General features: G+C 40.6%; 5 protein-coding genes and 1 pseudogene across 8 annotated transcripts; all 6 read left to right on the forward strand.

Moving 5' to 3' along the window:
• The window catches only part of LOC117496475, a 3,476-nt pseudogene extending 553 nt beyond the window's left edge, over positions 1-2,923 (forward strand).
• A 5,474-nt stretch (positions 2,924-8,397) lies between these two features.
• LOC117496476 (cytochrome P450 2K1-like) lies at positions 8,398-11,169 on the forward strand. 4 transcript variants are annotated; one of them, XM_034148148.1, is made up of 9 exons: positions 8,398-8,604; positions 8,738-8,900; positions 8,999-9,154; positions 9,248-9,403; positions 9,515-9,667; positions 9,992-10,156; positions 10,271-10,455; positions 10,554-10,695; positions 10,781-11,169. In XM_034148148.1, exons 1-9 carry the CDS (start codon positions 8,398-8,400, stop codon positions 10,969-10,971), a joined length of 1,518 nt encoding a protein of 505 aa, XP_034004039.1. In that variant the 3' UTR covers positions 10,972-11,169. The 4 variants fall into 4 exon arrangements, with proteins under 4 accessions (XP_034004039.1, XP_034004038.1, XP_034004041.1 ...); XM_034148147.1 differs by having other exon boundaries at positions 9,248-9,400; positions 9,512-9,682; positions 9,986-10,156; XM_034148150.1 differs by having other exon boundaries at positions 9,248-9,400; positions 9,512-9,667.
• A 2,084-nt stretch (positions 11,170-13,253) lies between these two features.
• On the forward strand, positions 13,254-41,028 carry LOC117496492. The gene is made up of 22 exons (XM_034148167.1): positions 13,254-13,576; positions 13,716-13,878; positions 14,036-14,185; positions 14,277-14,437; positions 14,566-14,745; positions 16,216-16,357; positions 16,466-16,650; positions 16,998-17,139; positions 17,225-17,409; positions 22,902-23,129; positions 23,270-23,432; positions 23,587-23,736; positions 23,819-23,979; positions 24,177-24,356; positions 30,862-31,003; positions 31,111-31,295; positions 31,422-31,563; positions 31,646-31,776; positions 38,654-38,795; positions 38,904-39,088; positions 40,421-40,562; positions 40,648-41,028. Exons 1-22 carry the CDS (start codon positions 13,370-13,372, stop codon positions 40,833-40,835), a joined length of 3,654 nt encoding a protein of 1,217 aa, XP_034004058.1. The 5' UTR covers positions 13,254-13,369; the 3' UTR covers positions 40,836-41,028.
• Positions 41,029-43,976: 2,948 nt separating this feature from the next.
• Positions 43,977-48,570, forward strand: LOC117496477 (cytochrome P450 2K1-like). Its single transcript, XM_034148151.1, has 9 exons — positions 43,977-44,253; positions 44,404-44,566; positions 44,724-44,873; positions 44,965-45,125; positions 45,254-45,433; positions 46,904-47,045; positions 47,154-47,338; positions 47,687-47,828; positions 47,914-48,570. The coding sequence occupies exons 1-9, from the start codon at positions 44,047-44,049 to the stop codon at positions 48,099-48,101; spliced, it is 1,518 nt and encodes a 505-aa protein (XP_034004042.1). The 5' UTR covers positions 43,977-44,046; the 3' UTR covers positions 48,102-48,570.
• Positions 48,571-55,490: 6,920 nt separating this feature from the next.
• LOC117496478 (cytochrome P450 2K1-like) lies at positions 55,491-59,754 on the forward strand. The gene is made up of 9 exons (XM_034148152.1): positions 55,491-55,789; positions 55,931-56,093; positions 56,248-56,397; positions 56,480-56,640; positions 56,838-57,017; positions 57,945-58,086; positions 58,194-58,378; positions 58,505-58,646; positions 59,517-59,754. Exons 1-9 carry the CDS (start codon positions 55,583-55,585, stop codon positions 59,702-59,704), a joined length of 1,518 nt encoding a protein of 505 aa, XP_034004043.1. The 5' UTR covers positions 55,491-55,582; the 3' UTR covers positions 59,705-59,754.
• Positions 59,755-65,819: 6,065 nt separating this feature from the next.
• LOC117496487 (E3 SUMO-protein ligase KIAA1586-like) lies at positions 65,820-68,698 on the forward strand. Its single transcript, XM_034148163.1, has 2 exons — positions 65,820-66,268; positions 66,394-68,698. The coding sequence occupies exon 2, from the start codon at positions 66,546-66,548 to the stop codon at positions 67,983-67,985; it is 1,440 nt and encodes a 479-aa protein (XP_034004054.1). The 5' UTR covers positions 65,820-66,268; positions 66,394-66,545; the 3' UTR covers positions 67,986-68,698.
• Positions 68,699-71,564: the final 2,866 nt, after the last annotated feature.

Raw genomic sequence — 71,564 nt, forward strand, 5'->3', positions numbered from 1 at the left:
AACATTTATAATTTAATTAAACCTACATCCTTCAGTTTTTTATTCAACATATTTTTGCTGAAACACTTTAAATCAGGCATTACATGGGCCAATGGTGACTCATGGAAAGAGATGAGACGCTTTGCCTTGACTAGCCTCAGAGACTTTGGAATGGGAAAGAAGGCCAGCGAGGAAAAAATCATTGAGGAATGTAACCAGCTTATTGGAGTGCTAAAGCAATTCAAAGGTAAAGGTCTTATTATTCAAATGTAATATCTGATAAACTTTTTCTGTGAAAATAGATATTACTTTAATATTGGTTCTTGTTTCCCTGTCACAGGAGAAGCTTTTGATACGACCCAAACCAATATTTTGTGCAGTCTGTAACATTATTTGCTCGATGGTCTATGGCATCAGATTTGAATATGATGATCCAGAGTTTAGGTCTCTGCTGGAGGATATGAGCAGACGTGGTCAACTTTTGGGCACCATTTCAATGCGGGTATGATTATATTTTTCGAATACCTTGAATGTGAGTATAGTGTGAGTATATGAATAGCAAAAAAATCTATTACATAATTAAACTTGACAAGTTTAGTAAAAATAACATTACCGTTTATTGTCTGCTTTTGGGGGCGGGCAGGAACAGTTAATAGACCTGTATATCTTTAAATATAACCAATGTGTTTTGTTTTTATTGTTCACAGAGGCACAAAAGTGTAAATCAGAAATTGTCTGCAAGAGCAAAAGGTTCTTCATTGATGTAACGACTTAATTTAGATGCATTTCATCTTCACCTGGGGGAGCAAGCCCCCTCTGTAGTCGCTGAAATCAAGAGGGAAAAACCCTGCTTTTGATAATTACATTTTGAATGTAAATGAAATACCATTGAACTTAAGCTGGTCTTCAATCTCTACCCGCTGAGTATTTGTAAATCTTAAATCTTTCTTATGTGATGTCTGAGGTTAGGGCCCTCACGTAAGGTCATTAATCTAATACAGCCCGCTGTGTTTTGGCAGAGGTACAATCAGAGACAACTTCCAGCTGTAAGAGATTGCTTTTGGAAAGGACATTGTTACAATTGATATTTTTATTCTTTGGCAGGTGTACAACATGTTCCCAAGGTTCTTCAAATGGATTGGGAACAGGAAGCTTTTCTTCAGATTGGGTGCTGCCAGTAGAAAACAGAACCTAAAGATTATCAGTCATTTGAAAGAGACCCACATACCACAGATGTGCAGAGGACTTGTGGACGCCTTTCTGGTCAGGAAGCAACATCTTGAGGTTGGGAAACATATATCAAAATAGATATGTTGGTCAAGTAGATGGGGATATTAGGAATTATGAAATATTTTGCTGAATGTACACTAGCTGGAAATAAAAGTAGAAAAGAGTATTACAGCAGAATGCCAGTATTGGTCCTGTACTTGCCTTTGTTTGTTGAATTGGTTAAGAAAAAGACGAGTGACATTGGTCAACTAAAGAGTAAAAACATCAGGATTAGGCAGTGCTTTTTCTTTGGCCACCGACGGAGCCCAAAATTGAAAAGGCCTGATTTTTTTACATTGCATTGACCATTATACTTTCCTTTTTAACAGCTTCTATTCATTTAGTATACAAAATAAAATGAATTACTTTACTTTTCATAATGGGCAATGGATATCCAAAGTTGCAAATTTGTTAAAAAACTGACGGTTTAACATACTGTGCTGTACATTTATGACAGTAATTGCAAAATTGCCTTAACTGCAAAGAAATACATATTTGTGATCAGAATTGTTTGAATAAAAGCAGTGATATGTGTTTACTTGAAGAAATCTGGGATTACCTACAGTCACTTTCACGATGACAACCTTATGGCAACAGTCTTGAATCTCTTTGCTGCTGGCACTGACACAACATCAGATACACTGAGATGGGCACTTCTGCTTGTGACCAAGTATCCAAAAATACAAGGTAAGAAGCGTAATAGATCCACATCCTTCAGACCAAGCAAAAAAACATGAAGTTCAAGTCGAATTGTCATCATAAAAATAGATGCTCTTCATTATTTAGACCAGGTCCAAGAGGAGCTGAGCAGAGTGATTGGACATCGTCAAGTACAAATTCAGGACAGAAAGAACCTGCACTTCGTCAATGCTGTCCTCCATGAGACACAGAGATTGGCTAACATTGCCCCACTGTCGCTTCCTCACAAGACTAGCCAAGATGTGACCTTACAAGGTCACTTCATTAAGAAGGTACAACTGAATGAAACACCTACTTTCCTCCATTAAAATCTTCATGTCTTAAAATGAATGTTATATGTAGGAAATGTTGTTTTTGCTTTAAGACATTTTAAATATATCACGTCATACAAAAACATATTTTCAACTCTGCATCCAGGGGACCACAGTGACTCCTCTGTTGATGTCTGTCCTGTATGATGAGAGTGAATGGGAGAACCCACACAGCTTTTATCCTGCTCACTTCCTTAACAAAGATGGACAGTTTGTGAAGCGAGATGCCTTCATGCCTTTCTCTGCAGGTTTGTGAGCTTAGGCAACACTTCTTGTTCACTTTGTATGAACTGGCAGATTAACCTTCACACTCTCTAACAGGTCTCAGAGCTTGTCCCGGAGAAAGTTTGGCCAAGATGGAGCTCTTCCTCTTTTTCACCAGCCTTCTGCAGTACTTTCGATTCACCCCTGCTCCAGGAGTTTCAGAGGATGAACTCGATCTGACTCCATGCTTGCGCCTAACCTTCGACCCAGCACCGCATAAACTGTGTGCTGCACCTCGACTAGGAAGTAATTGGGATGATGAATATTGATTGGATGTCAGAAGAGCTTATGTGCAAGCAATCAAAATCATTCTAAATATATTACATAATGTCTTTCTTGTAACTTGAAATGTAAAATACGAATGCAATTATTTGTTGTGCACAATAAAAAAGATGAAGATTTCCGGCCTTAACTCTTTTATCTTGGAGTTTTACATTTTCCAAATTGAGTAACACAGCAATAAAGTTATAAACTTTAAAGTGGACCTATCATGCTATATTTGAATAATATAGTGTAGGACCATACCTATATAAGGCATATTTATACTTTTGTTTTTTCAAAATACCAAACAGATCATGCATTTTAGCCATGCCTCATTTTGCTCAATTTGACAATTTTTAGCTCTGTTTTTTGCAGGGGCTGATTCTGTGAGGACAGCACCATCTACTGGCCTGGCATATGTACTACAGCGTCTCCAGCGCTTCTCGAACGGCAATGGCCGTGGCTGTCTCCTCCTGATTGGTGGAGTTGGCCCACTAGCCGTAGCGCCACCGTCCTGACGTCAGGACAGTGTTTCAAATCTGGATCAGTTTTTATCAGATCCGTTGCAGCCCCTTTTTTAGATATTTGGGTATGGAGGAAAATAGAGAGGGTTGTGTTTTCTGACACTTGGTGAGTTCCCTGGAACACCGGGGACACATATTCATGTATAAAAGACGTACAAAAGTGCATTTTGCATGATAGGTCCCCTTTAAGGAACTCTCCTCATCAAAAACGCTTCAAAATCAATACGGCAAATCTTCCTGCTGCAACCCTATCCACCAAAGATAATGTGATTTTTAAAGGGATATTACAATCAAAACCAGTCTGACCAAAGTAGAGGGTTCCCCAATATCTTCATCGTCACTGTACATTTATCGTCCTCTCCAACATTATGTATCTGTGAAACAAAATTGAACAAATGTGTCCACCTATCTGCAAAACATATAAAAATGTAACTTTAAGTTACTGGAATGATTCTGACTCTAGTTCTTATCCAAATGTTGACAAGACAACCATTATGAGCATTGCTAGAGGCACAAATAAACAATAATTAACCTCCACAAACCTGGAACAAAACTTAATCTTTTAAATATATATATATATAACATTTTAGCTGTAGCTTTCCTGGTCTATAAAATCCCTAATGGCTACAGAGGTTTCCACTAGGTGCAATATTATTTATTTGTAATATTTAGCAACCAAACAAAACATACCTTGAGGTGTTTGTTGAAGTGACACTGATAAAGACAATATTTTCAACGATTATAAATTAACCCTTTTGAGAAACTATATGAATAAACCTAACATAATAACATATTAACATTGCCATGTCCATGTTCTGCAGGTGTTGCCACCAACATCCTCCCCTGTAACCTTTGTTTTAACCAGCAAACATCTCTCTGTCTGTTTGATTTAGCTTGTAGTCATCACCAATTCTCATTTTTTAAGTACATAAAATGCATTACTTCTGTTTCTGACAAAACAACCATCAGATGAGGCTGGGTGAAAGTTGAGAGAGAGCAAGTTATAATAAAACCTTAAATAAAACTTGATATGGTGATCTTTGCCACCAATCTATTATAAGTAATTTGAGATAAGTTATACATTTGACCCAGTTAAGTTGATCATTTACCAGGGTTCAAAATATCTTGGTTGCAAGGTCATGTTTGGTCAGCTGGTGAGAAATTAGCTGTCTCATCTACTCCTCTCTATGAAAGTCTGCTTTTCAAATATAGCAGTTTAGATCAACTCTCACTTTTAATTTAGTTTGAACTAGTCTTTCCTTTATTACATTACATTACATGTTACTTGTTAGACGCTTTTATCCAAAGCGACGTACATACTCAATACTGTGGACAATCCCCACAGGAGCAATTTGGGGTGAAGTGTCTCAGGGACACAACGACATGCTGACTGCAGTGGGGTTTGAACCTGTGACCCCCTGATCCAAACACCAACACACAACCCACTGCACGACACGCCTCCCTTTATCTTGACCCTTGAAGTAACATAGTCACTGAGGTTATCAAAAATGTTAGTTAATAAATTGAAAGCTTCATGCAGTTTTTAGTAGAGTACAGTGTTATCATGGGCAATGCTCCAGCAACAGATCTTCTGATTGCAGAGCATAAGCTATGAGAGAAAAACAATGGTTGTAACTTTTTGCTGCAGATAATATTCTACGTGGTTTGCATGTGCTTGTAACATTAGGGATGTTTTGAAACCAGAGCTTTAAAAGCAATCTGAACAAAAATCAAATACATAAAACATTTTAACATGGCTTGTAAAAAAAGGAGCTTTAAGGATGAGGCTGGGTGAAGGGTGACAGAGAACAAAGGTACAACTTTGTAGAAAACTTTTATGATGATCTTTGCCACCAATCTATAAATTGGATAGAGTCCTGTGACGTTTATTGAATCCAATAAAGTTAATTGTTTTTTTACAATACAGTTTTTGAAATCTAGGTAAATCATACATCTGAGTTTGTCCATGAGTCTGTGTCCTAGTTTCAGTGAAACCCTTGTGGCATTCTCTAATTCAAAACATTTGCAAAATACCTGCCAGAAATGTCAGCCGCAAGTAGTGTGTATGCCTGCTCTTTATGAAAAGTGAGGTGAGATAACTTCTATGAGCAAATACTTAAACGTTTGCAATGTAATCAGTGTTCTGCTGATCATGTAATCATTAAAGAAAATATTGTATAACTATAATATTTCCTTCTTTCTCCATTCAAAATGCTTGTGTACTGTGAGTCTGAGTCGTTCACAATGAGAGTGCATGAATACTGTTTTGACCAGTAGAATAATGTCAGCACAGACAATCATTAATGCAGGCCCCCACTCACCCCTCCACCCAACCCAACACTGTGTCCATGGGTCATTGGTATTTAGCCAAAATGTAATCTCACTTGTCCTATCAACCTCTGTACAGGCCAAGCCAATCCCTCCATGATCACATGAAATCTGAGGGAGCAAAAGTGCAAATCAATCTTGTTAATATCAAACAGAACAAATAGACTGTTCTCAAAGGTCCTAATAAGATCAAAGGAGCAGCTATTAAAATAAATCTCTCCTCCTCACTCAGCCAGAGCCAGCTGCATTCACTGTAAGGAATGCGTGGAAAGGGTAGGACCCAAATGCAGACTGCAAAACAAAGTAACAAGGTCTAGAAACAAAAACGAGCTTTAATCCAAAAGCTGAACAATAGCATGGCATGAAACACATAGGTTCTACAGAAACAAACAATGAACCGACAAGGCACACAGGGGAAGACAAGACTAAATACAGAGAGGGGTAATCACAAGACGAGACACAGCTGGGGTAAGGGAGGCAGAAAACACAAGGGCAACAGGTGAACACAATCAAACACACCAGGGAAACTAAGACAGGAAGGCAAACACAGAAGACACAAGGAGGAAAACATTTCAAAACAAAACAGGAAACCAGAGACAGAAAAAGACAAGACAAAACACAACACAGACAGATCGTGACATAACCCCCCCCGGGGGGACAGCTCCGGAGGCCGAGCAGGACCCAGTATCGGCCGGACAGGAACCGGAACCGACGGGACAGGCGTAGACGGGGTCCTGAACATGACGTGGGCTGGTGTCAATGGGACCCCGGATGGAGCAAGGGCTGGTGTCGACTGGACCCCCAACGGAACAGGACACAGAGTTGGCAGGACCCCCGGTAGAACAGGTGTCGGCGGGACCTCCAACAGGACAGGACACAGAGTTGGCAGGACCCCTGGCAGGACAGGTGTCGGCGGGACCCCCAACAGGACAGGACATGGAGTTGGCAAGACCCCCGGCAGGAGAGTAGTCGGCGGGACCTCCAACATCACAGGACATAGGGTTGGCAGGACCCCCGGCAGGAGAGTAGTCGGCGGGACCTCCAACATCACAGGACATAGGGTTGGCAGGACCCCCGGCAGGAGAGTAGTCAGCGGGACCTCCAACATCACAGGACATAGGGTTGGCAGGACCCCCGGCAGAAGAGTAGTCGGCGGGACCTCCAACATCACAGGACATAGGGTTGGCAGGACCCCCGGCAGAAGAGTAGTCGGCGGGACCTCCAACATCACAGGACATAGGGTTGGCAGGACCCCCGGCAGAAGAGTAGTCGGCGGGACCTCCAACGGCACAGGACATAGGGTTGGCAGGACCCCCGGCAGAAGAGTAGTCGGCGGGACCTCCAACGGTACAGGAAATGGGGTAGGCGTCGGCCGTAGAGCCAACAGGACACGGGGGGCTGGCGTCGGCCGTAGAGCCAACAGGACACGGGGGGCTGGCGTCGGCCGGAGAGCCAACAGGAGACGAGGTGCTGGAGTCGGCCGGACCACCGACAGGACACGAGGGGCTGGAGTGGGCCGAACCACTGACAAAACACGGGGGGCTGGCGTCGGCCGTAGAGCCAACAGGACACGAGGTGCTGGAGTCGGCCGGACCACCGACAGGACACGAGGTGCTGGAGTCGGCCGGACCACCGACAGGACACGAGGGGCTGGAGTGGGCCGAACCACTGACAAAACATGGGGGGCTGGCGTCGGCCGTAGAGCCAACAGGACACGAGGTGCTGGAGTCGGCCGGACCACCGACAGGACACGAGGTGCTGGAGTCGGCCGGACCACCGACAGGACACGAGGTGCTGGAGTCGGCCGGACCACCGACAGGACACGAGGGGCTGGAGTGGGCCGGACCACTGACAAAACACGGGGGGCTGGCGTCGGCCGGGGAGCCAGTACTGGAGCCGGAACCATGGCTGCTGGGGCCAGAACTGGGGCTGGAACCATGGCTTCTGGGACCAGACCTGGAGCTGAAACCATGGCTGCTGGGGCACGGGCTGGAATCCTGGCCCTGCGTCTCTTAGAGGCCTTTTGGAGACGCTGTGGACCTCCAACATCACAGTAGTCGGATCCCAGGAAAGGGTTAGAGGCTTGAGAAAAGCTTCCAGGAACACATGTAAAATGTTGTAGCCACTCAGGCAACAAACCCCTGAGCCCGGGCTTGCGAGCAAACTCCTGGCGTGCCTCCTTCAAAGCCGCCACTCTACCCCGTATAGATCTGGCGTCATACCAGGTATAAAAGATGTACTCCAGAGAGCACCCAAGACGGTCCGCCTGTAGCAACATAAAATCAGAGTCTGCTGAGTCCAATTCTGGTCGGTTCATTCTGTAAGGAATGCGTGGAAAGGGTAGGACCCAAATGCAGACTACAAAACGAAGTAACAAGGTCTAGAAACAAAAACGAGCTTTAATCCAAAAGCTGAACAATAGCATGGCATGAAACACATAGGTTCTACAGAAACAAACAATGAACCGACCAGGCACACAGGGGAAGACAAGACTATATACAGAGAGGGGTAATCACAAGACGAGACACAGCTGGGGTAAGGGAGGCAGAAACACAAGGGCAACAGGTGAACACAATCAAACAATCAGACACACCAGGGAAACTAAGACAGGAAGGCAAACACAGAAGACACAAGGAGGAAAACATTTCAAAACAAAACAGGAAACCAGAGACAGAAAAAGACAAGACAAAACACAACACAGACAGATCGTGACATTCACACAGCAAACAAGTTAGAGTACTTCAGAACACTTGATTAAAGTCATGGGAATATTAGATATTTTTCTCCAGGCCTCGAGTACTAGCTCTCTTTTGGGGGCTCTGGTGGTCTTGGTGCTTGTCTACATCGTCTCCTCCTCCAGCTTCGGATCCCAGGATGAAGGAAAGGGACCTCCAGGTCCGAAACCACTTCCCCTACTAGGCAACCTGCTGCAGCTTGACCTCAAGAGACCCTACCACACATTGCTGGAGGTGAGGCATTGTCGTAAAATAAGCTTTCTTTTAGAGGAGTCCGTTTTTTCTGATTCTCACAAAGCTCTCGTCTTGTTTGCTGTATTCTGTGTGTTTTAAAAAGAAAATATAATGACATTATGTTGTTCTTTAGCTTTCCAAGAAATATGGATCAGTGTTTACCATCTATTTGGGACCCAAAAAAGTGGTGGTCCTGGCAGGATACAAGACAGTAAAGGAGGCACTTCTCAATCGAGCTGAAGAGTTTGGAGATAGAGACAAGCTGCAAATTACGCATGATTATAATCAAGGGCACGGTAATAAACGTTTTGCCACATACTTATCCTTTTCATTTCCACATCCTTTGCCTTTGATGATTTGATTCCATGACATTGTTTGCTGAACTACATTTCAGGGGTTCTATGGTCCAACGGTGATTCATGGAAAGAGATGAGGCGCTTTGCCTTGACTAACCTCAGAGACTTTGGGATGGGTAAGAGGGCTTCTGAGGACAAGATCATTGAGGAATGTGAGCACCTCATAGAAGTGTTTAAGAAATGCAAAGGTAAGTGTCTTATTATACCTAATTGTATGATAACCAACACTTGTCAAGCCAATGCATGTGATATTTATCATTTCACCATTTCCCTTTTTACAGGAGAAGCTTTTGATACAACTCAACCCATAAACTATGCGGTCTCTAATATCATCTGCTCAATTGTTTATGGCAGCAGATTTGAATATGATGATGCAGAGTTTACATCACTGGCAGATCGAACAATCAGAACTATTCAGCTTGTGGGCTCACCATCGATACAGGTCATTAAATGTTTTAAAGCTTAGACTTTCAAATGTGATTTACATAATACATCGATTGCGGCAACTTATTGAAGAAATATTGCATTTTTAACTTTCTTTTTTTCAACTATTTTCTTTAACTTGTTTCCATGGATCGGTAAATTTGTCGCTCACAGAAAGGAGATCAATATGTTGATTTCCGCCAACACAAAACAGAATCAACACCTCTTTAGTCGTTTGAAAGAGACCCTTAATCCACAGATGTGCAGAGGCTATGTGGATGGAGGTTGGGAAGCATTTCATTACTAACCCTAACATATCCACATCTCCGCTGTTGATATCTGAAAAGGGAAATTACATTTACCTGGTCACAATGTTGTTCAACACATTGAATTCTTTAACTGATTAAAATAAATTTTAAATTAACAAATGGAAGTTTTGAAATGTTATTTCCACAAGATGTAACTAAATTGCTAAATCAGCCCTTTTGATTAAAAGAAAAAAGTATTGCAATAAACTCACTCAACCATCACTACTACCTAAAAAAACAAGATCAAATTCCCTTTTATGTCACATGTCAAAGTGTGGGAACAGGTTTGTTGACTAAAAGCACCGATTCATATTTACTTGCAGGAATCTGGGGTTACGGACAGTAATTTCCACGATAAAAACCTGATGCAGACAGTTCTTAATCTCTTTGCTGCCGGGACTGACACAACAGCAACAACGCTGAGATGGGGACTTCTGTTTATGGCCAAGTATCCAAAAATACAAGGTTAGGGGCCTACATTCTTAACAAATGTCTTACAATTAACAGTCCGATCAACAATATTTTCTTTACCAACAAAAACATCATCTTCATGAAGTCAAAAACGTTTTCTTCTGCCAGGCAAAGTCAAAGAAGAGCTGAGCAGGGTGATAGGAAGTCGTCAAGCCCAGGTAGAGGACAGGAAGAGCCTGCCTTTCACTGACGCTGTCATCCATGAGACACAGCGACTGGCTAACATCGTCCCCATGGCACTTCCTCACAAAACGAGCCAAGACGTAACTTTCCAGGGTCACTTCATTAAGAAGGTTAGAATAAATGAAAAATGGTGCAATACATTTCCTTTCATCAATGATAAATAAAAACAAACCAGAGTAATGAAAATCCAATTGTATTTTGTCCACAGGGGACCACAGTATATCCTCTCTTGACATCCGTCCTGTATGATGAGAGTGAGTGGGAACACCCCCTCAGTTTTTATCCTGCTCACTTCTTGGACAAAGATGGGAAGTTCCTCAAGCGAGAGGCCTTCATGCCTTTTTCTGCAGGTTGGTGAATTTTGCCATCACTTCTTGATGTGCATTGACTTGCAGGCGAGATGATCATATTCTTTTTCAATTCTTTCTCTTTAAGGTCGCAGGGTTTGTCTTGGAGAGAGTCTGGCCAGGATGGAGCTCTTCATCTTCTTCACCAGCCTCTTGCAACACTTTCGTTTTACGCCTGCTCCAGGAGTTTCGGTGGATGAATTGGATCTTACTCCACGCACAGGCTTCACTCTCAACCCTTCACTTCATAAACTGTGTGCTGTTTCCTGTGACCAGTAGGGCTTGAAAATGCTGCTTAGTCCCACTGTCATCACTTCATATTCATTAAATTCATGAGTTCTGATTCTGATTTCTGAGTCATTCTAATGAGTTCAGCATGATATTTCATGTAGTGCAATAGGACTAAATATATACAACTTCATTAATGTCATTATCACCTTCTCACAAAAAACGTGTTGTGAATGCAAATCAGTTCAAATATATGGTGTTCTCTATATCAATTATTGTTTCTGCCTATCCTGTCATTAAAAATTAAAATTGTATTCATATTGATCTCTATCTGCCTTTTTTTGTAAATACTCGGAAATGTACTTCACCGAAGTCAACTAACTCATTGAGGTAAGTGTCTTAATAAACCAATATGTGCATGATTGGCGACAATTTGCCAATGCTTGTGATATGATATTGATTTCTCTATTTTTACAGGAGAAACTTAGCCAACGAACTATGCAGTTTTTAAGAATATATTTTTCATTTTGAATGGCAGCAGATTTGAATGATTCGTTGAATCACCGGTCGATCGAGCAGTGTAATACCTAGTATTTGTCTACGCTTCTTGCCAAAAATAACTTTTAGAAATGTGAAATCATGTTTAAACTAAGCCAAGTCAGATACTAGTTTTCACTGAATAGTACTGAACACACTATTGACATTTTGCAGGAAATTAACACATGTTTAAAGGCACTCTTCTGACTGTTTTTTTTTCATAATAAAGTATTATTGAAAAAATATATGTCTGTGTCCCGGACACGTCATATTCATCCCCAGTAAACAGGGGCGCAGCCAGCGATTTTGGGCCCCATGAAAATATATCACATTGGTTACTTAAACGTTTTTTTCTTAATGTTCTAAAATTGTTTGGGCCCCTGTCAGTCACGGGCCCTTAGAATCTCGTTATTCAAGCACCTTGAATTGCCTTGTGTTGAAAGGTGCTATATAAATAAACTTGCCTTGCCTTGCCTAGAATCGTCCTAACTTTTCACCCCCTTACGGCACCCCTGCCAGTAAATATAGGTCTCGACTCACGATGGTACCTGAGGTAGTGTAGAAATACATTTTGTCACGTTATAAGACATAACCACAATAAACATCCATAATAAAATATAAAATTGTGCAGCAAGTCACTGTCACTCATATACAAGACTCATAGATAACTGAGGTGCTTCGCTTGTTCTAGAAAACTTGTTGACACAATCCTATAAAATACAACAGACACACACGCAAACGTTTGTGCTCAATGGATGGCTGATATTTTGTCTAAATTGCTATTGTTTTTATGAAAATCAAGCAAAAAGTTACCAGCAGGAAAAGGCACACGTTTGTATTGTTGTGTAGAGGCAAAATTAAACTTTTAATTTTAACAACGTACGTACTTGGTTTTGTAAAGAAATGATCAATAGAGATAAGAATGAGTGAAAGATAAAAGAGAACAACATAACAACTTCATATGAAACTTTTTATCAAGATGATCTTTAACACCATTTTATGTTAAGTCATTTGATGTATATGATCCAGTAACATTAATCATTTCAAGAGTTTTCTAAATCAGGGTTAATGTTACATCTGAGCTTGTGTGTGGAAACTTGGCCATAAGTCTTTATCCTGGATCCTGTCAAATATATACTAGCAGTTAACACAATGGGAACCAGAGGAATATTTTGAAGGCTGACATCCTATCTTGTCTCATTTTAGGATGACATTTAAGAATTTTAGTAGGATACATTTTCTCCTTACTATATTGAGGAACGCAGTTTTATCTCATCTTAGGATAGGAAGTTAGCTCAAGTTATTGAAGAATCATCATAACTTAGAAAAAGTTAGTAATCCTACATTGGTTGGATGGCAAAGACCCTTTCCTAAATGTAAAACAATTGCCAAGTGACAGCCAGAAAGGTCAGCCTTTGTTTTTGGACAAAACCAAAGAGGTAATTAATTTCATCCTCAATGTTGATTATATAATCATGCTGAGTTCCATCAAGAAACAAAGGCAAAAATAAGACTTCAAAACAGCTAGTTATAAAATCATTATATATTTTTCAAAACCTTACACTCAGTTGTCAGAAAAAGTTCCCAAATCCTACAGAGTGTACAGACCAGGACTTGTCCAGGTTAAACCTCTCCTTAACCTCACTAGTCTCTAACCTCTGTACAGACCAAGCTAACTCTCTCCGTCTGATCATATGACATTTGAGATAAGAAAACTGTAAACCAATATCAAAAACAAAGACTCTCTTCTGAAGTGTGCTGATAAGAACAAAGGTTGAAACCAGCCCTACCCTTGGCAGGGCTGTTTCCCTCAACAGCAAATATAAAATAAATGACTCTTCAACACACAAAGCACATAATCCAGAAGCGTTTTTTCAGTAAGCTGTCAAGGACGCTTTTTTTTTTTTAAATCATGGGGATAATAGATTTTCTCCTTCAGTCTTTCAGCTCTATCTCCTTGTTTGGGGCTTTGGTTGTCCTGCTGCTCGTCTTTATTGTCTCATCCTCCAGTTTTAGCTCCCAGGATGAAGGAAAGGAACCTCCAGGTCCAAAACCACTTCCCATCATCGGAAACCTGCTGCAGATTGACCTTAAAAGACCCTACCACACATTTCTGGAGGTGAGAAAATGACTGGAATAACAAGCATGTCTTTAAGGGTGATTTGTTGGATGTGCACTTCAGGTAGCAATGTTACAAAGGTTCAATCAAATTAATTTGTGTTTTTGGTTATTTAAACATTATGCCCCGGTTTTCTTAGTTTTCCAAAACATATGGATCAGTGTTCACAGTGTATTTGGGATCCAAAAAAGTGGTGGTCCTGGCTGGATATAAAACAGTGAAGGAGGCCCTTGTGAACTACGCTGAAGAGTTTGGAGACAGAGATACAATGCAAATAACAAAGGAAATTAGTAACGGCCATGGTAAGGAAAGCAATATTTGTTTACACAAAATATTTTCCTTGTTTGTTAAAACAGCCGATTGGGCAGTAGGCAACAATTTGACCAAATACAACGCAGCCATAAACTTTGTTGCAACCTAGTCTAATCTTGTTTAACTTAAAACATTTTTTAATCTTAGGCGTTGTATTTTCCAACGGTGAATCATGGAAAGAGATGAGGCGCTTTGCCTTGACTAACCTCAGAGACTTTGGGATGGGTAAGAGGGCTTGTGAGGACAAAATCATGGAGGAATGCACCTACCTCATTGAAGTGTTTAATAAATGCAAAGGTAAGTGTCTTATTAAAACCAACAGCATGAGAAACAACATTTTGCCAATGCTTGCGATTCCTTTTTTATGTTCCTGTAATCCTTTCTACAGGAAAAGCTTTTGATACAGCCCAACCAATGAACTGTGCAGTCTCTAATATTATCTGCTCCATTGTTTATGGCAGCAGATTTGAATATGATGATCCTGAGTTTACTTCATTGGTAGAAAGAACAAACAGGAATATTCAACTCCTGGGCTCCCCGTCGATACAGGTGCTATTTCATATGTTTATTAAGCTTAGACTTTCAGATGTTGTTTTAATGTTCATATAAAATATGAACATGACAAATGTGTCACTTGTCTTTTGAACACTATTTCATTGCCTGTTAATTTTTAACAGGTATATAACATGTTCCCATGGATTGGTAAGTGGGTTGCTAACAGAAAGGAACTCCACACGATGGTTGCTGCAAACAAGGAACAGAATCGACGGCTGTTTACACGTTTGAAAGAGACCTTCAATCCACAGATGTGCAGAGGCTTTGTGGACTCATTTCTGCTCCGAAAGCAAAATCTGGAGGTTGGCAAGCTACACATCACTAACCCTAACAAAAAACACTGGTTGATCAACCCGTTACTGCTTTGTTTGTCTCTCCATAGGCCACTAAGAAAATTATATTGTTATTTATGTACAATTGTTCTTCATCATAGATATCATAAATAGAATCCTAGATGTGTAAAAATTAGGGATGCACCGATGCTAAATTTCTTGGCTGATGCCGATGCGGTTTTAATGTAATTTATTTTCCACTGTTGTTATTCCATGTTGTGCCAGGAAAAACACATTTATTTCTCGCAAAATGGTTTCAGTTTCAAAGGCTGAGCAAGTTCGTTATTATAACATCATAGTACGCTGTTTAGAAAGTATGGAGCTCCACCGGATCACCTGCAGGTCTGCTCGCAGTGAGGGGACCTTGTGAGCGGAGCAAAACACACGTTTAGATTTAGACATCACACTTAGCTAGTTCATCTACCTATGAATCTACCTAAACTAGTTATAAATATATTTATTCTTCACTGTCGGATCACTCATTACTGGATCAGCTTGAGACGGATACGGACCGGCTGTCAGGGGAGAGAGGAAAAGAGAGAGAGAGGGAGAGAGGAAAAGAGAGCGCTCCGTTCCGTGTCAACGGAACACTTTTTGTAAACTGCAAATCGCGGATCTCTGGGTGAAACAATGAAATAGTCCCACACTGCAGATTTTTTTGTTTTCTTTAGTTAATGTTTTTTTTTATATAAATGAACTACGGGTGCCGCAGATGTTATGACGGAACGCGAGAAAAAATAACAAAAACCTCGGCGCCTAAATAGGGCGAACATCGTCCCTCTGGCCGATGTATCGTTGCATCCCTAGTAAAAATACATTTAGACAAGAAAAGAGTAAACTGTTGAAATGTTGGTTTATAATTAAATGTTATAATTTAATATGTATGAATTTAAATGTAAGATATCTAGGATTGAATTTCAGAAAACTATTACCGATTTCTAATATCCATCTAGTAAAACTCATATTTTTACAAGTAACTTTTATACTTGAGATGTATACAATTAATTGTAGATCTAGTCAAATTTGAATTTAGTAAGGATTATGGTAATTTGGGCCAAAATGTTTTTGAGATATGTTGTGATATATTCAAAATGCAGACAACTGGTATGGGAAATTACACATACACTTGTCACTATACTTTTCAACATTTATTGTAAGTATCTCAAATTGTTATTCATATAAGTTCAAAAAGGAATTATTGATTTTTTAACAAATGTTTTTACTGTTATATATTTACATTTTGCCACGTAGAAATGTGATTTCCACTAGTGAGAACTAGATTGCCAATAGTCATCCCTTTTGAGTAAATTATAAAAGGGCTATCCATAAACCCACTCGGTCATGAAAACTACAAGAAAGAACAAGATCAAAATCCCTCATATGTAACATTCATACATTCGATTGGTTTAAATAACTACAATAATGAATCTTTACCTGCAGGAATCTGGGATTACCAAGAGTCACTTCCACGATAATAACCTGTTGCAGACAGTTCTTAATCTCTTTGGTGCCGGGACTGACACAACAGCAACAACCCTGAGATGGGGACTTCTGTTTATGGCCAAGTATCCAAAAATACAAGGTAAGGAGCCTAAAATCGCCCCCAAAAAATCCTACAACAGTCCAAGCAACAATATGTGCTTTACCAACACAAAGATCATCTCAATTATAAAAACTTTCCATCTTTTAGACCAGGTCCAGGAAGAGCTGAGCAGGGTGATAGGAAGTCGAAAAGCCCAGGTTGAGGACAGGACGAGCCTGCCTTTCACTGACGCCGTCATCCATGAGACACAGAGACTGGCTAACATCGTCCCGATGGCCATTCCTCACAAAACAAGCAAAGACGTAACTTTCCAGGGTCACTTCATTAAGAAGGTCAGAATGAATGAACAACTTAATTTAGAGAATCCAAAATTACTTGAAAGGATGAAACACATATGACTAATAAAACCGAAGGACTGTCCTGTGACTTAAATTAAACTAGACATACCACCTTAGATCTGCCTAAGCTGAAAAAAATGCAAACCTTAATCAGCAGGTGCTAAGCAAGGAACAGGGTTAAAAAAGAAAGAAAAGACATGCTCTTCTTGACTTAATCGATTGCCCTTATTTAAATCATTAGGTCATATTAGTAAGACATCCATTGTTCAACCAGTTCTATCTATAGAATCCGCCCTCTATATATATGACAGTATTGGAAATGGACCGTGTTTTGTCCACAGGGTACCACAGTGTTTCCTCTCTTGACATCCGTCCTGTATGATGAGAGTGAGTGGGAACACCCCCGCAGTTTTTATCCTGCACACTTCTTGGACAAAGATGGGAAGTTCCTCAAGCGAGATGCCTTCATGCCTTTTTCTGCAGGTTGGTGAATTTAGCCATCACTTCTTGATGTGCACTGACTTGCAGGCGAGATGATCATATTCGTTTTGATTTCTTTCTCTTAAAGGTCGCAGGGCTTGTCTTGGAGAGAGTCTGGCCAGGATGGAGCTCTTCATCTTCTTCACCAGCCTCTTGCAACACTTTCGTTTTACTCCTGCTCCAGGAGTTTCGGAGGATGAATTGGATTTGACTCCACGTGTAGGCTTCACCCTCAGCCCTTCACCTCATAAACTGTGTGCTGTTTCCTGCATGTGAGCAGTAGGGCTTGAAAATGCTGCTTAGTCCCACTGTCATGACTTTAAATCAATTTAATTCCAGAGCATTTTCTAATTGTACAACTTGATAGTTAATGTAGTGCAACAGCAGATAATATGTACAACTTCATACATTTCATCACAACAATTTTCACTTCCTCACTATAGACCTGTAAATGCAGATCTGGCAAAGTACATGGTATTCTCTACATCAACTGGTGTTTCTGGCTATCATGTCATTAAAATGTCAATTGTATTCATGTTAATCTTTGTCTGCATTTCTTTGTAAATCATTGAGAAATTGATTTCACCAAAGTCAAAAACCTCATTGAAGTGTTTAAGAAATGAAGGGGGTCAGTACCTTGTAAAAAAAATGCATGATTCGCCACATTTTGCCAATGTTTAAGGTATTCATTTATTATCCCATTTCCCCTTTTTACAAGAGAAGCTTAGCAAATAAACTACGCAGATTTGAATTGTATTTGTTTCATTGTTAATGGCCAAAAATGTTAATATAATGATCTAGAATTTACAGAACTGGTAGAGGAGGAAGCAATCAGTTAATACAAAGTATTCATCCTAGAAAACCAGAACCACAATAAACATCCACAATACAGTAAAAAAAAAAAACGTGTTCATGTTACTCCCAACGTGTTCATGTTACTCCCATACTCATATACAAGATTCAGAGTTAACTGAGGTGCTTCACTTGGTCTAGCGTAATTACTTCTCACAATGCTATAGCATAGAACAACAAATAAAAACTCTTCATGTTTATTGATGGCTGATATTAACTCAAATAATTCATCGTTGCATTAATGTTAATGTTCTCTGTGAATTGCTGTCGTGTATAGCTCTTCTACAATCCTGCAACATTTGAGAAAGAACCGGTGTACCAAACCCAACAAAGTGTCATGTTTTTTTTTTAAACCAGCCCATTTCAGTAGGCCGGATTCATTACTTTCTTTTCCATCCATCTTCAACAATGATTAGAAAGTGTTGAAGAGCAAAAATCAAAACCCAACAGACTGGGACAGAGGTTTGTGTCAATATTATATACTTAACTTTATTATTCCGTTAAATTCTCCCCTTCGGATCACATGACATTTAAGATAACAAATATTTGTGTCTATTTTCTTTTGCCATGTTTCTGTATACTGTGCAATACTGAACTGTTTGCACGGGAAGTCCACTCTGTTCTTTCCTAGAGAATAATTAACTTTATCGTTCCATAAAACTCTACCCTTCCGATCCAACAAGTCCTCCAACTAATACGACCAAATAGACCGATTGTTCCGACCCATAATACGACCCACAGGAGCGTTACGTTACGTTTGTTATGAACGTATCTCAAATACGTTTATTTTCTACATATCTTCTAGAAACATATTTTCTCCCATGTTACGTTTGTTATCAACGTATCTTAAATACGGTTATTTTCTACATATCTTTGCCATTTATTGTCTTGCTTATAATAATGATAATAGTCATTTATAAATATAATTTTAGAGCACACATTTGAAATCGACAATCGGACTCGATATATGGTTACATTAAAATCAGTTGGCGAGGCTGTAATTTCGCCAGCTGTTACTCTCATGAGCGAGGCAGAAAATAATAGTTGTATCATGCCAAAAAGCTGCTGTGTCGTTTATTGCACCTCAAACATTAAAACAAATCCAGAGTTACGTTTTTCTGTACTTCCTCTAAGAAGAAAGGACAGTAAAAGAAGAGCTCTGTGGCTTCAGGCTTGATGGCCGTTCAAATGACAGCGTTGGTTTCCCCAAAAGTGGGCGGGGCTGTAAAGTGACGTAGATTTTACTCTCATCTATTATTCAAAACCATTCTATGTATTCTAACATAAATTACATGCCAGTGGTTTATCTTTTTATTTAGCGATTTGTTTATGTTTACCTGGGAATGTTTTTACAGGAACAATACCGGAAACAGACGTAGGAAAGATCCTCAGCTCAGTGATTGGATTGTTTAGCCGCAATGCACGTTGGGATATGCTGTTTATGCAATGTGAAATCCGAAAACATTTTATAAAAAAAATAAAAATAATACTTTATTCCGATCGTTCTTGCTTTTCTCTTCGGAAGTCATCCCATAACGGCATTGTAATACACGGTTCGGCTGCATTAAATATTACATATCTGCCGTAGATATTTATTTATAGAGCCCTGATCAGAAGACCTTTTGACAAACTGTAAGAAATGCCGCCAAAACTGAATACGTAACGTGGATCATAAATATATTAGCAATTAAACAACATCTTCCATTTCTTTTCACACAATACGTCTCCTTGCAGTATCAACACTAATTCGGCTGACTTTTATATTTGATCCAATTGGTAGATAGGTTATATTTACACCATAACGGTGCACAGCTAATAGAAAGGGATTTTTGTGTAGTTTTTAAAGATATTACTGATTTACTGAACTACTTTTCCAACTCCTCAAGCAGTTGACTGTTACAGGTCTATACAGGTTCATGGTACAATGCATAAGTTCAAATCGAGAGACTGAAACTGTATTTTCCTTTACCGTTCTGTTTTAATTTCACAATAAAGTTAATAGTCATATTATGTTTGATATTATTATGTTTTAACCCGCACCGCCTAGTGGTTAAAGCACGTTATTGAATTTTGTTGTTGAATACGTTTTATTTGATGAAAAAATTTAAATATTAAGAGTAGCCTACATACAAAATTGGGGCAAAGTAGAAGGCATGATAGAAATATAGAACAGAAAATATCAAGAAGATACTGTAGTGATCTCTACAATAAAACAGTTTAGTGCAGGACGTCCAAAGATATTAACAGGCGGATGTGCAAAACAGACAAACTAATAAGGCTTTATTTAAACATTAAAGAATACTTTAAGTTAAGGTCTTCTTTTGAATAAGAAAAAAACGTTGGGGGTATCCACAGATAAATATTAAGCCTGACAAAGTACTTAACGTCCAATATATTGCATAGTTTATTTTGGCACTTGACAATCACCTTCCCTGAATTTGACTCAGGTGTAACTAAAGTCTGATTTAAGGGTTGTTTATATTTCACATCATTAATCAGAATCTGCAAAGTAACTAAAATAAATGTAGTGGAGTAAAAATACCAGGTTAACCTCTGAATTGTAGTGTAGAGTAGAACAAAGTAGTATGCTGCTGTAACAAAAACATTTCCCAACTTGGGATCAAGAAAGTATATCTTATCTTATCTTAAGATGATCGATGGCTACTGCCATATTTGCAAAATTTGCCTCTGAACCTTGACAAGTGCATGTTTCAGGCTAATCAATGAACAGGAGTGGTCACAGACATAAGACCAGCTGTTAAATAAAGCTCTTCTGACCTTAGGTGTCATGTGGGTATATTAATTCACCAGTTTATTAATTATATGTTTTAAATTTGATAACACCACTGTGTTTCGTATCCCCTAAACCCCCAGGGTGTACACAGTTTAATACTGGCAACTTCTAATTGTGGGAAATACGAAAACGTCTTATAAAAGACACGGGGGGGGGCGGGGGGGCTGGACCCGGGGGCTGGACCCGTCCAATTCCAGTTTCGGAAAGTCTGCCGTGGTTCCATTCCATTTCATAGAGCTGTTTGACGCTCAGCGTAACCTTGTCACACTGCCACTCCAACATCCAATCACAGGGCTTGATGACTAATCACGGGGTTTGTAAAGCAAGGCGGATGTTGTAGTCCCAAACGATAGCTGGGGATTCTGGGTAGTGTAGTGTCTTCGGAAACTGTAGTGTCTAAACTCCGAAAAAACTATTTGTTTCTCTGAATCGAAGGTTAAAAACACAAAAGCATTGTACACAATTTAAACCAATCAATATTGTGTAATTAACAAGGATAAACTGATGTTTTTTTAGTGGATGAGTAATGCAGATATCACTGTGTAATCATTTGACAGTGAGGGGAATATATCCGGTTTTATTATGAAAACTTCGAGACCGGAAAAACTGTTTTCACCCACGCTAACTTTACATGGAAGCTGCCCCATATACACGTTATCCTGGCGAGACCTAAAATCATCTTCGTAATATCTATTAAACTATAGATCCTACACATCGACTGGACGTGGATTCTAAGAGTATACACTTCTCGCCAGAAATCGAATCAAAAAGCATTTTAATGGCCAAACTATTCCACAATTTAGGATTTTCCAGAGAGGGTTATTTGTGAATAAACGTCCCTCCGGAGCATCCAGAGCTGTTTAAAGAATTTAAAGACAGACAGGTTAGCGAATGTGATAGATAACATAATTACATCATGCTCAAGCCCATGCCCTCAAATCTACTGTAAGTCAAACAAGTGTAATTTATTTTGTGACAAACAAACGTTTTCGTAGTTTGACGAGGCAATTAATGGCAATGATAACTGTCTAATATGGCAATCTTTTTAGCTAACATCTGCAATGTATATTTTGTCAATAATTATTTATATTACTGTACTATTACATGTTAATAAAATATAAAGTTAACTATCAAAGAAATCACATAAACTCAAGTATAAAGAAGAGACCATGTTGTAAGAAAACACTTAACAGATAAACTACAATTTTATTGATCATGAAAATAATAAAAGAAAAGTATCGAAAAATAATCGGAATCGCAATTCTTGACGTGGTATCGGTATCGAAACCAAAATGTTGGTATCGTGACAACACTACATGACATTAAGATGAGAAATCTCCAAACCAATATTAAACAACAAAAGTAAACTCTGTTCAGAAAGGTACACAACAACTGTGTTAGCTGATGCTCTTATCCAAAGCAACTGACATACACTTCAGTATAATAGACCTGCCTGCTACTTGAGCAATTTGGGGTTTGTTTACTGCCCAATGGCACTTGATATGTTGGCTGCATGGGTTGGGATCGTCTATTGACCATCGGATTAACAGCTACATTTTTTTTTGACAAATCGAAAGGGTGATTCATTTGATGCCGATTGCTGCTGGTGATGCCATAGCTCTGAATAGCAAATATGACCATCATTTCAATTTTTGTGTCTATTATCTTTTGCCATGGGTCCTTGTATTGTGCCAATACTGAACGGATCTCGCACAGAAAGTTCACTCTGTTCTTTCCTAGAAAATAATTATCTTTATTGTTCCATTAAACTCTCTCCTTCGAATCACATGACATTTAAGATAAGAAATCTGCTAACCAATATCAAACAACAAAAGAACACTCTGTTCTGAAAGGTACATACCAAGTTAGTTAGCTGTGGCTTTTATCCAAAGCAACTTACATGCACTTCAGTATCATAGACCTGCCTGCTACATGAGATATGTGGTGTTTGTGTCCTGCCTGTTGGCTGCAGGGGTTGGGATCTTTGACCTTTAACAATCAGATTAGGAGATTAGCAAAATACCTCCCTGCACTGTTACCCTTAACACAAGCTCCAAAAGACATCTGTCCCTGACATCAAGGGCCAAAGGCAGAAGCATTTTGTCAGAACTGAAACAAGGACGCTTTTTCTTTTGAAATCATGGGGCTATTGGATCTGTTTCTCCAGTCTTTCAGTTCGATCTCCCTTTTTGGAGCTCTGGTTGTCCTGCTGCTCGTCTACATTCTCTACTCCTCCAGCTTCAGCTCCCAGGATGAAGGGAAGGGACCTCCAGGTCCAAAACCACTTCCCCTACTTGGGAACCTGCTGCAGCTTGACCTCAAGAGACCCTACCACACATTTATGGAGGTGAGGAAATGATTGAACTAATGTTCATTTCTTTAGGGGTGTTATGTTATATGTGCCCTGCAGATAGCACATTGTTGGTCTTCTGATTAATTATTCTTAAAAAAAAAAAAATGATATGATGATGCCCTTGTTTTTTGTAGCTTTCCAAGAAATATGGATCCGTTTTCACAGTGCATTTGGGACCCCAAAAAGTGGTGATCCTGGCTGGATACAAAACTGTGAAGGAGGCACTTGTCAACTATGCAGATGAGTTTGGTGACAGATATTCAATGCAAATAACAAAAGAAACTAGTGGAGGCCATGGTAAGGAACTTTTTTTTAAATAACCTCCCTGTTCTGTTACATTTTTAGCAAAGTTTTATTGTTTTTGGTGCTGGATAACAGCAAATCAGGACGCAATCCACAATTGAAAACATTGAGCAAATATGGTCTGGCCATAACATTGGTTTTATTTTAGGACTTGTATGGTCCAACGGTGAATCATGGAGAGAGATGAGGCGCTTTGCCATGACTAAACTCAGAGACTTTGGAATGGGCAAGAGGGCTAGTGAGGACAAAATCATTGAGGAATGCACCTACCTCATTGACGTGTTAAAGAAATGTAAAGGTAAGTGTCTTATTAAAACCAACTGCATGATAAGCAACAGGTTGACAAAGTTTGTGGTTTTTATTTGTTTTACTTTTTACAGGAGAAGCTTTTGATACAACTCAACCCATATCCCAGGCGGTGGCTAATATCATCTGCTCAATTGTTTATGGCAGCAGATTTGAATATGATGATGCAGAGTTTACATCACTGGTACATCGAGCACACAGAAATATTGAACTCCTGGGATCCCCGTCAATACAGGTGCCATTTATGCCTCTGTGTTTATTGTATCTTTGTAACTCTGGCACAACAATTTCCTGTGGGATAAATAAAGTCCTATCTTATCTTATTTAATTTATTATTTTTGATCAAGCTTAGACTTTCAGATTTGATTTTAATATACATAATAGAGGAATGTGGGGCAACTGATTCGAAGGTTGTTGTTGTTTTTTTTAAAGGTGTTTAACATGTTCCCATGGATCGGTAAATGGATTGCTGACAGAAAGGAACTTCACACGATAATTGCTGAGAGCAAGAAACGTAATCAGCAGTTGTTTAGTCGTTTGAAAGAGACCCTCAATCCACAGATGTGCAGAGGACTTGTGGATGCCTTTCTGCTCCGAAAGCAAAATCTTGAGGTTGGGAAGTATTTCATTACTTACCCCGTCTACACCTTTTCCGTGACCAGTTGAGTTGTTTGTGACAAAGGAGGAAATGCAATTCGTTCTAACAGTTAATCACCAGCAGTAATAGACATTTTAGAAATCAGCTCTTGCTTTCTGACTATAGAGATCCAAGCCAACATGTCCATAAGATGATATGGACAAGCAGTAATTCACATTTTTGACAATTGATTTTACTAGTGGAAATGAATATGTTTACATTACAGATTAGATCAATGGAAATCTGGGTAGCAAAAAATTAAATGTGACTTGAAAGAAAATAATAATTATTGATTATTACTATTATTATTATATCTGATATGTTTTCCAGTTGTAACTACTGAAACATTTGTATTGAAACAACTATACGTAAAATATCTCAAATTAATTTAAAGCTGGTCAAATTTGAATTTAGGTTATAAAAAAATAATTTCCTATAGTCAAAATTATAAAGTAGTTGAAATGTTAATATCGTGTGTCAGAAATACGCATGGCAATTTGGGCCATATATCAGAAATGAAGATGGCAATGTTGGCCAATGACCAAAAATCATTTGTTGACATATCGACATATTAAAAATGATGATGGTGATGATGATGGGAAACTGCATTGGTCACCATTCTTTGTTCGACATGTTACATTTTAATTGAGATGTGTTTTTTAAGTGAAAGAGGATATTACTGACTTCATATCAAAAGTGATATACAGATATCCCGATTAACATTCTGACATTTTGAGATGTAATGTACAATAGAGATGATTACATCAGTACTTGTCACAGTCTGCTTTCTCACTCACCTATTTTCTGCATTAACATTCCTTAGTCACCTGGTAGCCACACCCTGTCTCTCTTTCACTCTGTTACACCCATCAGCTCCAGTAGTATATAGGCCCACTTCACTCTCACCTCAGTGCCAGATCGTACTTTGCAGCATGCCAGTCTTTCCAGCATTACTTCCCAGATTGCTCTCCCGGTTTCGACCCTGCCTGTCCCTGACCTGCCTGCCTCGCCTGATTCCTGACCCTGCCTGTACCCGGACTATTCTGCCACGCCTGCTCCCTGACCCGGTCTGTACCTGCGACTCCCGTCTTGCCTTCTCCTGGAACCCTCGCCTGTCCCCGACCAGCCCTTTGCCTACTACCTGCCTTTTCGTCTCCTACCAGTTATTGCCTTCAATAAAGCTGGTTACAGACTATCCCTGGTTTCCCCGTGTTTTGCATTTTGGTCCTCAGCTCGTTTGTGACAGAACGATCTGGCCAGAAATGGACCAAGCAAACACCGGGTCTCCTAGAGACCGCTTTGAGAGGGTTGAGGAAGCCATCCAAAGACAGGAGGTCACGATAGCTACCTTAGCTACCGAGACCCACCAGGCAACCTCAACCCAGGAACAAGCGCTGGCTTACCTGGCCTCCCAGATGCAACAGATGGCCGCCACCGTACAACAGCTAGCCGCTAGCATGGCTGCTACCGTCCCTCCGCCTGCAGCTCCGATGTTCACTCCAGCCTCTGGATCGACTGGATACGCTCCGGAGCCTCGTGTGGGAACTCCGGAACGCTACGCTGGTGAGCCTGAGGGATGCAGTCCTTTTCTCACAAACTGTTCCATATTGTTTTCACTGCAGCCACACACCTTTGCCTCCGAGGCGGCTCGCGTAGCTTTCACCGTTAATCATTTGACGGGGAAAGCCCGCTTATGGGGTACTGCAGAGTGGGAGCAGCAGACTCCAGCCTGCGCCTCTTTTGCTGTTTTTTCCGCGGAGATGCGGAAGGTGTTCGGTTCCGTTCGTCTGGGTCCCGATGCTGCCGGAGGTCTGCTGAGCTTGAGCCAGGGTTCCGGCACGGTGGTGAATTACGCTATTGACTTCCGCACCAGCAGCCGCCGTAGTAGCTGGAACAAGCCGGCGCAATGTGACGCATATCTGAGAGGCTTAGCGGATTATATGAGAGATGAGCTGGTTTCCTATGATCTCCCTGCTTCCTTGGATGGGTTGATCGAGCTCACCTCTCGGATCGACAGACGAATTCAGACACGAAGAGAAGAGCAACAGACACGAGCGGCGGGCCGCCGCTCGCGACAACAACTTCCGGTTTCCGGGAGATTTCAACTTCCGGTTTCGGCGGAGAATTCCCATCCCTACTCTGACTCACGGTACGGGGAGGTCGAGCCCATGCAAGTGGGTCGTACCAGTCTTAGCTCTGAGGAGAGGGAGTTACGTCGAAGAGGGAATTTATGCCTTTACTGTGGTCAGGCTGGACATTTTGTTTCCCGTTGTCCGGGAAAAGGCAGAGCCCATCAGTAATGGGGAGTATACTGGTGGGCCGAACCTCTGAGCTGATCCCCAATGGAAGACCTTTGTGCCATGCTCGACTTCTCCTGAGAGGCACATCTCAGGCTCTGGCTGTGTTTATCGACTCCGGATCAGATGTCAGCATCATTGATGAGGAGCTCGCACTACAGCTGGGCATTCAACAGATTCAGTTGCCCCAGCCGGTACCGGCTAATGCTTTGGACGGTCACCTGCTGGGAACGGTGACTCACCAGACGACACCGGTCCATATGCTCATGTCGGGGAACCACCATGAGACAATCCAGTTTCATGTGCTACGGTCCCCCAAGATTCCTCTGATTTTGGGTTATCCATGGCTCCTCCGCCACAACCCGAACATTGACTGGTCAACTGGGTCCATCCTAGGGTGGAGTTCTTCCTGTCATCAGGTTTGCCTCAAGCAGGCCGCTGCACCTCAACTATCTGTGGATATTAACCTGGTTCCGGATGTCACAGGGGTTCCGGCGGAGTATTTGGACTTTAAGGAGGTTTTTAGCAAGACTAAGGCAACATCTCTCCCACCTCATCGGCCCTATGACTGTGCTATTGAGCTACATCCGGGCGCAGTCCCACCCAAGGGGCGGTTGTACTCACTTTCGGCACCGGAGAGGAAGTCCATGGAGACGTACGTCAATGACTCTCTGGCTGCGGGAATTATTCGTCCTTCCACGTCACCCGCAGGAGCAGGGTTTTTTTTTGTGGCGAAGAAGGATAAGACCCTGAGACCCTGCATTGACTATCGGGGTCTGAATGACGTCACGGTAAAGAATCGTTATCCCCTGCCACTCATCTCGTCAGCATTCGAGTTACTACAGGGAGCAACAATCTTTACCAAGCTGGATTTACGAAACGCATATCACCTGGTACGAATCCGTGAGGGGGATGAATGGAAGACCGCCTTCAACACCTCTTCAGGACACTACGAGTACCTGGTGATGCCATTTGGACTTACCAACGCCCCTGCAGTTTTCCAAGCGTTGGTGAACGACGTACTCCGGGACATGTTGGATCGTTATGTTTTTGTTTATTTGGACGACATTTTGATTTTTTCAAAGACCCTCAAGGAACACATCCATCACGTCCAGACAGTCCTCCAGAGACTTCTGGAGAACTCGCTGTTTGTCAAGACGGAGAAGTGCGAGTTTCACACTTCTTCGGTCGCCTTTCTTGGCTACATCGTGGGTCAAGGAAGTGTGGAGATGGATCCCTCCAAAGTTTCAGCGGTTACCTCGTGGCGGGTTCCTGATTCCCGGAAGGAGCTGCAGCGTTTCCTAGGATTCGCTAACTTTTACAGACGGTTCATCCGTGGCTACAGTACCGTGGCCGCCCCGCTCACCGCCCTGACCTCGTCTAAGGTAACGTTTAGATGGTCCCATGCAGCAGAGGAGGCTTTTCAGGACCTCAAGCGCCGGTTTACGTCGGCTCCTATCCTACAGGTACCAGACCCTGCTGGTCAGTTGGTGGTGGAGGTGGATGCTTCTGACGTAGGGGTGGGGGCCATCCTGTCACAACGCTCTGGTGAGAATCAGAAGCTCCACCCCTGTGCTTTCTTTTCGAGGAGATTGAGTCCGGCGGAGAGAAACTACGACGTGGGGAACCGGGAGCTTCTAGCAGTCAAGTTGGCGTTGGAGGAGTGGCGACACTGGCTTGAGGGGACAGAACTGCCATTTCAGGTTTGGACCGACCATAAGAACCTGGAATACATCAGGTCGGCACAAAGACTGAATTCCCGGCAAGCCAGGTGGTCGTTATTTTTCACCCGGTTTAATTTTTTCCTCTCCTACCGCCCGGGCTCCCGCAACGTGAAGGCCGACGCTTTGTCCCGGCAGTTCGGGAGGGAGGGAGACACCTGCGGTATCCCGGACACTATTCTTCCTGCTCCTCGAGTGATCGGTGTTCTCGCTTGGGAGATTGAGGAGAGGGTTAAGACTGCGTTGGTGGACCAACCCGGTCCTAGTTCTTGTCCTCTTAACCGTTTGTTTGTGCCTCAGGTTTTGAGGGCTGAGGTGCTTCAGTGGGCTCACAGCTCCAGACTTTCCTGCCACCCTGGGATTCAACGTACCAGAGGGATGGTCTTGCAGCGGTTCTGGTGGGCTACGCTGGAGGCTGACACCCGGGAGTTTGTGAACGCCTGTCCTGTGTGCAATCGGCACAAACCCTCTCACCAAGCGCCAGCTGGCCTCCTTCATCCATTACCGGTTCCACGTCGCCCATGGTCACATATTTCGTTGGACTTTGTGACTGGTCTTCCACCGTCCCACGGACATACTGCCATCTTGACGGTGGTGGATCGGTTCAGTAAAATGGCTCACTTCGTACCCCTGCCTAAGATCCCGTCAGCTAAGGAGACGGCTGAACTTATGCTTCTCCACGTTTTTCGCCTTCACGGACTGGCGACTGATGTGGTTTCCGACCGGGGGCCCCAGTTCACCTCTGTGTTTTGGAGGGAGTTTTGTGAACTGATCGGGGCGACGGTCAGTCTCACCTCCGGTTTCCATCCACAGGCCAATGGTCAGACTGAAAGGAAGAATCAGGAGATGGAGACCACTCTCCACTGCATGGCTTCCGATCATCCTACGACCTGGTCTAAACAACTCCTGTGGGTGGAGTATGCCCACAACACACTCATCAGTTCCGCTACTGGTCTTTCCCCTTTTCAGTGTGCATACGGGTTTCAACCCCCTTTGTTCTCTGCATTGGAGAAAGAGGTTACCTGTCCGTCTGTCCAGGCCTTCATCAGACGTTGTCGGAGGACTTGGAGGCGGGCTCGAACTACTCTGCTTCAGTCTGCTAACCGGTACGCCACATCAGCGAACCGCCGACGCACCAAGGCACCTGTGTACCAGCTAGGCCAGAGGGTGTGGCTTTCCGCTCAAAACATTCCCCTTCGGGTGGAGTCTAAAAAGTTAGCGCCCAGATTTATTGGACCCTTTGAGATCGTCAAGGTCATTAACCCTGCAGCAGTTCGACTGAGTTTGCCCCGGAACATGAAGATCCATCCCACCTTCCACGTGTCTAGGATTAAACCTGTCCGGGAGAGTCCTATGATTCCCGCCGCTCCCCCACCACCACCCCCTAGGATGATCGATGGGGGCCCGAACTATACCCTTCGTCGTATACTTCGTTCCCGACGCAGAGGAAGAGGGGTTCAGTATTTGGTGGACTGGGAGGGCTATGGTCCTGAGGAGAGGCAGTGGATTCCTGCTCGTCACATCCTCAACCCTCAACTCATCCGGGACTTCCACCTGCGCTACCCGGAGCAGCCTTCTAGGACCCACGCTCAGCCAGGCGTTAAGCCGGGGGGTACTCGTCGGTTACGGACCGGGGGCTTCATCGAGGAGGAGGGGGAGGCGTCTTCAGTCGAGGAGGACGAGGATTTCCAGGAGGGGGAGGCCGAGAGAGCATTCTCAGATGAGTATTAACCTTTCCCATACCCCCACCTTCCACCCGGTGTCTGTAGGTTTTTTGTTGATTTTTTATTTGTTTTTTTTCCCCGTAAGTTTGTCTTGGACGTCGGGAGCCGTCCATTAAGGGGGGGGTTCTGTCACAGTCTGCTTTCTCACTCACCTATTTTCTGCATTAACATTCCTTAGTCACCTGGTAGCCACACCCTGTCTCTCTTTCACTCTGTTACACCCATCAGCTCCAGTAGTATATAGGCCCACTTCACTCTCACCTCAGTGCCAGATCGTACTTTGCAGCATGCCAGTCTTTCCAGCATTACTTCCCAGATTGCTCTCCCGGTTCCGACCCTGCCTGTCCCTGACCTGCCTGCCTCGCCTGATTCCTGACCCTGCCTGTACCCGGACTATTCTGCCACGCCTGCTCCCTGACCCGGTCTGTACCTGCGACTCCCGTCTTGCCTTCTCCTGGAACCCTCGCCTGTCCCCGACCAGCCCTTTGCCTACTACCTGCCTTTTCGTCTCCTACCAGTTATTGCCTTCAATAAAGCTGGTTACAGACTATCCCTGGTTTCCCCGTGTTTTGCATTTTGGTCCTCAGCTCGTTTGTGACAGTACTAGTCAGCCCTTTGATTAAATGATAAAAAAGCTGGCCAACTACTACCTCAACAAAACAAAAAATGCCCTCCTATGTAACACGTCAAAGGTTTGGTTCAGATTTGTTTGAATACCTGAATTATCTTTACTTGCAGGAATCCGGAATCACCGACAGTCACTTCCATGATAAAAACCTGATACAGACGGTTCTTAATCTCTTTACTGCTGGCACTGACACAACAGCAACTACACTGAGATGGGCACTACTATATATGGCCAAGAATCCAAAAATACAAGGTAAGGAGCTTAGAATCCTCACAATTTTCAAAAACAGTCCAGGAAACAATATGTGCTCACCAACTAAAGAAAATAATCTTAATGGACACAAAAATCTGGTCTTCCAGAACAGGTCCAGGAGGAGCTAAGCAAGGTTAAAGGAGGTCGTCAAGTGCAGGTTGAGGACAGGCAACACCTGCACTTCACAAATGCCGTCATCCACGAAATCCAGCGACTGGCTAACATCGTCCCCATGGCACTTCCTCACAAAATGAGCCAAGACATCACTTTCCAGGGTCACTTCATTAAGAAGGTTGGATAAAATAAAACACCTAAAGAACCCAAGATGACTTGGAAGAATGAATCATACATAATTCAAAATGGGGGTGCTGAGTTAAGTGGCTTGTCACTAAATGAAAATACTGTATATTGTCCACAGGGGACCACAGTGTATCCTCTCTTGACATCCGTCCTGTGTGATGAGACTGAGTGGGAACACCCCAGCAGCTTTTATCCTGCTCACTTCCTGGACAAAGATGGGAAGTTTGTCAAGCGAGATGCCTTCTTGCCTTTTTCAGCAGGTTTGTGAATTTACCCATCACTCCTCAATATTCACTTATTTTGCAGATGAGTTGAAAATATTCCTTTTGTTTTCCCTCACAGGTCGCAGGCAGTGTCCTGGGGAGAGTCTGGCCAGAATGGAGATTTTCCTCTTCTTTACCAGCCTTTTGCAGCACTTTCGTTTTACTCCTCCTCCAGGAGTTTCGGAGGATGAATTGGATCTGACTCCAATAGTGAGCTTTGCCGTTAGCCCGTCGCCTCATAAACTGTGTGCTGTTCCTGTTGTGTGAGCTTTACAATGCTGCTTTTCTAACAGTCAATGGTGCGAGTTGGTTCAAGATTTTGAGTTGTACATCATTATATTAAATGTAGTGATAAAGTAGGCCAAGATCAGATTTTCAATATCAATGATGTAATTTAAATTAATAGACATCTTTCTCTTTAGTTTTGAATGTCAAGCGTCACTACTTAAGCAGCTTCAACCAGTTTGTAATTGTCTTTATTACTAATAAAGCTCACTGATATGCTCATCTTAATGTCTCATAAGAAAAGAGACTCCACTGCCAACAACAAGGAATAATAGTGAAGTTAAAGCTTAACAGTATCCCAAAGGAACAAGTTAACCTCGTTACCTTTCAGGTCCAATGGAATGATCTACAAACACACAATGATTACCACGCTTAGTGGAATAACGTTTCCACTAATTAAGTAAGCCACTTGGTTAGATTAAGCTAAAGATCATGGTTTGGTTTAAAACAAGAACTTTATTATATTATTAAAGTAATGGAGATAAATCAAATATAAGTTCTTGGTTGACTAATAGTTTTACACGGAACACCAATCTCCTCCGTGAAAGTCCAGTGTTTGTTTGACCATCCTATGCAAACGACCTCCTTACGGAGACAGCACTTCCTCTGATTAAAACCTTGTTTGTGAAAGATCAAAAACAGATGTAATCCGAGACAAAAAAGGGTCCTTCAAAACGGGGTTTCAAAAGAGCGGTTTTGTTTTTATGAAACCTTATTTTTAGGAGACCAGGCAGCTTCAATTAAATGTGCTATTATTATAGGGCGCAGAACATCATGCTGAATCTGTGTATCTGTAAATGCTGTATCTCACACAGAAGATTGACAATAAAGTTGACTTTGACTTGATGCTAGAGGCTTCTTTTTCCCAGTCTAACATTAACTTCAGCTATTTGGACATTTTCGTTGTTGTCCATCTTGAAGCCTTGGTTAAAAATCAACCCTGACCTGGCAGAGCTGAGCAGGGCTTTATCATTGATAATGTTGATTTATGTTCGCTGGATATGTTGATAGGTAACTGCTTGCTAACACAGTAGCATAATAACTTTGTTTGTTGCTTTTTGGGAGAAATTCTGCCACCTGGTGGGCTGAAACAAATTAAATCATGCATCTGAAAGTCTTAGAACTAATGCAGTGATGATAAATGATGTAAAAGTCTAAAATAAAAAAAGAATAAAATATTGAGCAGCCTGACTTGACGAGACAAATGAATTAAATGACCGTATGTCAAGGCTTAAGTGCTCTATAACAGTTTGTGTTATAAAAACTAGACAAAGTAATTTATTTATACATAGTTAGAAAATAATGGACACAATAAATGTTTTTGAATCAAAAAGGAAGCGAAACCGTGGTAACAGTTACCATGTTAAAGCTATATTAGGGAAGGTACAGGGTATGTTCTGACTGAATAAATTGAATGTCTCTGCAGATGTTATAAAGAGATTTTATATTCTGGGAGCTGGGGAAAAGTTGTAATCCTTTCCTAAAAGAACATGTCATTGCCATGAGCCATTGAATAATACACACAGGTAATCATTTTCAAGGGTTTGCAAAATCAGGGTAAATGAGCTTGTGTGAGTGAATACTTGAAGACCTCGACCTTGTTTCTATCAAATCTGTACGAGCAGTAAACACAATGGGAATTGTTTTTTTTCCTTTCCTTATTAGAGAGATTTCTTAGGTCTGACTGCCTGTCTCGTCTCAGTTGAGAGTTTTATTAGGGTACATGTTTCCAAACTTTATCACAAGTTAGCTATTGAAGAATTGTCCTAATTTAGAAATGTCCTTAGTTAGGAATCCTAAATTTGGATGCCATAATCCTAAATTAAAAAAACTTGCCAAATGAAAGCCAGAAAGGTGAGCAACAATTAAGGTTAAGGTCTGTAAACATTGTAATGTATGATCGAAAGGCTACCGTGTAGACCTGCTCTTTATGAAAAGTGCCTTGAGATAGCTTCTATGACTGTTTAGCGCTATATAAATACAATTAAACTGAAAACAGCATTTCTGTGTGAGATTTGGTCCACACGTTCGCAACGTTCCGAAGTTGGTTACATTTTGGCTGAAAAATGCATTATCATTTTCATGTACTCATATATATGCATATTGATCCTAATGTAGCACCTTATCTTTTGGACAAATCAAAGAGGTTATTCATTTCATTCTGATTGCTGCTGTTCATGTCATAGCTGTTAATAGCAATTATTACCATACTTTCTACTTTGTCCATTTTCTTTTGCCATGTTTCTGTGTACTGTGCCAATACCGAGCTGATCGCACGGGCAGTCCACTCTGTAGTAACCTAGAAAATAATGGATCTGCTGCAGTAAAGAAGGCATGCCCTCCCTCATCCCTCCCCCAACCCAACATAGTGTCAATAGACTCTAAATGGGTCAAAGTTTTGAAGAGCCAATATCCAAAACCAACAGACTGGGACAGAAGAATCTGTCAATACGAGACTTAACTTTATTGTTCCGTTAAACTCTCTTCTTCAGATCACATGACATTGAAGATAAGAAAGCAGTAAACCAATCAAACAATAAAAGTACACTCTTTCTAAAAAGGTACATTACAAGTTAGTTAGCTGATGCTTTTCCCCAAAGCAACTTACATACATTTCTTTAAAAAAAACATTATCTTTAATATATATATTTTTTTTATGCATGCTTCTTAGTTAATATTAAGCTGTCTTTGGCTCTTTTCTGCTGTAACAATTAATGTACATGTTCCCTCTGTGGGACGGATAAAGGCATTCTGATTCTGATTAAATATCATAGACATGCCTGCTAAATTAGCAATTTAATGTTTGTGTCCTGCCCAATGGCACTGGATTTGTTGGCTGCAGGGAGTGGGATTGCCCTTTGACCATCAGATTAATAGATAAGCACATTACCCGCCTGGGCTGTTTCCATACCACAAGCTCCAAAAGAAAGAAGGAAGCTTTTTCTTTTGTTATACTTTAATATGTATGAATTTAAATGTAAGATATCTAGGATTGAATTTCAGAAAACTATTACCGATTTCTAATATCCATCTAGTAAAACTCATATTTTTACAAGTAACTTTTATACTTGAGATGTATACAATTAATTGTAGATCTAGTCAAATTTGAATTTAGTAAGGATTATGGTAATTTGGGCCAAAATGTTTTTGAGATATGTTGTGATATATTCAAAATGCAGACAACTGATATGGGAAATTACACATACACTAGTCACTATCCTTTTCAACATAAGTTCAAAAAGGAATTATTGATTTTTTAACAAATGTTTTTACTGTTATATATTTACATTTTGCCACGTAGAAATGTGATTTCCACTAGTGAGAACTAGATTGCCAATAGTCATCCCTTTTGAGTAAATTATAAAAGGGCTATCCATAAACCCACTCGGTCATGAAAACTACAAGAAAGAACAAGATCAAAATCCCTCATATGTAACATTCATACATTCGATTGGTTTAAATAACTACTGTTACGTTCCCTCCAAAATCTAGGGGTACGAAGGGGAGTAACAAAACACAGAACGACCAGCAAGAGAAAAAAGAGAGGAAACTGATCTCTTTGTTCACACATGAGATTTAATTCAACAATAATGGACAACCAGGTCCCACACAGAGACCCAAGACGACGTGCTGCACCCATGCAGCCAGAGGAGAAAAGGAGACCCACTGCAGACTTCCTCAGGTCGTTTAAGGAAGACCCTGATTGGGGATTGGGAGCACCTGGGAGAGAGGCTGCACCTGGAGACAATCAGGCTGCACCTGGAGAATCAGAGGGAGAGAGAGAGAAAGACACACACACCCACACACACTACGGCACGTAACACCCCCCCCCCCATAAAACCAAACAAGTGTTTGGCCACAGTTACCAAAAACACTCAGACCACTGGACATGAATCGTGACCCACTGCAATCGCAATCTCACCCACAGCACCGTACATCGGCCACCACCTTATCTGCTCCCCTCTTGTGCTTGATGACGATATTGTATTCTGGGTGCTGGTCTTTTGACTTTTCCGTAGACTGCTTGGAAGCTGCCACCTGCTGCTTCCAAGCTACACACCCTGCCACTAGATGACCAGGATCAAGACAAAAGAAACATAATCTCTTGGGACCTCGAGTTCTGGTCAAAACACAACCTGCAAACACCTTCGGATGAGTCTGAGCTAGGTCACCACCTGCAGCACCAGGAACTGAAACGTCTACAACCTCAGCAGTAGGATACACTTTACCCCCGGCTATATCGTTACCCATTATGAAATCCACTCCGTCGACAGGAAACTTGGGCAGCACAGCAACTGGAAAGAAACCAGTAGCCAGTTTAGACTGTACCTGGATCTTGTGAAGAGGTGCAGGCACACAACCCATCCCAATACCTCTTACCACCGCACTTGCATCACAGGCAGACTCAGCACTCAAGGGCAGAACACTGGCAAGAATGAACGACTGTGAGCCACCACTGTCTCGTAACACCGTGACCTGCCGCTGGTCCTCCACTTTTCCTGACAGAGAGACAAAAGCAGTAGAGATGAACGGTTTCAAACACTCATCAGGCCCTTTGTTAACAGTGGCCCGTCCACTATGACACACTGCTGTAACCAATCCCACCCCTTCTGGGTGCTTGCCAGCCGCTGTCTGCTCTCGCTTCCAACCTGCACAGTCTGCTATCACATGACCTGGGTCATGACAAAAAAAACACACTCTGTTTAGCCTGGGATCTAACACTGGAGCACTGACACAGGGAACGTAATTGTCAGGAGCTCTACGATAAGTGTCTCGCTGAGGAGGATCACGCTGAAAAAAAACGCTCTTGTGTATCAGTGCAAACTCGTCTGCCAGAGTGGCAGCCTGCTGAAGGGTAGTTACCTTCTGCTCGTTCAGGTAGACTACCGTACGCTCAGGCACACAGTTCTTAAACTCCTCTAACATCATTAGCTCACACACTGAAGTAATGTCGTCAGCTTTACAAGCTCTACACCACCTGTCAAAGAGGACTTTCTTCTCCCTTGCGAAGTCCACGTAAGTTTGGCCAGAAGTTTTCATCAGGCCGCGAAAACGCTGCCTGTAGGCCTCAGGCACAAGCTCATATGCCCTGAGAACAGCACTTTTAACATTCTCATACACTAAACTATCCTCGACAGAAAGAGAAGAGCAAGCTTCTTGAGCCTTGCCGACTAGCTTACACTGTAAAAGAATAGCCCACACGTCTTCTGGCCAGCGCAGAGCAGCAGCAATGCGCTCAAATGCACCAAAATAGATCTCCACCTCTGATTCACGAAACACAGGGACCAAAGAAATATGCCTACTTACGTCGAAGGAGGCAGCAGGACCAGAAGATGTAACGGCAGAATCACCCCCCCCAGCTGCCTGAAGCTCTAACTGACGCATCCGGACAGCAGTGTCTGCCTCCACTTTCCTGATCTCCAGTTCCGACTTCCTGATCTCCAGCTCCCTCCTGACATCAGTGTCTGCCTCCAACTTCCTGATCTCCAGCTCCGACTTCCTGATCTCCAGCTCCCTCCTGACATCAGTGTCTGCCTCCAACTTCTTGATCTCCAGCTCCCTCCTGACATCAGTGTCTGCCTCCAACTTCCTGATCTCCAGCTCCCTCCTGAACTGAAAATCCCTATCACGCTCCTCCTTCTCCCACTGTAGACGAGCCATACGCACTTTTACCCTGGCATCTAATTTAGACCCCGTAGGTGAGGACCCTGCCGAAAACGAGTCCAACTGAGGCATGTTGAAAAGTTTTGCCTGTTCCGTAGCACTCTGAACACCTGGAGTAACACCAACGCGGCCTCCACCAGGAGACTCTGCTGCTACAGCCCCGGCCACCGTTCCAGGGGTTTCCACTGAAGTAGGCAGACTCAAAACCCCCTGTTCAACTAGTCCAGTTAGCACCGTAGCCTTGAGTTCACTCTTAACAAGAGCAGAGGAGACAGAAACGTGATAATGGTCAGCAACTAACTGCAAATCAATCTTCCTACACCAGTCTAGCTGACCCACAGTAGGACTGGCCACAAACTGCTCCAAAACAAAAGCCATCCTTATCAACGGCGACTTACAATTTATTTTTATTTTTTTTAACAAACTTCCCCAGATCCTGCCTACCAAACTTACCTAACTATCTTCTGGAGCGTGCCGGGCTCGAGGCGACTTTAAAGGCAAACATCAGCGGCCGAAACCCTGAAACGCCTGCCCCCAACAGGGAATAAATCCCCACCCAGGATTACCCCGAAAATAAAAAAGGCAAAATAAAAAATGAGTGCCTGAAGGAAAGACTGAGCCCAGCTAGACACTCCCCTATCTAAACTGAGGAAGCTTTTAAACAGCAAGAGACTTCACAGCCAATGCTACACAATATCAACGCTAAACCACAAACAGATACTCACTCTTTGTCTCAAAGATCGGACGAGCCCCCATTTGTTACGTTCCCTCCAAAATCTAGGGGTACGAAGGGGAGTAACAAAACACAGAACGACCAGCACGAGAAAAAAGAGAGGAAACTGATCTCTTTTTTCACACATGAGATTTAATTCAACAATAATGGACAACCAGGTCCCACACAGAGACCCAAGACGACGTGCTGCACCCATGCAGCCAGAGGAGAAAAGGAGACCCACTGCAGACTTCCTCAGGTCCTTTAAGGAAGACCCTGATTGGGGATTGGGAGCACCTGGGAGAGAGGCTGCACCTGGAGACAATCAGGCTGCACCTGGAGAATCAGAGGGAGAGAGAGAGAAAGACACACACACCCACACACACTACGGCACGTAACACTACAATAATGAATCTTTACCTGCAGGAATCTGGGAATACCAAGAGTCACTTCCACGATAATAACCTGTTGCAGACAGTTCTTAATCTCTTTGCTGCCGGGACTGACACAACAGCAACAACCCTGAGATGGGGACTTCTGTTTATGGCCAAGTATCCAAAAATACAAGGTAAGGAGCCTAAAATCGCCCCCAAAAAATCCTACAACAGTCCAAGCAACAATATGTGCTTTACCAACACAAAGATCATCTCAATTATAAAAACTTTCCATCTTTTAGACCAGGTCCAGGAAGAGCTGAGCAGGGTGATAGGAAGTCGACAAGCCCAGGTTGAGGACAGGAAGAGCCTGCCTTTCACTGACGCCGTCATCCATGAGACACAGAGACTGGCTAACATTGTCCCGATGGCCATTCCTCACAAAACAAGCGAAGACGTAACTTTCCAGGGTCACTTCATTAAGAAGGTCAGAATGAATGAACAACTTAATTTAGAGAATCTAAAATTACTTGAAAGGATGAAACACATATGACTAATAAAACCGGAGGACTGTCCTGTGACTTAAATTAAACTAGACATACCACCTTAGATCTGCCTAAGCTGAAGAAAATGCTAACCTTAATCAGCAGGTGCTAAGCAAGGAACAGGGTTAAAAAAGAAAGAAAAGACATGCTCTTCTTGACTTAATCGATTGCCCTTATTTAAAGGGGACCTATCATGCAAAATGCACTTTTGTATGTCTTTTATACATGAATATGTGTCCCCGGTGTTCCAGGGAACTCACCAAGTGTCAGAAAACACAACCCTCTCTATTTTCCTCCATACCCAAATCTTAAAAAAAAGGGGCTGCAACGGATCTGACAGACTGATCCAGATTTGAACACTTCACTGACGTCACAGAAGTGGCGCTACGGCTATTGGGCCAACTCTCCACCTATCAGGGGAATGTGGGGTTGCGCCACGGCCGGCCATTGCCGCTCGAAAGCGCTGGAGACGCTGTAGTACATATGCCAGGCCTGTAAGTGGTGCTGTAGTCTGCCACAAAAGCAGTGAAGAAGACTTCCCGCCCATAGTTACCATGGTTACCCTTCTGTCTATTCTCCGCTGTAGCTTTTTTTCTCCCTCCCCGAGGCAAGCGTTTGCTCCCGCTGCTTTAATTCAATGCAATCCCTCCCCGTCGAGGCAAGCACTGTAATTCTCTCCGGTTAGTCCACCAGCAGATGACAAACACCCACCTCTCCGCCTCTTCCAAGGAACGAGGGGACCGTGCGGCAGAGTTTCAGTTTCAGTTTGTTTCGCCGGTCAAGATGTCTGTTAAAGTTTAAATCTTCCGGACAAAATTAGAAAAGTGCCGGTCAAAGGTCTTCTTTGTTATTTATTGAGCTTTAAAACAAATGAATAACGACTCTATATAGGCTATAATAATATAATAAAACACGGAGGACGGAGACATTTTTTTCTCCCCCTCTTGACTTGATCAGAGCACGGCTCCCCTCTCCTGCAGGGGGGCGTGGTCAGCTGCAGCTCACAGAATCAGCCCCGTAGACAGCAAACGGCACATAGAGCGAAATGAGGCATGGCTAAAATGCATGATCTATTTGGTATTTTGAAAACAGAAACGTATAAATATACCTTATATAGGTATGGCCCTACAATATATCATTTAAATATAGCATGATATGTCCACTTTAAATCATTAGGACATATTAGTAAGACATCCATTGTTCAACCGGTTCTATCAATAGAATTCGCCCTCTATATATGACAGTATTGGAAATGGACCGTGTTTTGTCCACAGGGGACCACAGTGTTTCCTCTCTTGACATCCGTCCTGTATGATGAGAGTGAGTGGGAACACCCCCGCAGTTTTTATCCTGCTCACTTCTTGGACAAAGATGGGAAGTTCCTCAAGCGAGAGGCCTTCATGCCTTTTTCTGCAGGTTGGTGAATTTAGCCATCACTTCTTGATGTGCACTGACTTGCAGGCGAGATGATCATATTCCTTTTGTTTTCTTTCTCTTAAAGGTCGCAGGGCTTGTCTTGGAGAGAGTCTGGCCAGGATGGAGCTCTTCATCTTCTTCACCAGCCTCTTGCAACACTTTCATTTTACTCCTGCTCCAGGAGTTTCGGAGGATGAATTGGATCTTACTCCACGCACAGGCTCCACTCTCAACCCTTCACTTCATAAACTGTGTGCTGTTTCCTGTATGTGACCAGTAGGGCTTGAAAATGCTGCTTAGTCCCACTGTCATCACTTCATATTCATTAAATTCATGAATTCTGATTCTGATTTCTGAGTCATTCTAATGAGTTCAGCATGATATTTCATGTAGTGCAATAGGACTAAATATATACAACTTCATTAATGTCATTATCACCTTCTCACAAAAAACATGTTGTGAATGCAAATCGGTTCAAATATATGGTATTCTCTATATCAATTATTGTTTCTGCCGATCCCGTCATTAAAAATTAAAATTGTATTCATATTGATCTCTATCTGCCTTTTTTCGTAAATACTCGGGAATTTACTTCACCGAAGTCTTTATTAAGTGTCTTAAAGGAGAGGTGTCATGCTTTTCCGGTTATTACCCGTCCCCTTGTGTGTTATGAAGGTTTTTATGCATGTAAACGGTGTGCAGAGTCAAAACCCCCAAAGTACACCCTGTAGCGAGTAAAACTCTAACACAGAAAATACCTCCCCAAAACGCCTTGTTGGAGATACGTCACTGCCCATTTGAGTCTTCCATTTTGTTCCGGGTACGGCATGATGTCAAGCGGTACCCGGAACGAAATGGACCAATCCCGAAGAGCCGTTACGTTAAGCCCCCGCTGATTGGTCCAAATTGACCGATCCACGGACTTCCTCACACACACATCTGTGTGCAGGGAGCAGGCAGCTCAGCTGATTTCTCCTCCCTGGCTGCAGGCTGATAACAGACAGTTGGGATCGCGGCAAAATTCTCTCTGCAGACCCATTCTCACAGCGTTTATCAACCTTTTTCTTACTCAATATCAAGCCACACTTATTGTTTTTACTTCGGATGTGAGGTTGTGTGTGCTCAGGATGAATTTGGCTGTGTTTCGCTATGTATCCTAAACAAGGAAACAACACCTCCACGGAGCTCAGCGCGATTCACAACGTCCCGACCAATCAGAGCACACTGTGCTCACAGGGAGGGTGGGGGCTGGAGCTTTTGGAGATACAACGAGCCGTTAAAGGCAGATAGTGAAATTCAGTGAATACAAGTAGTTTACAGAGATGCTGTATGAGAAACCAATGTGAGATTGGAAAAATGCACAGTATAAATCTATTCTAGTAGACCTCAACAATGGAATTATGATCAGTGGAAATGGCCATGACACCTCTCCTTTAATAAATCAATATGTGCATGATAGGCGACAATTTGCCAATGCTTGTGATATGATATTGATTTCTCTATTTTTACAGGAGAAACTTAGCCAACAAACTATGCAGTTTTTAAGAATATATTTTTCATTTTGAATGGCAGCAGATTTGAATGATTCGTTGAATCACCGGTCGATCGAGCAGTGTAATACCTAGTATTTGTCTACGCTTCTTGCCAAAAATAACTTTTAGAAATGTGAAATCATGTTTAAACTAAGCCAAGTCAGATACTAGTTTTCACTGAATAGTACTGAACACACTATTGACATTTTGTAGGAAATTAACAAATGTTTAAAGGCACTCTTCTGACTGTTTTTTTTTCATAATAAAGTATTATTGAAAAAAGATATGTCCGTGTCCCGGACACGTCATATTCATCCCCAGTAAACAGGGGCGCCGCCAGTGATTTTGGGCCCCATGAAAAGATATCACATTGGTTACTTAAACGTTTTTTTCTTAATGTTCTAAAATTGTTTGGGCCCCTGTCAGTCACGGGCCCTTAGAATCTCGTTATTCAAGCACCTTGAATTGCCTTGTGTTGAAAGGTGCTATATAAATAAACTTGCCTTGCCTTGCCTAGAATCGTCCTAACTTTTCACCCCCTTACGGTGCCCCTGCCAGTAAATATAGGTCTCGACTCACGATGGTACCTGAGCTAGTGTAGAAATACATTTTGTCACGTTATAAGACATAACCACAATAAACATCCATAATAAAATATAAAATTGTGCAGCAAGTCACTGTCACTCATATACAAGACTCATAGATAACTGAGGTGATTCGCTTGTTCTAGAAAACTTGTTGACACAATCCTATAAAATACAACAGACACAGACGCAAACGTTTGTGCTTAATGGATGGCTGATATTTTGTCTAAATTGCTATAGTTTTTATGAAAATCAAGCAAAAAGTTACCAGCAGGAAAAGGCACACGTTTGTATTGTTGTGTAGAGGCAAAATTAAACTTTTCATTTTAACAACGTACGTACTTGGTTTTGTAAAGAAATGATCAATAGAGATAAGAATGAGTGAAAGATAAAAGAGAACAACATAACAACTTCATATGAAACTTTTTATCAAGATGATCTTTAACACCATTTTATGTTAAGTCATTTGATGTATATGATCCAGTAACATTAATCATTTCAAGAGTTTTCTAAATCAGGGTTAATGTTACATCTGAGCTTGTGTGTGGAAACTTGGCCATAAGTCCTTATCCTGGATCCTGTCAAATATATACTAGCAGTTAACACAATGGGAACCAGAGGAATATTTTGAAGGCTGACATCCTATCTTGTCTCATTTTAGGATGACATTTAAGAATTTTAGTAGGATACATTTTCTCCTTACTATATTGAGGAACGCAGTTTTATCTCATCTTAGGATAGGAAGTTAGCTCAAGTTATTGAAGAATCATCATAACTTAGAAAAAGTTAGTAATCCTACATTGGTTGGATGGCAAAGACCCTTTCCTAAATGTAAAACAATTGCCAAGTGACAGCCAGAAAGGTCAGCCTTTGTTTTTGGACAAAACCAAAGAGGTAATTAATTTCATCCTCAATGTTGATTATATAATCATGCTGAGTTCCATCAAGAAACAAAGGCAAAAATAAGACTCCAAAACAGCTAGTTATAAAATCATTATATATTTTTCAAAACCTTACACTCAGTTGTCAGAAAAAGTTCCCAAATCCTACAGAGTGTACAGACCAGGACTTGTCCAGGTTAAACCTCTCCTTAACCTGCACTAGTCTCTAACCTCTGTACAGACCAAGCTAACTCTCTCCGTCTGATCATATGACATTTGAGATAAGAAAACTGTAAACCAATATCAAAAACAAAGACTCTCTTCTGAAGTGTGCTGATAAGAACAAAGGTTGAAACCAGCCCTACCCTTGGCAGGGCTGTTTCCCTCAACAGCAAATATAAAATAAATGACTCTTCAACACACAAAGCACATAATCCAGAAGCGTTTTTTCAGTAAGCTGTCAAGGACGCTTTTTTTTTTTTAAATCATGGGGATAATAGATTTTCTCCTTCAGTCTTTCAGCTCTATCTCCTTGTTTGGGGCTTTGGTTGTCCTGCTGCTCGTCTTTATTGTCTCATCCTCCAGTTTTAGCTCCCAGGATGAAGGAAAGGAACCTCCAGGTCCAAAACCACTTCCCATCATCGGAAACCTGCTGCAGATTGACCTTAAAAGACCCTACCACACATTTCTGGAGGTGAGAAAATGACTGGAATAACAAGCATGTCTTTAAGGGTGATTTGTTGGATGTGCACTTCAGGTAGCAATGTTACAAAGGTTCAATCAAATTAATTTGTGTTTTTGGTTATTTAAAAAAAAACTTGACATTATGCCCCGGTTTTCTTAGTTTTCCAAAACATATGGATCAGTGTTCACAGTGTATTTGGGATCCAAAAAAGTGGTGGTCCTGGCTGGATATAAAACAGTGAAGGAGGCCCTTGTGAACTACGCTGAAGAGTTTGGAGACAGAGATACAATGCAAATAACAAAGGAAATGAGTAACGGCCATGGTAAGGAAAGCAAGATTTGTTTACACAAAATATTTTCCTTGTTTGTTAAAACAGCCGATTGGGCAGTAGGCAACAATTTGACCAAATAGGACGCAGCCATAAACTTTGTTGCAACCTAGTCTAATCTTGTTTAACTTAAAACATTTTTTAATCTTAGGCGTTGTATTTTCCAACGGTGAATCATGGAAAGAGATGAGGCGCTTTGCCTTGACTAACCTCAGAGACTTTGGGATGGGTAAGAGGGCTTGTGAGGACAAAATCATGGAGGAATGCACCTACCTCATTGAAGTGTTTAATAAATGCAAAGGTAAGTGTCTTATTAAAACCAACAGCATGAGAAACAACATTTTGCCAATGCTTGCGATTCCTTTTTTATGTTCCTGTAATCCTTTCTACAGGAAAAGCTTTTGATACAGCCCAACCAATGAACTGTGCAGTCTCTAATATTATCTGCTCCATTGTTTATGGCAGCAGATTTGAATATGATGATCCTGAGTTTACTTCATTGGTAGAAAGAACAAACAGGAATATTCAACTCCTGGGCTCCCCGTCGATACAGGTGCTATTTCATATGTTTATTAAGCTTAGACTTTCAGATGTTGTTTTAATGTTCATATAAAATATGAACATGACAAATGTGTCACTTGTCTTTTGAACACTATTTCATTGCCTGTTAATTTTTAACAGGTATATAACATGTTCCCATGGATTGGTAAGTGGGTTGCTAACAGAAAGGAACTCCACACGATGGTTGCTGCAAACAAGGAACAGAATCGACGGCTGTTTACACGTTTGAAAGAGACCTTCAATCCCCAGATGTGCAGAGGCTTTGTGGACTCATTTCTGCTCCGAAAGCAAAATCTGGAGGTTGGCAAGCTACACATCACTAACCCTAACAAAAAACACTGGTTGATCAACCCGTTACTGCTTTGTTTGTCTCTCCATAGGCCACTAAGAAAATTATATTGTTATTTATGTACAATTGTTCTTCATCATAGATATCATAAATAGAATCCTAGATGTGTAAAAATTAGGGATGCACCGATGCTAAATTTCTTGGCTGATGCCGATGCGGTTTTAATGTAATTTATTTTCCACTGTTGTTATTCCATGTTGTGCCAGGAAAAACACATTTATTTCTCGCAAAATGGTTTCAGTTTCAAAGGCTGAGCAAGTTCGTTATTATAACATCATAGTACGCTGTTTAGAAAGTATGGAGCTCCACCGGATCACCTGCAGGTCTGCTCGCAGTGAGGGGACCTTGTGAGCGGAGCAAAACACACGTTTAGATTTAGACATCACACTTAGCTAGTTCATCTACCTATGAATCTACCTAAACTAGTTATAAATATATTTATTCTTCACTGTCGGATCACTCATTACTGGATCAGCTTGAGACGGATACGGACCGGCTGTCAGGGGAGAGAGGAAAAGAGAGAGAGAGGGAGAGAGGAAAAGAGAGCGCTCCGTTCCGTGTCAACGGAACACTTTTTGCAAACTGCAAATCGCGGATCTCTGGGTGAAACAATGAAATAGTCCCACACTGCAGATTTTTTTGTTTTCTTTAGTTAATGTTTTTTTTTATATAAATGAACTACGGGTGCCGCAGATGTTATGATGGAACGCGAGAAAAAATAACAAAAACATCGGCGCCTAAATAGGGCGAACATCGTCCCTCTGGCCGATGTATCGTTGCATCCCTAGTAAAAATACATTTAGACAAGAAAAGAGTAAACTGTTGAAATGTTGGTTTATAATTAAATGTTATAATTTAATATGTATGAATTTAAATGTAAGATATCTAGGATTGAATTTCAGAAAACTATTACCGATTTCTAATATCCATCTAGTAAAACTCATATTTTTACAAGTAACTTTTATACTTGAGATGTATACAATTAATTGTAGATCTAGTCAAATTTGAATTTAGTAAGGATTATGGTAATTTGGGCCAAAATGTTTTTGAGATATGTTGTGATATATTCAAAATGCAGACAACTGATATGGGAAATTACACATACACTAGTCACTATCCTTTTCAACATTTATTGTAAGTATCTCAAATTGTTATTCATATAAGTTCAAAAAGGAATTATTGATTTTTTAACAAATGTTTTTACTGTTATATATTTACATTTTGCCACGTAGAAATGTGATTTCCACTAGTGAGAACTAGATTGCCAATAGTCATCCCTTTTGAGTAAATTATAAAAGGGCTATCCATAAACCCACTCGGTCATGAAAACTACAAGAAAGAACAAGATCAAAATCCCTCATATGTAACATTCATACATTCGATTGGTTTAAATAACTACAATAATTAATCTTTACCTGCAGGAATCTGGGATTACCAAGAGTCACTTCCACGATAATAACCTGTTGCAGACAGTTCTTAATCTCTTTGCTGCCGGGACTGACACAACAGCAACAACCCTGAGATGGGGACTTCTGTTTATGGCCAAGTATCCAAAAATACAAGGTAAGGAGCCTAAAATCGCCCCCAAAAAATCCTACAACAGTCCAAGCAACAATATGTGCTTTACCAACACAAAGATCATCTCAATTATAAAAACTTTCCATCTTTTAGACCAGGTCCAGGAAGAGCTGAGCAGGGTGATAGGAAGTCGAAAAGCCCAGGTTGAGGACAGGACGAGCCTGCCTTTCACTGACGCCGTCATCCATGAGACACAGAGACTGGCTAACATCGTCCCGATGGCCATTCCTCACAAAACAAGCAAAGACGTAACTTTCCAGGGTCACTTCATTAAGAAGGTCAGAATGAATGAACAACTTAATTTAGAGAATCCAAAATTACTTGAAAGGATGAAACACATATGACTAATAAAACCGAAGGACTGTCCTGTGACTTAAATTAAACTAGACATACCACCTTAGATCTGCCTAAGCTGAAAAAAATGCAAACCTTAATCAGCAGGTGCTAAGCAAGGAACAGGGTTAAAAAAAAAAAAAAAAAACATGCTCTTCTTGACTTAATTGATTGCCCTTATTTAAATCATTAGGTCATATTAGTAAGACATCCATTGTTCAACCAGTTCTATCTATAGAATCCGCCCTCTATATATATGACAGTATTGGAAATGGACCGTGTTTTGTCCACAGGGTACCACAGTGTTTCCTCTCTTGACATCCGTCCTGTATGATGAGAGTGAGTGGGAACACCCCCGCAGTTTTTATCCTGCACACTTCTTGGACAAAGATGGGAAGTTCCTCAAGCGAGATGCCTTCATGCCTTTTTCTGCAGGTTGGTGAATTTAGCCATCACTTCTTGATGTGCACTGACTTGCAGGCGAGATGATCATATTCCTTTTGATTTCTTTCTCTTAAAGGTCGCAGGGTTTGTCTTGGAGAGAGTCTGGCCAGGATGGAGCTCTTCATCTTCTTCACAAGCCTCTTGCAACACTTTCGTTTTACTCCTGCTCCAGGGGTTTCGGAGGATGAATTGGATCTTACTCCACGTGTAGGCTTCACCCTCAGCCCTTCACCTCATAAACTGTGTGCTGTTTCCTGCATGTGAGCAGTAGGGCTTGAAAATGCTGCTTAGTCCCACTGTCATGACTTTAAATCAATTTAATTCCAGAGCATTTTCTAATTGTACAACTTGATAGTTAATGTAGTGCAACAGCAGATAATATGTACAACTTCATACATTTCATCACAACAATTTTCACTTCCTCACTATAGACCTGTAAATGCAGATCTGGCAAAGTACATGGTATTCTCTACATCAACTGGTGTTTCTGGCTATCATGTCATTAACATGTCAATTGTATTCATGTTAATCTTTGTCTGCATTTCTTTGTAAATCATTGAGAAATTGATTTCACCAAAGTCAAAAACCTCATTGAAGTGTTTAAGAAATGAAGGGGGTGAGTACCTTGTAAAAAAAATGCATGATTCGCCACATTTTGCCAATGTTTAAGGTGTTCATTTATTATCCAATTCCCCCTTGTTACAAGAGAAATTTAGAAAATAAACTACGCAGATTTGAATTGTATTTGTTTCATTGTTAATGGCCAAATGTAATATAATGAACTAGAATTTACATAACTGGTAGAGGAGGAAGCAATCAGTTAATACAAAGTATTCATCCTAGAAAACCAGAACCACAATAAACATCCACAATACAGTAAAACAAAATTAGTTCATGTTACTCCCACTCATATACAAGATTCAGAGTTAACCTGTTAAGCCCCAAGCCTGTTTTTCAGGTCTCAGGCTCGAAAATGACATTCCCAGAACAAATGACTATATCTTCACTTCTAAAAGGGGTAAATTAATCATCTTTTTTCTCAAAGCAATGATAAACCTGTGAGCTGGATGTAGAAAAGTCAGAATCAATATAGATGTTTTTATTTTAAAGTAAATTCAGATTGAACATAGTAAAAGGAAATGTAAATTATAGTTTCCCAAAAAAAAAACATTACTTATAGTGAAAACCACCCTTGAATGATGGGATAGTAGACAAAAAAGCTTACCCTGTATCAAGATTGATGCAAAGCAGTTACATTTGACCTTTTTAAAAAGAGGTTTAGAAAAAAGAAAACACTTCTGGGGTCATTTGGGTGGATTTTCCACATCTCTGGAACCCATCGGTCGATTTTGATGATTGACACCTCTTTTTAGCCGATAGAGCCAATAGAATCGAGAGGGAAGTTCCTAAATCCATCTAAACATTACCATTGGTGAATGAGTGATGCGCAGCCAGCATGCCCAAAACCGGAAACTGTCATACACTCTCGTAGCTCTCATAGCAGCTATATATGAAAACTCTGTTTTTGCCATAAATAGGATGATGGATTATCAGTAATCATTTCAAAGTGACAAAGAGACATTGGATTAACCTTCAGCAGGGTTATATACGTTTTAATGCCATTGAACACAACTTTTGATCAGAAAACAGCAAAGGTAAGACGTATTTGCCGCTTTGGCCCCGTAAAGCTAAGTTGTGCATTGTCTGGTTTCGCCTTCGCTCCTGCGAGTTTTGGTCGCACAGTGATGATACCATTGGAATCTGTGGAATCTTAGCTTTCATCTGATACCTTGTTTGTGCAGATCCGATTAAGCTGAGTTTCTTCCCGCTAAGTGAGTATGACACATTCATAGGTTGTTAAATGTTAAGAAGCCCTGAGACACAGTTTCGTGAATATTGTTGTGTTTAGCACAGAACTCACGTTAGCGATCTTTTATACTTCATCGGATCTGCACAAACAAGATATCATCTGAAAGCTGATATTCTACAGATTCCAATGGTATAAGTATCATCACTGAGCGATCAAAACTCGCGGCAGCGAAGGCTGGCAAAGACAACACACAACTTCACTTTACTGGGCCAAAACGGCAAATATTTCTTACCGTTGCTGTTTTCTGATCAAAAGTTGTGTTCAATGGCATTAAAACTCATATAAACCCTGCCTAAAGTTAATCCAATGTCTCTGTGTCACTTAGAAATAATTACTGATAATCCATCGTCATATTTATGATCAATAAGCCTAGTTTTCAGTTTTCAGAGTGTAAAATAGCTTTCGGTTTTCTCTCTCACTCTTCAATGGTAATGTGTTGGTGGATTTAGGAACTTCCCCTCGATTCTATTGGCTCTAACGGTTAAAAAGAGGTGTCAATCACCAAAATCGAAAGAAATTATAATTATTGATTATTACTATTATTATTATTATATCAGATATCGGTTTTCCAGTTGTAACTAGTGAAACATTTGTATTGAAACAAATATACGTAAAATATCTCAAATTAATTCAAAGCTGGTCAAATTTGAATTTAGGTTATAAAAAAAGAATTTCCTGTAGTCAAAATGTAAAAGTAGTTATAGAAATGTTAATATTGTGTGTCAGAAATATGCATGGCAATTTGGGCCATATATCAGTAATGAAGATGGCAATGTTGGCCAATGACCCAAAATGGTTTGTTGATATTTCGACATATTAAAAATGATGATGTTGATGATGATGGGAAACTGCATTGGTCACCATTCTTTGTTCAACATGTTAAAATGTAATTGTGATGTGTGTTTTAAGTGAAAGAGGAAATTACTGACTTCTTCATATCAAAAGTGATTCACAGATATCCTGATTAACATTCTGACATTTTGAGATGTAATTTGCAATAGAGATAACTACATCAGTACTAGTCAGCCCTTTGATTAAATGATAAAAAGGCTGGCCAACTACTACCTCAACAAAACAAAAAATGCCCTCCTACTGTATGTAACACGTCAAAGGTTTTGTTCAGATTTGTTTGAATAACTGAATTATCTTTACTCGCAGGAATCCGGGATCACCGACAGTCACTTCCATGATAAAAACCTGATACAGACTGTTCTTAATCTCTTTACTGCTGGCACTGACACAACAGCAACTACACTGAGATGGGCACTACTATATATGGCAAAGAATCCAAAAATACAAGGAAAGGAGCTTAGAATCCTCACAATTTTCAGAAATTGTAAAGGACGCAATTTCCGGTCAAAGTTTGTCTGTAATATGTTTGAGCATTAGTACTCTTTTTTACGACAAAACAAAAACAATGAGTATATCAAATATATGAACTTTTCTTTCAAATTCCGGGAATACAGGAGAAATTGTAAAGGACGCAATTTCCAAGGGGATGATGAGTTTTTTTTATGTTAAATCTAAAGAAATACCTATAAGTTATCATTGACTTTTTTTGTCACACAATGATTACCACGCTTAGTGGAAAAACGTTTCCAATAATGAAGTAAGCCACTTGGTTAGATTAAGCTAAAGATCATGGTTTGGTTTAAAACAAGAACTTTATTATATTATTAAAGTAATGGAGATAAATCAAATATAAGTTCTTGGTTGACTAATAGTTTTACACGGAACACCAATCTCCTCCGTGAAAGTCCAGTGTTTGTTTGACCATCCTATGCAAACGACCTCCTTACGGAGACAGCACTTCCTTTGATTAAAACCTTGTTTGTGAAAGATCAAAAACAGATGTAATCCGAGACAAAAAAGGGTACTTCAAAAGGGGGTTTCAAAAGAGCGGTTTTGTTTTCATGAAACCTTATTTTTAGGAGACCAGGCAGCTTCAATTAAATGTGCTATTATTATAGGGCGCAGAACATCATGCTGAATCTGTGTATCTGTAAATGCTGTATCTCACACAGAAGATTGACAATAAAGTTGACTTTGACGCTAGAGGCTTCTTTTTCCCAGTCTAACATTAACTTCAGCTATTTGGACATTTTCGTTGTTGTCCATCTTGAAGCCTTGGTTAAAAATCAACCCTGACCTGGCAGAGCTCAGCAGGGCTTTATCATTGATAATGTTGATTTATGTTCGCTGGATATGTTGATAGGTAACTGCTTGCTAACACAGTAGCATAATAACTTTGTTTGTTGCTTTTTGGGAGAAATTCTGCCACCTGGTGGGCTGAAACAAATTAAATCATGCATCTGAAAGTATTAGAACTAATGCAGTGATGATAAATGATGTAAAAGTCTAAAATAAAAAAAGAATAAAATATTTAGCAGCCTGACTTGACGAGACAAATTAATTAAATGACCGTATGTCAAGGCTTAAGTGCTCTATAACAGTTTGTGATATAAAAACTAGACAAAGTAATTTATTTATACATAGTTAGAAAATAATGGACAAAATAAATGTTTTGAATCAAAAAGGAAGTAAAACCGTGGTAACAGTTCCCATGTTAACCTGTTGAAAATGACATTCCCAGAACAAATGACCATATCTTCCCTTCTAAAAGGGTTAAATTAATAATCTTTTTTCTCAAAGTAATGATAAACCTGTGAGTTGGATGTAGAAAAGTCAGAATCAATATAGAGGTTTTTTATGTTAAAGAAAATTCAGATTGAACATAGTAAAAAACTGTAAATGATAGTGTCCGTCCAAAAATTCTTTTTTACTTATAGTGAAAACTACCCTTGGATGATGGTAAGGTAGACTAAAAGCTTCAGGAATCCAAAGTACAACATATAATAAGTACCCTGTGTCAAGATTTATGCAAAACAAGTGACATTTGACCTTTTTAGAGAGGTTTAGCAAAAGAAAACTCCACCTCTGAGGTGATTTGGGTGGAAATGGGCGTTTTTACCGTTTCTCTGGAACCCATTGGTCGATTTTGGTGATTGACATCTCTTTTTGACCGTTAGAGCCAATAGAATCGAAGGGGAATTTCCATATACACACACACGTTACGTACCGTTATGCGCACGCAGGTTTGCATCAGAGTGAACCTATCTCTCGCTCTGACATCTGGAAACGGAAAAGCAGTTTTATTTCTTATGGATTGTCAGAAATCATCTCAAAGGGACACAGACACATTGGATTAACCTATGGATTAACTTCAGCAGCGTTTTTATCGTTTTAATGCCTTGAAGACCACTTGTGACCAGACAACGACACAGGTAAGCCATGTTAGCGTTTTTAGCTACCTAGCGCCACATGTTTTGATGTCTGTTTTTGTTTATAAAGTTGCGAGTTCTTATCATGGAGTGATGATGTAGGTACTGATCGATTCTGTGTGTTCTCACGATGCTAGTCGATATGTTGGACGTGCAGTAAAGATAAATAATAAGGGTGTTATGAGTGAGTTTCTGTGCAAAACGCCGTTAGCATTTTTTCGCTCGTGGCTAATTCATAGGCCCAGCGCTAGCTTTGTGGGGTTTTTTTGAAAAAAAAAAAAAAAAAAAATCAGTTAGCCGAGTTTCTTCCCGTTACATGGATATAAAACATTCAGTTTATTGAATATTAAGATGCCCTCAGACGCTGTTTCTGGCAGATGACGCGTTTTTCCCCCGGTATCGGGGGTGCGGTGTAGAAGAGGTTAAAGCTATATTAGGGAAGGTACAGGGTATGTTCTGACTGAATAAATTGAATGTCTCTGCAGATGTTATAAAGAGATTTTATATTCTGGGAGCTGGGGAAAAGTTGTAATCCTTTCCTAAAAGAACATGTCATTGCCATGAGCCATTGAATAATACACACAGGTAATCATTTTCAAGGGTTTGCAAAATCAGGGTAAATGAGCTTGTGTGAGTGAATACTTGAAGACCTCGACCTTGTTTCTATCAAATCTACGAGCAGTAAACACAATGGGAATAGTTTTGTTTCCCTTTCCTTATTAGAGAGATTTCTTAGGTCTGACTAACTGTCTCGTCTCAGTTGAGAGTTTTATTAGGGTACATGTTTCCAAACTTTATCACAAGTTAGCTATTGAAGAATTGTCCTAATTTAGAAATGTCCTTAGTTAGGAATCCTAAATTTGGATGCCATAATCCTAAATTAAAAAAACTTGCCAAATGAAAGCCAGAAAGGTGAGCAACAATTAAGGTTAAGGTCTGTAAACATTGTAATGTATGATCGAAAGGCTACTGTGTAGACCTGCTCTTTATGAAAAGTGCCTTGAGATAGCTTCTATGACTGTTTAGCGCTATATAAATACAATTAAACTGAAAACAGCATTTCTGTGTGAGATTTGGTCCACACGTTCGCAAGTTGGTTTCATTTTGGCTGAAAAATGCATTAGATAGATAGATAGATAGATCGTACTTTATTGATCCCAAATTGGGAAATTGTTTTTGTTACAGCAGCATAAAAGGCATTTTACAATAAAACAAAATATACAAGAATAGAAATAAAATAAAATAAAATATAAAATAAAATATAAAATATACATGTCAAAATACAAAATAGAAAATATACATACAGATATTATATATATATATATATATATATACAAATATATATATATTCAAAATATATGGAATTATGGAGTATTAAATATGAAACAGATTATGTGTGAGTAAAATGTACAAGGTGGTTTAATTTCTAGAGAAACTATGGAGCAGAGAGTTCTCTTCCAGCCAGAGGTGATTTGTTGTACAGTGTTATTGCAGTGGGCAGGAATGTTTTCCAGTATCTGTCCTTGAGACAGGGGAGCTGCAGCAGTCTGTTGGAGAAGGAGCTGCAGCAGTCTGTTGGAGAAGGAGCTCCGCTGACTGTCCAGCTGCAGGTGGAGAGGATGGGTGGGGTTATCCATGATGGACAACAGCCTGTTCAGTGTCCTCCTCTCCACCACAGCTTCAAAGGGTTCCAGCTTGATGCCGATGACTGACCCAGCTTTCCTGATCAGTTTATTGATCCTGCTGGTGTCACCGGCTCTGATGCTGCCCCCCCAGCAGACCGCAGCAAAGAAGAGTGCACTAGCCACAACAGACTGATAGAAGATCTCCAGCATCTTACTGCATACGTTGAAGGATCTCAGCTTCCTCAGAAAATAGAGTCTGCTCATCCCCTTCTTGTACACAGCGTCAGTGTTGATCCTCCAGTTCAGCCCATTGTCTAAGTGCACTCCCAGGTACTTGTAGACCTCCACAACTGCCACATCCTCTCCCAGAATGCACAGGGGCAGAGGATTATCATTTTCATGTACTCATATATATATATATATATCAGAAGAATCTGTCAATACGAGACTTACCTTTATTGTTCCATTAAACTCTCTTCTTCAGATCACATGACATTGAAGATAAGAAATCAGTAAACCAATCAAACAATAAAAGTACACTCTTTCTAAAAAGGTACATTACAAGTTAGTTAGCTGATGCTTTTCCCCAAAGCAACTTACATACATTTCTTTAAAAACAAATTATCTTTAACATATTTTTATTTTTTATGCATGCTTCTTAGTTAATATTAAGCTGTCTTTGGCTCTTTTCTGCTGTAACAAATGTACATGTTCCCTCTGTGGGACGGATAAAGGCATTCTGATTCTGATTAAATATCATAGACATGCCTGCTAAATGAGTAATGGAATGTTTGTGTCCTGCACTCCCTGCAGCCAACACATCCACTGTCATTGGACAGTGGATGTGTTGGCTGAAGGGAGTGGGATTGCCCTTTGACCATCAGACTAATAGATAAGCACATTACCTGCCTGGGCTGTTTCCATACCATAAGCTCCAAAAGAAAGAAGGAAGCTTTTTCTTTTGAAATCATGGGGCTATTGGATCTGTTTCTCCAGTCTTTCAGTTCCATCTCCCTTTTTGGAGCTCTGGTTGTCCTGCTGCTCGTCTACATTCTCTACTCCTCCAGCTTCAGCTCCCAGGATGAAGGGAAGGGACCTCCAGGTCCAAAACCACTTCCCCTACTTGGGAACCTGCTGCAGCTTGACCTCAAGAGACCCTACCACACATTTATGGAGGTGAGGAAATGATTGAACTAATGTTCATTTCTTTAGGGGTGTTATGTTATATGTGCCCTGCAGATAGCACATTGTTGGTCTTCTGATTAATTATTCTTAAAAAAAATTAAAATGATATGATGATGCCCTTGTTTTTTGTAGCTTTCCAAGAAATATGGATCCGTTTTCACAGTGCATTTGGGACCCCAAAAAGTGGTGATCCTGGCTGGATACAAAACTGTGAAGGAGGCACTTGTCAACTATGCAGATGAGTTTGGTGACAGATATTCAATGCAAATAACAAAAGAAACTAGTGGAGGCCATGGTAAGGAACTTTTTTTTAAATAACCTCCCTGTTCTGTTACATTTTTAGCAAAGTTTTATTGTTTTTGGTGCTGGATAACAGCAAATCAGGACGCAATCCACAATTGAAAACATTGAGCAAATATGGTCTGGCCATAACATTGGTTTTATTTTAGGACTTGTATGGTCCAACGGTGAATCATGGAGAGAGATGAGGCGCTTTTCCATGACTAAACTCAGAGACTTTGGAATGGGCAAGAGGGCTAGTGAGGACAAAATCATTGAGGAATGCACCTACCTCATTGACGTGTTAAAGAAATGTAAAGGTAAGTGTCTTATTAAAACCAACTGCATGATAAGCAACAGGTTGACAAAGTTTGTGGTTTTTATTTGTTTTACTTTTTACAGGAGAAGCTTTTGATACAACTCAACCCATATCCCAGGCGGTGGCTAATATGATCTGCTCAATTGTTTATGGCAGCAGATTTGAATATGATGATGCAGAGTTTACATCACTGGTACATCGAGCACACAGAAATATTGAACTCCTGGGATCCCCGTCAATACAGGTGCCATTTATGCTTCTGTGTTTATTGTATCTTTGTAACTCTGGCACAACCATTTCCTGTGGGATAAATAAAGTCCTATCTTATCTTATTTCATTTATTATTTTTGATCAAGCTTAGACTTTCAGATTTGATTTTAATATACATAATAGAGGAATGTGGGGCAACTGATTCGAAGGTTGTTGTTGTTTTTTTTAAAGGTGTTTAACATGTTCCCATGGATCGGTAAATGGATTGCTGACAGAAAGGAACTTCACACGATAATTGCTGAGAGCAAGAAACGTAATCAGCAGTTGTTTAGTCGTTTGAAAGAGACCCTCAATCCACAGATGTGCAGAGGACTTGTGGACGCCTTTCTGCTCCGAAAGCAAAATCTTGAGGTTGGGAAGCATTTCATTACTTACCCCGTCTACACCTTTTCCGTGACCAGTTGAGTTGTTTGTGACAAAGGAGGAAATGCAATTCGTTCTAACAGTTAATCACCAGCAGTAATAGACATTTTAGAAATCAGCTCTTGCTTTCTGACTATAGAGATCCAAGCCAACATGTCCATAAGATGATATGGACAAGCAGTAATTCACATTTTTGACAATTGATTTTACTAGTGGAAATGAATATGTTTACATTACAGATTAGATAAATGGAAATCTGGGTAGCAAAAAATTAAATGTGACTTGAAAGAAAATAATAATTATTGATTATTACTATTATTATATCAGATATGTTTTCCAGTTGTAACTACTGAAACATTTGTATTGAAACAACTATACGTAAAATATCTCAAATTAATTTAAAGCTGGTCAAATTTGAATTTAGGTTATAAAAAAATAATTTCCTATAGTCAAAATTATAAAGTAGTTGAAATGTTAATATCGTGTGTCAGAAATACGCATGGCAATTTGGGCCATATATCAGAAATGAAGATGGCAATGTTGGCCAATGACCAAAAATCATTTGTTGACATATCGACATATTAAAAATGATGATGGTGATGATGATGGGAAACTGCATTGGTCACCATTCTTTGTTCGACATGTTACATTTTAATTGAGATGTGTTTTTTAAGTGAAAGAGGATATTACTGACTTCATATCAAAAGTGATATACAGATATCCCGATTAACATTCTGACATTTTGAGATGTAATGTACAATAGAGATGATTACATCAGTACTAGTCAGCCCTTTGATTAAATGATAAAAAAGCTGGCCAACTACTACCTCAACAAAACAAAAAATGCCCTCCTATGTAACACGTCAAAGGTTTGGTTCAGATTTGTTTGAATACCTGAATTATCTTTACTTGCAGGAATCCGGAATCACCGACAGTCACTTCCATGATAAAAACCTGATACAGACGGTTCTTAATCTCTTTACTGCTGGCACTGACACAACAGCAACTACACTGAGATGGGCACTACTATATATGGCCAAGAATCCAAAAATACAAGGTAAGGAGCTTAGAATCCTCACAATTTTCAAAAACAGTCCAGGAAACAATATGTGCTCACCAACTAAAGAAAATAATCTTAATGGACACAAAAATCTGGTCTTCCAGAACAGGTCCAGGAGGAGCTAAGCAAGGTTAAAGGAGGTCGTCAAGTGCAGGTTGAGGACAGGCAACACCTGCACTTCACAAATGCCGTCATCCACGAAATCCAGCGACTGGCTAACATCGTCCCCATGGCACTTCCTCACAAAATGAGCCAAGACATCACTTTCCAGGGTCACTTCATTAAGAAGGTTGGATAAAATAAAACACCTAAAGAACCCAAGATGACTTGGAAGAATGAATCATACATAATTCAAAATGGGGGTGCTGAGTTAAGTGGCTTGTCACTAAATGAAAATACTGTATATTGTCCACAGGGGACCACAGTGTATCCTCTCTTGACATCCGTCCTGTGTGATGAGACTGAGTGGGAACACCCCAGCAGCTTTTATCCTGCTCACTTCCTGGACAAAGATGGGAAGTTTGTCAAGCGAGATGCCTTCTTGCCTTTTTCAGCAGGTTTGTGAATTTACCCATGACGGCCCGTCCACACAGCAGCGTTAAAAAAATCTTGGAACGCTTCTGCCCATTCACTTTGAATGGGGTGACGTCACTTTGCCTCACTTTTCGCCGAACTGCATTGTGGGCAGCAGAGCGGAGATTTTCAGGATTTTCAGGATTCAAAGTTGAGCAATGTTCAACTTTTGAAGCTGAGGTGGAAGCGTCAGCCAATCAAATCCCGTGTATGCAAATCTGACAGTTCAAGCGCCAGCCAATCAAACCGCGTGTATGCTGGGAGAGACATACCGCAGGTCATTTCCTCATATTCCAAAAAATGGAGGAGAAATTAGCGGTAGGGAATCACCCGGTGCTTTATGACCAGTCCCTATTTACCTACCGGGATATAAACCGGAGGAGCCAGGCATGGAGGGAGGTGGCAGAGACAGTGGTAGGTTTTCGCCTGTTTGGGGAGTTTATATCCAGTTTACTTTGGGCTTTTTTGCTTCGTATGTTCAATGTTCAAGGTTCAAGGTTCTTTATTGTCAATCTGACATAGCTACAGAGTAATTAGGTAGTTGAAAATCTTATGTCACAGGCTTCTCCAACAATGCAACATAATAACATAATAACAATAAAAGCAAGAGCAATACAAAATTAATAATAGTTATAAAATAAAATAAAGTGATGATGTGGAATAGTATGTCGTATGTCGGGGGCGGGAGATTCATGTGATTGGTTGTTGGTGCCTTGCTCGCAAAGAATCCCCAAGCTTCAGATACACCCACCTCCAAGATTTTTTTAACCCTGCTGTGTGGACGGGCCGTCACTCTTCAATATTCACTTATTTTGCAGATGAGTTGAAAATATTCCTTTTGTTTTCCCTCACAGGTCGCAGGCAGTGTCCTGGGGAGAGTCTGGCCAGAATGGAGATTTTCCTCTTCTTTACCAGCCTTTTGCAGCACTTTCGTTTTACTCCTCCTCCAGGAGTTTCGGAGGATGAATTGGATCTGACTCCAATAGTGAGCGCTACCGTTAGCCCGTCACCTCATAAACTGTGTGCTGTTTCTGTTGTGTGAGCTTTACAATGCTGCTTCTCTAACAGTCAATGGTGCGAGTTGGTTCAAGATTGAAGATTTTGAGTTGTACATCATTATATTAAATGTAGTGATAAAGAGATTAGATTTTCAATATCAATGATGTAATTTAAATTAATAGAGACGTATTTCTATTTAGTTGCTCATGTCACTACTTTTTTTTTCACCCAGATTATCATTTTCTTTATTACTAATAAAACTCACTGATATGCTCCTCTTACTATCCCATTATGACAAATAGACTTCAATGCCAACAACAATGTATAATAGTGAAGTTAAAGCTTAACAGTATGGCGAATGTACAACTTAACCTTGATATGTTTCAGGTCCAATGTAATGATTTGCAAACTGCCCTATAACTGGATTTACTATCTTTGCTACCATTTTACAAGTCCAGGTTAAAGTTTGTTTCAAATATTTGTTTAACCTTGGTACTCTTTCTTTTTTGACAACAAAAAAAAACAATGAGTATATGAAATATATTAACTTTTCTTTCAAATTCCGGGAATACAGGAGAAATTGTACAGGATGAAAATCCAAGGGGATTTTTAATTTTCTTTATGTACAATCTAAAGACATACTTGCAACATTTACTTTTTTGTCACACAATGATTTACACATTTAGTGGAAAAACTTTTCCAAATCAAAACTGTTGCTGCTTGATCTTGCACAAAAGTATGTTCTCATACAAATTCAACTTGGATTCATACATTTCAAAAAGATCATTATGATCACAGTTTCATAATGTCTCCTCTGTGAAAGTCCAATGTTTGTTTAACCAACCTATGCAAACGACCTCCCTACGGAGACAGCACTTACTTTGATTAAAACCCCGTTTGTGAAAATCAAAAACAGATGTTATGCGGGACAAAACAAGCGTCCTTCAAAATGGGTTTCAAAAGAGCGGTTTTGTTTTTATGGAACATTATTTTTAGCAGAGCAGGCAGCTTCAATTAAAATTGCTATTATAGCAGAATGCAGAACATCATGCTGAATCTGTGCATTTGTGAATGTTGTATCTCACACAGAAGATTGACAATAAAGTTGATTTTGACTTGATGCTAGAAGCTTCTCTGTCCCAGTTTAACATTAACTTTGGCTATCTGGACATTTTTGTGTTAGTCCATCTTGAAGCCTTGGTTAAAAATGAACCCTGACCTGGCATGGCTGAGCAGGGCTTTATCATTTATATGTTGATCTGTGTTCGCTGGATGTGTGGATAAGTAACTGCTTGCTACTGTAAGTAGCATAACAACTTTGAAAGTTTATCATATTGGAGGTTTGTTGCTAAATTCTGCCACCTGGTGGGCTGAAGAGATTAAATCATGCACCTGAAAGTCTTAGAGCTAATCATTATACTACGTAGCCATTTACTCACCTTCTGTGTTGGATGTATTTGATGAGAACAGCAGCAATGACAACCAGCACTACCAACCCCTTAATGATGATGTAGGTCTCATCACGAGGGAGATCTGTGGTTGAAGTCAGGTGTGTAGTCAGCCTCTATCACCACATTGTGCTCATCAACAAACTGGCAGGTGTATCTCCTGTTGGTGCCACTCTTACGCTTTAGTTCCTGGTTCATCCACCCAGCGGATGCTGCTCCGTTGACAAGGACCAAAACCTGTGTGTCTCAACATGGAGCACTTTAATGCGACTTCACTGTCTCTCCTCGGATCAGCATCATGTGGAGATGGAGAGACTGAAACAAGATATGTCATCGCTTAAAACGTGGCTTAACAACATGTTAGACATCTTCCAGGATGACCCTGGCAAGTTTCTTTCCTTCTTCTGTCATCAATGTTTTTCTTTGTTTGAAGGTGGATTGGACCAAATGAAATCAAGACATCTCTGTGTTTTTCAAGAAAAAACAAGGAAAACAAAGAAAAAATGATAACCAACCACTGGAGATGATGCCCGTCCACTCCATCTACACTTGCTTCCTCAAACTTGATGGTGTGACGGAGACTTTCGTTAATTGCCCTCAAAATGTGCCAAAAGTAGAATTCCCATTTGATAATATCAATGACTGTTTATGGAAATGACTCACTTGTCAGAACACTTAGATATGGACAGATATCCTGATTAGAGTGTGTCCGCTGCCGACAGGTGTAGTGACCAACATCCTCTGCAGTGACGTTGGTAATGACCAAAGAGCAGTTAGTGTTCAAATTTAGACTGGCAGCTCGGGGAGGCTCTTCAGAATATTACCGTTCTCTAACACAGTCAAAGATTCTGATAGATCTTGGTTGTAAAACCATTCAACGGTTGAGCATGTGGTTTCAGGGGATGATGCGGTGTCACAGTGTAGAATGGCATCTTGTCCAACTCTTCTTTAGACAGAAGTGCATTTTCCACTAATGCCTGATAGGAAATAAATAAGACATCACGTGTGAAATAATCTGCAAGAAGATGTCAATTTTTTTAGTTATGGAACTTTAGGAACTATTCATGTCTTACCTCCACTGTTGAATCTATACTAAAGAATCACACAGATCTGTACGATGTTATTCTCTGAGTGTAATATATGTTGTACTTTATGTATGAACTGACTTCATGCATTTAAAATATATTTGAATCACATTACTGATTGTAAAAAAAATACTTTTGTGTCTTGTCTCACACAACATTTGGCTTATTTTCAAAGCTTATTAAAAGGTGCCTCTAAAACAGGAAGATTATGGCTGGTTCCTCTTATTAATTACAACTAAAGTTTAAATAAGAAAAAAAAAGAGACTTACCTTGAAACTGAAGTACCAAAATGAGAGTACATTCAAGTAAAATGTTGCGTCCATTCTGTCAGACGTTTATTCTCTGCTACAAATATGTGATGATGCCGTTTCCTCTCAGTGGTTAGCTTATTGAGAAAAATGTTTTGTCCATCACACTGCTTGACGTACAGTAAGTCTAAGAGAGTAACACTTACCTTGCCCTTTAAACAGACAGCACACAGCAGCCAAAAAAACACCATTAGGCCTGTCTAACATTTTGCATAAAATAAAAATAAAAACACCAACATTCATGATCAATGAGCAGCTTTTAATCTGAAAATAACCTAACTTTTCTTAGTGCAATCTATGTTGCTCACAGTAACAACACAGAGTAATGGGAAAGGTTGTCATTTACAAAAAAAGACCAAAAGTCTGCAGTTTTGTTTCTGTTATAGATATGAAGTATATAAAACAAAATGGAGGATAATAGATGGCAGGTTTGTTCATTTCAACCTCAACAAAGGCAGTGCACTTGATGCCCTCTGGCTCTCATTATCTTTCAAAATAAAAGCCTGAGCCATATACAGGCCTTTAGTTTAGCATGCTATCAGTTGTAAGAAACATGAACTACAGCTGAAGATGATGGGAATGTAATTAGTTATGCAGGTATTTAGTCAATATTTTAATATTGGACTACCTTTTTATGGTGGCAGATCAAAGTTAACACAATTAATTATAAGAGAAAGACAAAGGTGTGTAAAAGGTGAGCCATGTCAGTCGAAAATGCTCACACCTGAATATACTCTATATCTTTGTAGCTTCAAATCCAGTCCTTATTGGATTCCAATGTAAAATACAGAGGAGACAAATCCAAACTCAACTCAACAGCCGTGCATGGCATGAAAGATCACTGCACATTTGTAGTCCATGTTACAGTAGCTTCATCAGAATAAATGTATTCAACACTGCACAGTGCATATTATGGAAGCTTTATAAAAAGATGAAAACAGCACAGCCACAGTGCATATGCAGTAGCTTCATCTGAATATAAGCGCATATTACACCAGAATATATAAAGTCCATAAAACAGCCTCAGCGCACATTACAGCAGTTTTTAACTATGTCTATTTAATGGAGACATATCCTAAATATATGTCTCGTTTTACGCTCTACCTGCTTCTTTCTGAGGCAGTGTCTCTACCATCTTAGGTAAGAAGACTTCCAGGAAATGAAATAAGTCATGAAACACTCCTGTCTTGTCGCCAACTACTATACAAACACACACAGACAACACTTGTGCATAATACACTAGCTTCACAAAAATGTGAAAATAGCCCAGCAAGGTGCATAGCTTCATTTGAATATATATAAACAGTACTGGATGGCATGTATTAGAGTAGCTTCAACACAATATAAAAGACCACTGAACAGAATAGATGTACACACCACTGCACATCTAAAGTGCATATTAGAACAGCTTCATTTAAATATGAAAACAGCACAGCCACAGTGCATTTTTAAAGTAGCTTTACCTGAATATGAAAACAGCACTGCACAGCTAAAGTGCACATTAAAGTAGCTTCATTTAATAAAATAGCACAGTCACTTGGGATATTACTGTGGCTTTGTCATAAAAAATATAGCACTGTTTGCAGCAGCTTTATCAGAATATATGCGCACGTATAAGCACTACACGGCCGCACTGCTCTCACACACACACACACACAGCCACTTACCTGCTGCCCCGCTTCTCCTAACTGCTTCCATTGCCTCCGGTTTTCCACTAGCTAGGGCTTCTTGTTGTTTAGTCGTCTGTTTCTGCCCCAGATCCGTTTCAATGTGCATGTCTGATCTTCTGCATGTTCCTCTTGTTTGTCTCCATCTTCATATTGTAGCTCTTCCTCATGCAAGCACTCGCGCTAACGTTAGCACAGTGCTACTGTGGTGGAAAGTTGCAAGAAGTCATTTTCGCGCACTTTCTCCCCTCAGTCAACCGCGCTTCTTTTGTTTTTGTTTCTCGACTTTTCTCTTGTTTGGCGCATTAATTCAAATTGTCACCGCTAAAAACATTTACGCGCGCTCAATCTCCGTCCTGATTCCGCCCTCACTTCACTTGACCCCAGGGCATCATGGGAAAAAGTAAAGTCTTATTTCATTTTTTTACTCAAGAAAAAATAGGTACATTTACAGTATGTACACACAAAACTGTCCATACCAATGGTTCATATGAAAAGTAAAAAATATATATATATAAAGAAGAAAAGTGATGCAAAATAAAATAGATAGTGCATATGTGTCAAATATATTGTTTAAAGGGCCCATGTCATGGCCATTTCCACTGATCATAATTACATTGTTGAGGTATACTAAAATAGATTTATACTGTGCAATTTTCCAAACTCACATTGGTTTCGCATACAGCATCTCTGTCAAGCATGTGTATTCAGCAGTATTCACTTTCTCCACTAAACGACTCGTTGGAGCTCTTGCCCCCCCCCCTCCCTGTGAGCCTAGTGTGCTCCGATTGGTCAGCTCGGCCACTCTGTTCTGATTAGTCAACCACCAGAGAGGCTCCGCCCGCTTTTTTCGGGGAACATCAGTGTAATAATGGCGTCGGTACAGCTGATATTTTATATTAACTAACCGAACTGAACCTACAACTGTTGTTATAGAAGAGTGTGACGGCCCCAGGGCCTTTGTGCAGGTGTGTTGCAGGCAGTACTCGAGTTGAAGGGGGATGAGGGGGGATGGCATCCCCCCTGAAATAAAAACGGTCAAAAATCATCCCCCTTCTAAAACTGCCATCCCCCCTTTCCATCCCTTATGTCATTTTATCAATGAACGTGGCACTGGTATTACTGCTATTTCAACATTAATTTTGCGCATATTGAGTAAAATACTGTGGGCGAGGGAGCACGCACACATGCAATGACATTTTTACCAAGTCACTGACGCTATGCTATGCGAGTGCCCTAGAGGGCGCCAGAGCGCCGTGATGCGCCTGTTTGATTGATGCCAGAAGCTGCATAGCAGCACTAGCGCAGGTAACGGTCATCACAATGGCCAAGCGACCAGGAGGACAACGCGATCTGAGGGACTTCATATTTAAAAAGACTAAAAATAACATTTCAGGTAAGTCGAGAGTCAGTAATCTTAGTCATTACTCATTAGTTACTCATTTAGTCACCAAAGGCGGAATCTATGGACATAAGCAGCAATAACAACTTAGTTTGGAGTTTAGCTACGTTTTTCTCTCGTGTTAGCTAGCTAGCTAACTAATTCTAGCTAGCTAGCTAAAAGATGAGGACTTGAACTTCATTAGCTAACTAGGCTAGCATTAACGTCAGCTAATCATGTTAAAAAGAGGAACACGACAAGGGACCCTGACATAACGTCAACATAGGCCGAGTTGGGAGTGAGAATGTGTTGATTCAGAAGCTAACAGAATTGAAGGTTTGATAACTATTAATTTTAAGATAATTAACTCTTTCCCAGTGCATTTTTGGGCATTTCTATTCATCTCTGGAGACTCACAGAATATTTTGTTATATGAATATTTAAATAGTGATATTAAAAGGAAGGTGAGAAACTCCTTTTTCAGCCCCAAAACTGTTATTAGCCTATTATATCCAAACTTGAATGTTGGGCATTTTAATGAAAATATGTAGTTTTCTTAAAAATCAACTAGAAGAGTAATGTCACATGCTTGCATAAGAAGTCTGCTCAGTCATTGTAACAAAACCATAATGACCTTGTTTTCCTCACATAGAGGACAACCATGGCCAGGAAGCAGGACATGACACAGCAGGAGAGCGAAGAGCTAGAGGAGGAACAGGTTTGATAATTCTTAATTCTACATGTTTGGTTAAGACACTGTTATTTTTCAATTGGCCTAATACACCTCATTATGTCAGTGGACAAGAGGCAAACTAGTTTTATTATGGTTTTTTGTTTTTGTAGTGGAAAGAAAAAGAGAGGAGGAAGCAGCAGCAGGGCAAGATAGTGCTGAAGAAGATAGTGCAGAAGAAACAAGCATCCCAGATTCTGACGGCCCAAGTTACCAGGGAGAGAGCAATAATGATCAAGATATCCCTGAATGCTGGACATCTAACATGTTTAGAGAGAAGACTAAGCAATACCCATGGCTAATATGCCAAAACAAAAAACTTGGTTGTCTAACTTGCCAGAAGATAAAAGCAGTTGGGCCAAATGTTGGTGGGAGCCAGGTGCATATTGCTGACGAGTGGTCTAAAGTTAAAGTGACAGCCTATGGTGCAACGAGAGCAGCACAGCTGCAGTCTCTTCGGAAGAAGATACACAAGCATAGAATGTCAGACTATCATCAAGCAGCTGAGAAAACCATGGAAACGGCAAAAGAAAAAAGAATGGAAACGTTGACTTCAGATATGCAGAGGGATCACTTCTTAACTACTGATCGAGTATTTCGCACAGTTTACAAGATTGTGAAATCCGCAAGGCCTTTCACAGATCTACCAACTGATATTGATCTGCAAGTCATGAATGGACTTGACATGGGAAGAACTTTACATTCAGACTATTCCTGTGCAACAATCAGCCGACACATAGGAAGTGAAATGAGAAAGAGAGTAGTCGGAAAGGTCCTTCAAAGTGGAACAAAATGTTCTGTTCTGATAGATGAATCTACAACTGACAGTAAAAAATCAGTTTTGATCATTTATATTAGAGCAAGCCTGGGGATGAGTGAAGAGCCACTAACATTCTTCTTGGATCTAGTTGAGCTTTCTGCTACCAATGCAGATGGAATTTATCAAGCTCTGATGAATAACCTGTCACAACATGGCTTCTCTGAAGCTATTATGAAGGAGCGCTTTGTTTGCTTTGCTTCAGACGGAGCGTCCGTCATGCTTGGAAGTAAATCAAGTGTTGCAACCAAACTTGTTGAAAAGTTTCCCAACGTGATGGTGTGGCACTGCATGAACCATCGTCTTGAGTTGAGTGTTGGAGATGCTGTTGAGGAAATTGCAGGGATGAATGATTTCCAGTTTTTCTTCGACAAAATATACAGTCTCTATCATGCATCCGCCAAAAACCGCCGCGAGCTCACTGAATGTTGTGAGGACCTTGCGTTACAGTGTCTGAACATAGGGAGAATTCTCAGCACTAGATGGGTGGCATCCAGTTATAGGACCATTAAAGCTGTATGGCAACAGTACCCAGCGCTCCACAAGCACTTTTCTGATGCCTCAGTTGATCCTAAAAGAAGATCAACAGAGAGATGCATGTTCAGTGGTTTAGCAAATCGCCTCTCTAATGCAACCTTTGTCCATAATCTTGGAGTCATGTATGATGCTTTAGAAGAGCTGTCTGAATTCTCGCTCTCCCTTCAAGACAGAAACATGACGCTCCCCAAGGCCGAAGCAAGTCTCAGTCGGCAGATCCGCGTGTTAAAGTCAATGGCAGAGCAACCTGGACCAAGGGCAGAGGAGACTCAGACAGCAGGGGATTTGAAGCTATTCAAAGGAGTGCCACTGACAAATAATTCAAGGTACAGCAGAGAAATAAACCACTAACGTTTTTTTCATGCCTTGGCTGCTAGTATTGAGACGAGAATGGGTTGCCTGCCTGGTAAACAGAGAAGCAAGGAAGAATACCAGAGCTTTCTTAACAACGTCAAAGTGCTGCAGCCGTCTAGCTGGCCAGATGCGTGTGGAGTTCGTTATGCTGAAAAGGAAATACAGGAACTCTGCACCTTTTTCAAGCTTGATAATGGCAGACAAATTCAGAGAGGGATGAGGGAATATATTGACATGGTCAGACTCAAAACTGTTGATGAAATGATACCACCAGCACCAGAAGAGCTGAAACCCCTCCTTCAAGCAGTGAACACTCTGGTCATCTCAACAGCTGAGTGTGAACGTGGGTTTAGTCAGATGAACATTTTAACCACAACTAGAAGCTCCCTAGAGGTAAAAAGCATGTCAGCCTTGCTTTTCATCAAGTGTGTTGGCCCTCCACTGAACAAATTCAGACCAGATGTATATGTCAAGACTTGGCTTCAAAGCCATTGCTTAGCTAACAATCCGAAAGCAAGAGCCAGAAAAATTGAGACCAAAAAGCATGATTATGAAAATCTTTGGAAACTTCTATGAGATGGGGGAGAGTGGAGTAGGCAGCCATTGACAACATTGGTCCTATTTTGTATTATCTTATCACTTAATGCCCTGTTAAAAAAGTAACATTGGGAATGTTGACATAAAAGATTTGTATTTGAACTGGAATAAAATGATGACGGATCCATATTTTTCAAATTTTCTTCCTCAATTTTTTCATGAAGTGTTTACTTTATATAATGATTTAATTAATCACGATACAAAATTAACCCTTTAGATACCAGTTTCGATCGTATACCAGTAACTGCTTTTTTGAAAAAATACACTAATTCAATATTCTAAAAACAAATTTGACTTTATTATTAGTATCATCAGCTGATCCATCTGAATAATAAATGAGAAGATTGATTTTGGTGCATTTTAACTTTTTGTATAATGTCAGATTGAACAAAAAGGTACGTTGGGACTGTTAACCTACAAGATTTGTACCATAGACTTCCATTATAACCACATTTTTTGATCCCCTCCCCCCCTTTAAATTAAAGTGAAAATACGTTTTTTTGCACTAATTGTCCTCTGCATTTGACACTAAATGTAAGTGGTGCCATGGCAGCCCGGGGACCGACTCCAATTCTGAGGTGCCTTGGTCAAGAGCAATGACAGGAGTATCTGAACATCCATAACATGCATGTTGTTTTAGGAGTATAATAATTATCTTTTTGCTGGTTGGTCTCCCACCCTCTGCGCATTATCAGCACAAATGATGTCCCCATATGATAAAATCCACCATCCCCCCTGATTTATTTTTACAACTTGAGTACTGGTTGCAGGGCTTACGGTGGGGTGGAGCTGAAGAGGGTAATCAGCGCGATCACGGACACCTCCGTAGCCGGTGCTATTAATCCCAGCGGCCCGGAGTCTCTCTCCAAAGCGGCTGCAGAAGGACGAACTCGGTGATTCTCTCCCCTCGACCACCTATCTCTGCATTTACCACAATAAATGTGCCGTGGTTTTGTAAACTCGTGTATGTCTCCTTGCCTTTCCGTTGTGGCCTACGAGCCGGTCATAACAAAGAGTAAGTTATTTTTACCTGTAATAAACTACTACTGTTTGATGAGAAATCAAATCATGGTTTGCTATATATGAATGATATGTTAGAGGAGCAAATCATTCAGGGAAGAAAGGATAGGCCTACTAAGTATTTCCATTAAACTTTATTTTTAGAAATGTACAAAATGAACATATATACACGGTATATCATCCATTCCTCCTCTTGCCTGCGCACAGCCGGTGCCTTTTAGCACGAGGCCTCAGTAGTAGTAGAAGTCCCGTCCCCGTCATGGATTGTCCGCCAGGATCTGGCTGGACGAAATCAAATGCAAATCACAAAATATTAGAGAAACTTAGTTGTTTTAGATTCGTTAGTAGTAGTTGTAGTAGGAGTGTAATGAACAGCTTGCCTGCTAATATGCTAACCTAGCTTTGTTTACCTTGGTAGCTAACACGATATGAACGTTAGCTTGGAGGAACGGCAACTAGAATGCAGTGTAATAAAACTACTATGAACAAAAGCTAGTGGTTCATATTAGGCTAGCAATAACGTGTTTATAATTGCAATCGTATACGGGTATTCTGCTACGTTCGGTCATACAATTTAACTTGCATGAATACATTGTTTTGCGCTAGCATACAGCTAGCCTCGTTAGCTATACATGCAGTATATCTACTGTCACAATGTACGGTAAATCACCCGGAGTATACTGTATGAGTATTCCGTGTGTGACTGCAGACATTCTCCTGCCATGACAAACATGTAAGGCCATCTGCTGACATTGTAGTTGATATATTTAAACGCTAGCAACGTAGCATCACAAAAATGTTTTTCCGACCAAACCTAGCTCTAGCTCCGTGTGTTAGATCGGTTGCATACACGCTACGCCAGCTATAATGTAATTACGTTTCGCGACTGACCGCACGGCAAATCACCCGGAGTATACTGTCAATAGGTATTTTGTGTGTGAATGCAGACATTCTCCTGCTATGAGATACATGTATGCAAGACCATCTGCTGATATTAGAGTTGATATATGGAAACTCTAGCAACTTAGTTAGCACAGTTAGCACTGTGTCAATGGCTTAGCAGTCCAACACAGTTTACACATTTAAACAGTCTTGTTTGATAAATACACAAATAACAATGCAAACTTACAGGTTGTGTACCCGGATCTTCCCATGCTCCAAACGGTCCAAACAAGCTGTGCATATCCGGCCTCAAACTGGGCAATGTTTTGGAAGCTTTCGTCTGTGAAATGCCGGTTCTTCGAACCTCTGGAGGAACACGCCACTGCTGGTGTGGCCATAGCTCTTCGGGATTGGTCCATTTTGTTCCGGGTACCGCATGACATCAGGCGGTACCCGGAACTAAATGGAAGACTCAAATGGGCGGTGACGTATCTCCAACGAGGCGTTTTGGGGAGGTATTTTCTGTGTTAGAGTTTTACTCGCTACAGGGTGTACTTTGAGGGTTTTGACTCTGCACACCGTTTACATGCATAAAAACCTTCATAACACACAAGGGGATGGGGAATAACCGGAAAAGCATGACATGGGAGCTTTAAAATTACCTTTTTAAACCTGACGTTTTTTATCATGACGATTAACTGTAACAGTTATCATTCAAAATGTCCAATCTGATGAAGTCCTCCAATAATAAAAACATTCAAAAATATATATTAATTACAATAATAATCATATTATAAATATTTGTATTATTATCATTGTTATTAGTATTGTTTGTTTATTTTTATATCATTATTCTTATTGATGTTGTTGAGTAATAAATATGGTTTAAGGGCATTTTAAGCCACATTTAAATTGTTCAAAGAGCATTTAAAGAGTATGTATATTATTAAATATACTACAGATATGTGCATAATTTTATATTTGCCTCTTTGAAAAAAAATTGAAATAAAGTCAAATGCAAGCTTTTTGTGCAGAAAGTCTATAATGTTTTTAAGAAAAGTATGATTTACGATAAAT

Source organism: Trematomus bernacchii, unplaced genomic scaffold (assembly GCF_902827165.1).
Source record: "Trematomus bernacchii unplaced genomic scaffold, fTreBer1.1, whole genome shotgun sequence".
Taxonomy (NCBI): Eukaryota; Metazoa; Chordata; class Actinopteri; order Perciformes; family Nototheniidae; genus Trematomus; species Trematomus bernacchii.

Bases quoted from the DNA above. Each gene is read 5' to 3' on its own strand.
- LOC117496476 (XM_034148147.1), top strand. From the start codon at position 8,398: ATGGGAATATTAGATATTTTTCTCCAGGCCTCGAGTACTAGCTCTCTT. The intron at 9,401-9,511 runs AGGTCATTAAAT...TTTTTTCAACTA, and splicing joins TGTGGGCTCACCATCGATAC to TTTTCTTTAACTTGTTTCCA. The intron at 10,456-10,553 runs GTTAGAATAAAT...TTTTGTCCACAG, and splicing joins AGGGTCACTTCATTAAGAAG to GGGACCACAGTATATCCTCT.
- LOC117496492 (XM_034148167.1), top strand. From the start codon at position 13,370: ATGGGGATAATAGATTTTCTCCTTCAGTCTTTCAGCTCTATCTCCTTG. The intron at 14,438-14,565 runs GTGCTATTTCAT...AATTTTTAACAG, and splicing joins TGGGCTCCCCGTCGATACAG to GTATATAACATGTTCCCATG. The intron at 24,357-30,861 runs GTTGGGAAGTAT...CTTTACTTGCAG, and splicing joins TCCGAAAGCAAAATCTTGAG to GAATCCGGAATCACCGACAG.
- LOC117496477 (XM_034148151.1), top strand. From the start codon at position 44,047: ATGGGGATAATAGATTTTCTCCTTCAGTCTTTCAGCTCTATCTCCTTG. The intron at 44,567-44,723 runs GTAAGGAAAGCA...TTTTAATCTTAG, and splicing joins GGAAATGAGTAACGGCCATG to GCGTTGTATTTTCCAACGGT. The intron at 44,874-44,964 runs GTAAGTGTCTTA...TCCTTTCTACAG, and splicing joins AGTGTTTAATAAATGCAAAG to GAAAAGCTTTTGATACAGCC.
- LOC117496478 (XM_034148152.1), top strand. From the start codon at position 55,583: ATGGGGCTATTGGATCTGTTTCTCCAGTCTTTCAGTTCCATCTCCCTT. The intron at 55,790-55,930 runs GTGAGGAAATGA...TGTTTTTTGTAG, and splicing joins CCTACCACACATTTATGGAG to CTTTCCAAGAAATATGGATC. The intron at 58,379-58,504 runs GTTGGATAAAAT...TATTGTCCACAG, and splicing joins AGGGTCACTTCATTAAGAAG to GGGACCACAGTGTATCCTCT.
- LOC117496487 (XM_034148163.1), top strand. From the start codon at position 66,546: ATGTTTAGAGAGAAGACTAAGCAATACCCATGGCTAATATGCCAAAAC.